Consider the following 72,089-nt stretch of genomic DNA (forward strand, 5'->3'; position numbering starts at 1 on the left):
TAAACAGAAGCGTAGACAGGGGAAGAAAAAGTAAAACCAGTATATCCAAATATTAAACTGCTAGGGTAAGAGGTAGTAACTCAATATACAAGCAACCACATGCTACAAACACAGATCTAATATAGACTACTGCAATTAAGGACTAATTGATCTTCTCTGCCTTCTTAAAGGTACAGGACACCTAACTGCAGCACAAACAGAAATCACTCTTTTAGCCAAGTGCCTGTTATGAAACCTATGTATAGACTGGCTGCTCTGCTGCCCCCCCCAGCACTTGGGACCTGATGCCACTGCACCTGTTGCACCAGTGGTAGTTCTGCCCCTGCATGAGGTGAAGTTACATTTGATTTTCTATCACCAGCATTGCAGGGACATGGATCATCTATAATAAAAAGTTATAATAGTCTACACACTAATAGGTTGGCTTCCGTTCCCAAAAATAACACTAGACTCCTCAGCAGGTGTGGTGAAGGTTAAAAAATGGATATGTGGGAGGCGCTCTAGGAGTTAATATGCAATTCTCAAATATTTGAAAGGTATGATAAATATATGATATAAAATATGATAAGGAATATATTAGGTAGATTATTCAAAATTTATACTGTAATTTATTCCACAAAACACATTTAAAAAACAGATTTAAAAAACAGACACCGGTGTCTTCTATGAATATATATCAAATGCCACAATACAATATATATATATGTTGAAAGTAAAGAATCATGTATTCTTAAGAGCTCAAGAAATCTTAACACATAGTTTCAAAAAACATCCGTCTAAAATGTATCTAAAATGTTCCTAAATCATTCCTTGCAAGGATGAGTATTTAACCCCTGTAATAAATGTTATTCATTTGACGGATCCGTAACTTTGTGAATTGGATATGTTCATTGGGGATTGCAGATTCGTATAATTGAAGGCAATGGCCTCTAGTTATCAAGCTCCGTAAGGAGCTTGATGGCCCCTGTTTCTGGCGAGTCTTCAGACTCGCCAGAAACAGCAGTTATGAAGCAGCGGTCACAAAAACTCCATAACGAGTACGATCGGGTTGATTGACACCCCCTGCTGGCGGCCTATTGGCCGCGAGTCTGAAGGGGGCGGCGTTGCATCAGCAGGTCTTGGTGCAATGCTGAATACGGTGAGCGAGGTCTGGCGGACCTGATCCGCAGTGTCGGATCAGGTCCGCCAGACCTTAATAACTAGAGGCCACAGTATGAACCCAATCTCTGCTGGTAGATTCGTTATATTTAGAAGCCAACAAAATTTTCCACAGGATAAGGACCTAGAGGGCAAGACATTAAAAGGTTTTTATCCATGCATTAATTGCAAGGCTTGTAGACATAGCACAAAAAAACAACAAGTTATATCAACTAACACAAATAGAACCTATGATATTAATAGCATCATTCGATGCTCAGATAGTAATGTAATTTATCTAATAGAATGTAAATGTAATTTATAATACCTAGGACAAACAAGTAGATTTTTGAGAATGAGAATTAGAGAACATCTACTGAGTATAGAACATGGTGTTGATAATACCGTCCTATATAAACATTTCAAGGAACATCATTATAAAGATACAACAGCATTAAAATATTGGGGAATAAAGATATATAATAACTCCAGAGGAGGTAATATGGAAAAAAGACTCCTAAAAACTGAAGCAGAACTAATTTATACATTTAAAACACTTTATCCTAAAGGTCTAAATTCAGAACTTGACCTTAACCACATTCTATAAACAATATAAAATAATTATTCCTTAAAACTAAAACTAAATGTGTGAGTTTAAATTGAAGTCTAAACTTAGATTAAAAAAATCCACACTGAAAAGAGATAAATTCATATCATGAAAGATTACATCACGAAAAATAAGGAACACTATCATATAGATATGCAAGTATCCCTTTCTAAAATAATTCCCAAGTGACAGACAGCACACACCTGATGCTCGTGGTAGAGGGCCACTGCACACACCTCTCTGTAATATGTAGACAACTGATTTCCACAGCACCAAAAAATGATAGGAAAATTGTTAAATAAACTTAGCCTTTATTGTTCCATTTCAGCACTTGGCACACAGCAGCAAAAAAAGCGACGTTTCGGGCTGTTAACCCTTACTCATGCTTATTCAGAACACCTGTTAGCTGCTCCTTAAATACCATATGACATTAACCCTTAATACACCAAATAACATTGTGTTAACTAAACAACTACAAAATATCGCCACCTAGTGGTCAAAACTCATTATTCCTATAAAAATTGTTAAATACATAGTTAAAAACAATCTGCTGTTAGTAGTTACAATTTCCAGATATATATCTTACACATTCATCATATGATAATATTATTATCTTTGCTACAGTTTACTTATTTACAGAGAATACAATATTGTGTTGTATTACAAACTGAGAAAAAATATCTTTTATTTCTTTTATTTCAAATTTTTAAATTCAAATTTTTACTCACAAGAATACTGTCATATCTATTTCTCTATTGATCCCTTTGGGAACTAAAGCATCTAACTTGTGTATCCAGAAGGATTCTTTCCTCTTTAGCTGAGTTTCCCTATTCCCACCCCTTCTATGGGGTTCAACACTATCAATGACTTGCCACCTCAGTTGTGAGATATTGTGACCAGCTTCAATAAAGTGACAGGCTACCGGGGCTTTCATGTCCCCACATCTTATATTTGATCTGTGCTGACTGAGGCGATCACGTATTTTTCTAACAGTCTCGCCCAAGTAGATTTTGGAGCATGGACACTTAATAAGATAAATTACATGCGTAGACTCACATGTATAAAATTTGTTGATGTTAAACTTCTTACCTGTTTGGGGGTGTACAAACTCTCTACCCTTTATGACCGAATGGCAACTGGCACAGTTTAAACAGGGATAGGTGCCACATGATTTAGATGATATGTATGTCTGTTTTTTCACCTTGGCCCCAATGTCATTCTTTACCACTAGATCTTTAATATTGGGCACTCTCCTATATGCCATTAGTGGATAGTTTTGAAATTCAGTAATATCTGTATTACAATTTTTTATAATATGCCAATGTTTTTTAAGGTATTGGGCAATTTCAGCACTATAAGGATTGTATTGTGTTACACACACTATTCTATCCTGTTTATTCCTAATTTTGTTCCTATTTTCACTGACACTATTGGCTTTTTGTTTCTCTCTTTCCACTAAGCTAGAAGGATAACCCCTTTGTACAAATCTCTCAGTCATCTCTCTAAGTCTTATCTCTTTCACATGGCTGTCACTTACTATTTTATGAACTCTGAGCATCTGGCTTTTAGGTAGGGAATTTTTCAAAGACTCATGATGGAAGCTATCATATTTAAGTAGGGAATTTCTATCTATACTCTTCCTGTACATGTCAATTTTTAAATTACCAGTCATGACATCCTTGTGCACTTCAGTATCCAAGAATACAATATTTGTCTCGCTAAAATTAAGTGTAAATTTCAGTCCCTGCACTGCACTATTCAACTGATCTACAAAAGCCAAAAGGGAACCAATGTCACCCCACCACACGCCAAACACGTCATCTATGAAGCGCCACCAGGCTGCCCCATACTTTAAGAATAAAGCATTTTCATAGACAAATTTGTCTTCAAAACAACTCATGAACATGTTGGCGTATGATGGGGCAACATTGGACCCCATGGCTGTCCCCTTCAACTGCAAGTACCATGTTTCACCAAATAAAAAATAATTGCAATATAATACCACTCTAAGCAGATCTTCAATAAATTTCAATTGTATGTAGCTATATTTATTGGTTTTAGTCATAGTGGTCATAACAGCTCCAATTCCACTTTCATGCTTGATGGATGTGTATAAGCTACAAACATCAAGTGAAAAAAGTATATACTTTGTGTCATTTAGCGGCAAATCTTTAAGCTTCAAAATGAAGTCACTAGTATCTTTAATGTAAGAAGTTGCTTTCATAACTTCAGGCTGTAAGATTTTATCAAGATATACCGCTATATGACTAAATACAGATTGTATACCAGCAACTATTGGACGACCAGGTGGTCTATGGGGGTCTTTATGTACCTTTGGTACTGTGTATATAATTGGGTTTTTTGGCCACTCAATGTATAGATATTTAGCCAATTTTTTATCTATAACACCCTTAGTAAGAGCCTTGTCAATTATACCCTTAATTTCTTTTTGTATATTAATGAGTGGGTTACAAGGGAGAACCAAATATGTATCTTTATCTTTCAATTGATTAGTGAGTTCACTAATGTAGTAGTCCTTGTCTAGGACAACTATGGCTCCTCCCTTATCTGCCCCCCTCACCACTATATCTTTTTTGCATAAAGTAGAAATAGCTCCACTCTGAGCTTTGGTAACATTATGTTTAAACTTCCATGATTTCTTTTTGATCTTACATTCTAAGTGTTTCAAATCATTTTTCACCAATTGCATGTATGTTTCAATGCTATTATTATAACCTGGTGGAGTAAAACTGCTTTTATGATATAGTCCAGTTGCTTTAAGAGTCAGTGTATCTTTGTCCAGATTCTCAATAGCATTAACTGCTTTAGACTTGTTATTAAAAAAGCACTTAAGTCTCAATGTCCTAAAGAATCTGTACAAATCCTTTTCCAACTCAAAAAAGTCCACATCTTTAGCTGGGCAAAATGACAAACCCTTATTTAGTAACTGGTACTCACTGTCCGTTAAACTGGAGGTGGAGATGTTAATTATTGATGATTCCTCATTCACTTCTTCTGTTTCTTTGCCCTCCTTGGACGACTGAATTGCCCCTTGCCTCCGTTTATGTTTCCGGCCTCCTCTGTGCCCTGTTTGGTGTTTGTTTCGTCGCTGGATGCTAAAAAACTTGATCCGGTAGAGCTGTCTGTTCCACTCGAGCTCCTCTGATCATGTCTGGCTTGGCTCTGTGATGTGTAGTTGCGGCCGGTTCTCATTTTCTGTGAGGTATCCCTCCGCCACCAGGATCGATTCTCACCCCTCCAACGATAGACGTTTCCTTGGGCATAATCCTGTTCATCACGCTGAAACTTCTGTCGTTTGCCATCTTGTAAGTCCTTCTTCAAAGCAGTAATTTTGTCATCTATATCTTTAATTTTTTTGCTGTATTCTTCTGTAGATAGAACTTGTCTGAGCTCCTCCTGTTTCGCTTCCACTATGACCTGTTGTCTGTCAATTTCTTTCTGTAGTGTCTCTACTGTTAGTACAATTACAAAAATTTGAAATAAAAGATATTTTTTCTCAGTTTGTAATACAACACAATATTGTATTCTCTGTAAATAAGTAAACTGTAGCAAAGATAATAATATTATCATATGATGAATGTGTAAGATATATATCTGGAAATTGTAACTACTAACAGCAGATTGTTTTTAACTATGTATTTAACAATTTTTATAGGAATAATGAGTTTTGACCACTAGGTGGCGATATTTTGTAGTTGTTTAGTTAACACAATGTTATTTGGTGTATTAAGGGTTAATGTCATATGGTATTTAAGGAGCAGCTAACAGGTGTTCTGAATAAGCATGAGTAAGGGTTAACAGCCGGAAACGTCGCTTTTTTTGCTGCTGTGTGCCAAGTGCTGAAATGGAACAATAAAGGCTAAGTTTATTTAACAATTTTCCTATCATTTTTTGGTTCTGTGGAAATCAGTTGTCTACATATTACAGAGAGGTGTGTGCAGTGGCCCTCTACCACGAGCATCAGGTGTGTGCTGTCTGTCACTTGGGAACTGTTTGACATATTTTACTGCAAGACAGACCTGCAAACACCACTAGGAACTAAACACTTAACAAAATGGAAACAAGCACTAAAACGGATGGCATTTCAATGTTTACTTATACAGAGATGGATGCTGCTCATATCACTACCCTTGTGAGAGGATCTAGGGATTTCCTCAAGGATGCACCAGTGGAAGTTACCAGTCAAGAATATGAAAAATTGAAAAAGAGAAATATGATTTGGGAACTGCACAGCATAACTCTTGCAGAATACTATAGAGTTAAAAGAATCCCCAGAGGGTTACGCATGAGTACCCGACCTACACTACTAAAGGATAACATCGAATATTGTCAAAAATTTGAAGCTATACTGAACAAATGCTCCTATGACCTAATTGTACTAACAGTAGAGACACTACAGAAAGAAATTGACAGACAACAGGTCATAGTGGAAGCGAAACAGGAGGAGCTCAGACAAGTTCTATCTACAGAAGAATACAGCAAAAAAATTAAAGATATAGATGACAAAATTACTGCTTTGAAGAAGGACTTACAAGATGGCAAACGACAGAAGTTTCAGCGTGATGAACAGGATTATGCCCAAGGAAACGTCTATCGTTGGAGGGGTGAGAATCGATCCTGGCGGCGGAGGGATACCTCACAGAAAATGAGAACCGGCCGCAACTACACATCACAGAGCCAAGCCAGACATGATCAGAGGAGCTCGAGTGGAACAGACAGCTCTACCGGATCAAGTTTTTTAGCATCCAGCGACGAAACAAACACCAAACAGGGCACAGAGGAGGCCGGAAACATAAACGGAGGCAAGGGGCAATTCAGTCGTCCAAGGAGGGCAAAGAAACAGAAGAAGTGAATGAGGAATCATCAATAATTAACATCTCCACCTCCAGTTTAACGGACAGTGAGTACCAGTTACTAAATAAGGGTTTGTCATTTTGCCCAGCTAAAGATGTGGACTTTTTTGAGTTGGAAAAGGATTTGTACAGATTCTTTAGGACATTGAGACTTAAGTGCTTTTTTAATAACAAGTCTAAAGCAGTTAATGCTATTGAGAATCTGGACAAAGATACACTGACTCTTAAAGCAACTGGACTATATCATAAAAGCAGTTTTACTCCACCAGGTTATAATAATAGCATTGAAACATACATGCAATTGGTGAAAAATGATTTGAAACACTTAGAATGTAAGATCAAAAAGAAATCATGGAAGTTTAAACATAATGTTACCAAAGCTCAGAGTGGAGCTATTTCTACTTTATGCAAAAAAGATATAGTGGTGAGGGGGGCAGATAAGGGAGGAGCCATAGTTGTCCTAGACAAGGACTACTACATTAGTGAACTCACTAATCAATTGAAAGATAAAGATACATATTTGGTTCTCCCTTGTAACCCACTCATTAATATACAAAAAGAAATTAAGGGTATAATTGACAAGGCTCTTACTAAGGGTGTTATAGATAAAAAATTGGCTAAATATCTATACATTGAGTGGCCAAAAAACCCAATTATATACACAGTACCAAAGGTACATAAAGACCCCCATAGACCACCTGGTCGTCCAATAGTTGCTGGTATACAATCTGTATTTAGTCATATAGCGGTATATCTTGATAAAATCTTACAGCCTGAAGTTATGAAAGCAACTTCTTACATTAAAGATACTAGTGACTTCATTTTGAAGCTTAAAGATTTGCCGCTAAATGACACAAAGTATATACTTTTTTCACTTGATGTTTGTAGCTTATACACATCCATCAAGCATGAAAGTGGAATTGGAGCTGTTATGACCACTATGACTAAAACCAATAAATATAGCTACATACAATTGAAATTTATTGAAGATCTGCTTAGAGTGGTATTATATTGCAATTATTTTTTATTTGGTGAAACATGGTACTTGCAGTTGAAGGGGACAGCCATGGGGTCCAATGTTGCCCCATCATACGCCAACATGTTCATGAGTTGCTTTGAAGACAAATTTGTCTATGAAAATGCTTTATTCTTAAAGTATGGGGCAGCCTGGTGGCGCTTCATAGATGACGTGTTTGGCGTGTGGTGGGGTGACATTGGTTCCCTTTTGGCTTTTGTAGATCAGTTGAATAGTGCAGTGCAGGGACTGAAATTTACACTTAATTTTAGCGAGACAAATATTGTATTCTTGGATACTGAAGTGCACAAGGATGTCATGACTGGTAATTTAAAAATTGACATGTACAGGAAGAGTATAGATAGAAATTCCCTACTTAAATATGATAGCTTCCATCATGAGTCTTTGAAAAATGCCCTACCTAAAAGCCAGATGCTCAGAGTTCATAAAATAGTAAGTGACAGCCATGTGAAAGAGATAAGACTTAGAGAGATGACTGAGAGATTTGTACAAAGGGGTTATCCTTCTAGCTTAGTGGAAAGAGAGAAACAAAAAGCCAATAGTGTCAGTGAAAATAGGAACAAAATTAGGAATAAACAGGATAGAATAGTGTGTGTAACACAGTACAATCCTTATAGTGCTGAAATTGCCCAATACCTTAAAAAACATTGGCATATTATAAAAAATTGTAATACAGATATTACTGAATTTCAAAACTATCCACTAATGGCATATAGGAGAGTGCCCAATATTAAAGATCTAGTGGTAAAGAATGACATTGGGGCCAAGGTGAAAAAACAGACATACATATCATCTAAATCATGTGGCACCTATCCCTGTTTAAACTGTGCCAGTTGCCATTCGGTCATAAAGGGTAGAGAGTTTGTACACCCCCAAACAGGTAAGAAGTTTAACATCAACAAATTTTATACATGTGAGTCCACACATGTAATTTATCTTATTAAGTGTCCATGCTCCAAAATCTACTTGGACGAGACTGTTAGAAAAATACGTCTCAGTCAGCACAGATCAAATATAAGATGTGGGGACATGAAAGCCCCGGTAGCCTGTCACTTTATTGAAGCTGGTCATAATATCTCACAATTGAGGTGGCAAGTCATTGATAGTGTTGAACCCCATAGAAGGGGTGGGAATAGGGAAACTCAGCTAAAGAGGAAAGAATCCTTCTGGATACACAAGTTAGATGCTTTAGTTCCCAAAGGGATCAATAGAGAAATAGATATGACAGTATTCTTGTGAGTAAAAATTTGAATTTAAAAATTTGAAATAAAAGATATTTTTTCTCAGTTTGTAATACAACACAATATTGTATTCTCTGTAAATAAGTAAACTGTAGCAAAGATAATAATAATATTATCATATGATGAATGTGTAAGATATATATTTGGAAATTGTAACTACTAACAGCAGATTGTTTTTAACTATGTATTTAACAATTTTTATAGGAATAATGAGTTTTGACCACTAGGTGGCGATATTTTGTAGTTGTTTAGTTAACACAATGTTATTTGGTGTATTAAGGGTTAATGTCATATGGTATTTAAGGAGCAGCTAACAGGTGTTCTGAATAAGCATGAGTAAGGGTTAACAGCCCGAAACGTCGCTTTTTTTGCTGCTGTGTGCCAAGTGCTGAAATGGAACAATAAAGGCTAAGTTTATTTAACAATTTTCCTATCATTTTTTGGTGCTGTGGAAATCAGTTGCCTTTCTAAAATAAAGATCACTAAATTTAACTGTAATAAAAAATTCACTAATTAAAATATGTTATTAAGTACTTAATGAAAGAAAAGAAATGGAAAAAAACACAGGGTGTTAGAGTCACATTTCCCAAACATACTTAGAAAATATTTATCTACCGTATAATGTTAATAAATAAGAATTGATAGTAATATTATTAATTGTTTGGGATTAGTATAATTCACCAGTTAACAAATACCATAATGATGTAGTAAGAAATAAAAAAACTCAAAACATAACCACATACTTTTTCTATGTATTTATTCTTCTGTCACTTTAAATAAATTTTGAAAAAGCACGATCAATTAGAATAGGTTAATAAATAGAAAAAGTGAGGGTGTAATACACTCCAGTGTGTAATAACACCCTTAGGGGGCGCCTCCTATAGCATATAACATAAAATATCATATAATCAAACAACACAAATGTAGGCCTAAAATAGTACCATAGAAGAAAAACATAAAATTGTACCAAAATCAGTCCAAAATAGATGATGGTAATAAAGTCCCAATATGTAATATGTCCAAACACAGTAGGCAGCTCTCAGTCTTAGGATGGTCTTCCTGGTAGATGGATATCTGAAAAAAGAGAGAACACAGAGGCGCCAAACATGGCCTAGTACAGCCAGAAACCAAAATCTGCAATCCACACAAATAACAATTGGATACTCACAAAGGGGACGCACCCATTGGTGCTATTGGGACAGACTGGAGCCTCTCAGTGGTCCAGCTCACTGATGCACATCAGGAGTCAATCGGAGTCCTTGGTGATAATTGTTGTCAGATTCCTAAGTGGACACAAAATGTGCATAGCATAGCCCAGTAACGTTTAAACAGGTAAATGGTGAAATGAGCAATCTTACTTACAAGATCATAAGCACCTGCAGGTGCATTCACAGTATACTGGAACCAAACAGTCGTCCAGTAGACTGATATCTCCAGGTGAAAACAGGATAACTCTCAGGTGCCAGCATGTAAATTAACAGCATTCAAATGGTGAAAGAACCTCCATTTAAAAAAGCAAGTGTATGACTTAAAAATCTTTATTTAAAATGCAATTGCATTTTAAATAAAGATTTTTAAGTCATACACTTACTTTTTTAAATGGAGGTTCTAGCCCTAAAAAGGGCTTTTTGGGGTGCTGTCCATACAGCAGAGATCAGATGAGTCCTTCAGGACTGTAGTGGACACTGAATACACTAGCCTAGCTATCGATTTCCCTATTAAATCAGCAGCAGCTACACTGTCCCTCCTCTCACTAAGAATGCAGGCTCCGAATGAATCTAAAATGGATGCTGTCCAGGAGGTGGGAGGGTCTGGGAGGGAGTGTCTGCTGCTGATTGGCTGGAATGTGTCTTGTGACTGTGAGCTACAGGGTCAAAGTTTACTCAATGATGACGAATAGGGGGCGGATCGAACATCGCATATGTTCGCCGTCCGCTGCGAACGCGAACATGCTATGTTTGCTGCAAACTATTCGCGGCAGAACTGTTCGCGACATCACTATAGATCACCTGACTTACCTGGATTATTCACCTAATGAGACTTACCAGGATTGAATGTGTGTACACACTATCAACCTCTACTAAGGAACTAACTGTCGAAAAACGACCCTAATGTCTAAAGATCTATAACGGTAAACATATCTCTGCAATAATATTCTATTAACCTAAAAGAACAAGAAGGAGACAAGGAGCGGAACAGAATCCTAGGCATATCACGCCTGAGGGGTTATCCATTGGAGAGCTCACCATAAAGACTACCACCATCAGAAATCACCTAACAGTAAAACACTGCAGGGTCAAAGGCGGAGACCCAAACAGGGAGCAGAACGGAATCCTAGGCTTTTACGCCGGAGGGGTTAGCCATTGGAGAGCTCACTGCAAAGATTGCCATCAAAGAAAATACTGCAGGTACGATTGTAATTATAAAGAACTGTTACTACCACTCTAACAATATACGCTAGTTACTTCTATCGGATGAAAGACCTCTTCAGTGCCCCTTGGATGATGACTTCGGCCGCTGCGGATGTTCTCTTCTGTTCCATCGGTGGTCGGCTGGCTGAAGATGACTCAAGGTAGGGAGATCTTCAGGGGGTTAGTGTTAGGTGTTTTTAAGGGGGGTTTTGGTGGGTTAGAGTAGGGGTATGTGGGTGGTGGGTTTTAATGTTGGGGGGGGGGGTTGTATTTCTTTGTACATGCAAAAGAGCTGATGACTTTGAGGCATGCCCCGCAAAAGGGCTGGTAAGGTAATAGAGCTGTTAACTTTTGTAATTTAGAATAGGGTAGGGCATTTTTTTTTCTTTTGGGGGGCTTTGTTATTTTATTAGGGGTCTTAGATTAGGTGTAATTAGATTAAAAATCTTGTAATATTTTTTTATTTTTTGTAACTTAGTTTTTTTTATTTTTTGTACTTTAGTTAGTTTATTTAATTGTATTTAATTGTAGGTATTTGTAGTTAATTAATTTAATTTATTTAATGATAGTGTAGTGTTAGGTTTAATTGTAACTTAGGTTAGGATTTATTTTACAGGTAAATTTGTATTTATTTTAGCTAGGTAGTTATTAAATAGTTAATAACTATTTAATAACTATTCTACCTAGTTAAAATAAATACAAAGTTACCTGTAAAATAAATATAAATCCTAAAATAGCTACAATGTAATTATTAATTACATTGTAGCTATCTTAGGGTTTATTTTACAGGTAAGTATTTATTTTTAAATAGGAATAATTTATTTAATGATAGTGTAGTGTTAGGTGTAATTGTAACTTAGGTTAGTTTTTATTTTACAGGTAAATTTGACTTTATTTTATCTAGTTAGCTATTAAATAGTTAATAACTATTTAATAGCTTTTGTACCTAGTTAAAATAAATAGAGTAGGAGCGAGCTGCACTTAGTGTTATGGTGCGGTTGGGCCGGGCTGTGACTATACAGCTGGCCCGATGCGCTGTTTGAAAAAAAACAGACCCGCTCAGAAGATCACAGAGAGCAGGTCTGTAAAACAGCAGGTTTTTTTTTAAATTCAAAGGGGAAATTTTGTTTTAAAACGTTTGCGCTAATATAATGTTATATAATTCTGCACTATGTGCAGAATTATATAACATTATTTTTAAGGTTTACTGTCCCTTTAATTAATATTTAAGTTAGGGGGGGGTGTTAGGGTTAGGGTTAGACTTAGGTTTAAGGGTTAATAATTTTATTATAGTGGCAGCGATGTAGGGGGGCAGGATAGGGGTTAATACATTTATTATAGGTGGCGGCGGTGTAGGGGGGCAGGATAGGGGTTAATAGGTATTATGTAGGTGGCGGCGGGGTCCTGGAGCGGCGGTTTAGGGGTGAACATATTTATTATAGTTGCGGCGGGGTCCGGGAGCGGCAGTTTAGGGGTTAACATATTTATTATAGTTGCGGTGGGCTCCGGGAGCGGCGGTTTAGGGATCAATACGTTTATTAGAGTGGCGGTGGGCTCCGGGAGCGGCGGTTTAGGGGGTAATACATTTATTTAGTTGCGGTGGTGTAGGGGGGGCAGATTAGGGGTGTTTAGACTTGGGGTAAATGTTAGGGTGTTAGGTTCAGACATCTCCCATAGGAATCAATGGGATGTCGGGCAGCAGCGAACATGATCTTTCGCTATGGTCAGACTCCCATTGATTCCTATGGGATCCGCCACCTCCAGGGCGGCAGATTGAAAACCAGGTACTCTGGCCCGGAATAGTGGCGAGCGTACCTGGTAGTAGTTTGATAACTACCAAAAGTAGTCATATTGTGCCGAACTTGCGTTCGGAACATCTGGAGTGACGTAAGAATCGATCTGTGTCGGACTGAGTCCGGCGGATCGAAGCTTACGTCACTATATTCTACTTTTGCTGGGCAGTAGTGCTTGATAACTACAGCGAATCAGCCTCGCCACAAATACGCTGCGGAATTCCAGCGTATTTGAGGTTGACGGCTTGATAACTAGAGGCCAATGTGTCTGTCAACTAACTTTTATTTCAAGAAAGATGCCAACAATCTCATATATCAGATTAAACATCTATTTACACTTTTAAAACTAAAACCGCACAGAATTAATTGTTGCAACAGAACAGTATAACTTTGAGAAAAAAACAAAATATCTATTTGGAAAAATATATATGTGGAAAATTTTGTTGACTTCTAAATATAACGAATCTACCAGCAGAGATCGGGTTCATACATTGCCTTCAATTATACGAATCTGCAATCCCCAATGAACATATCCAATTCACAAAGTTACGGATCTGTCAAATGAATAACATTTATTACAGAGGTTAAATACTCATCCTTGCAAGGAATGATTTAGGAACATTTTAGATACATTTTAGACAGATGTTTTTTGAAACTATGTGTTAAGATTTCTCCAGCTCTTAAGAATACATGATTCTTTACTTTCAACATATATATATATTGTATGGTGGCATTTGATATATATTCATAGAAGACACCGGTGTCTGTTTTTTAAATCTGTTTTCTTAATGTGTATTGTGGAATAAATTATACATTTTGAATAATCTACCTAATATATTCCTTATCATATTTTATATCATATATTTATCATACCTTTCACATATTTGAGAATTGCATATTAACTCCTAGAGCGCCTCCCACATGGCTCATCTACACCTGTCTCTCTTGTTTTCTCTTTGGCTCTCATTCTCAGGACATTGGTGGAGCTGCTCAGGACTTACCTCCTAATCCCAAGGCTCTCCGAGTAAAACCTGTATGGGTGGTTAATCTACCAAGACTATCCCTTATGTAGGTGGCATATACAGAGGCAACTCAAAGAAGAAAAAAAAAAAGAATTTTTAAAGGGACAGTCTACTCAAAACTAAACTTTCATGATTCAGATAGGGCATGCAATTTTAAACAACTTTCCAATTTACTTTTATCATCAAATTTGCTTTGTTCCCTTGGTGGTATTTTTGAAAAGTTAAACCTAGCTAGTCTCAAACTGATTTCTAAACAGTTGAAAACCGCCTCCTAGCTCAGAGCATTTTGAAAGTTTTTCACAGTTAGACTGTGCTAGTTCACATGTGTCATATAGATAAAATTGTGCTCACTCCCGTGAAGTTATTTGGGAGTCTTCACTGATTGACTACACTGCATGTCTGTCAAAGGCACTTAGATAAGGAGGCTGTCTGCAAAGGCTTAGATACAAGGTAATCACAGAGGTAAAAAGTGTATTAATATAACTGTGTTGGTTATGAAAAAATGGGGAATGGGTAATAAAAGAATTATCTATCTTTTCAAATAAGAACAATTTTGGTGTAGACTGTCCCTTTAAGTAGAATGATAAAATGTATTAATCATTTACATGTTTGAAAGAAAATGGATGTCAGATAAAATAGTTTTCCTACATCAATCGATCACTAAATAACTAAAGAATTGCCAAGAAAAATGTATTTAGTAAAAAACACAATCATTATGCCCCATTGGAAGAGGGATGTAGTAGGATAGCAGAATTCTCATTCTCCTGTAAACTGTTGATGTTCAGTACTTGCAGGAAGTCAGATTTTTAGTTGCAGCTTTTTAAAAGTTACAGCAAACAAGTAAAACTGCAAGAAATATTCTGACACTGACACAAATGACAACAGGCACATTCCAGGCATGATTTGCAATGGTGCTGATTCAGAAATATATTTGTGCCAAAATATTACAGTCAACACAAAATATTCTTAAGGCCTGGGGTTGTTTCCCCATGTTAATGAGACCGTAATGAGATGCAGAAGAAGTCTGCAGAGACACATGTCTGTACCATTCCCTTCAGAAAACCCCTGTGGGGAAGTAGTTGTTGTAAATGACACCAATAAAAAGGTCCACATCAGTTTTTGACACTTCAAAAGTAAATACAATGTACTATGCACTGACCATCTAGAAGCAAATAGGTTCTAGATTTATACTGATGCCTTAAACACAATTGCATAATTATCAAATGACCAAATAATAGTTAAGATATTCTATGAACTATAAGAAAAGTACTTTCTGACGTCTGCTATTATAATAATATTGTATTTAAAGTCTCAGTGCTGCATCTAAACTAATCACACCTGGTTTCTTCCCTAAGCACTCTGTATCATAACATACATTCCAATAAGTATTTTTAAAAAGTTATAGGTCATGCTTCCCTGACTTTAATCCTGCATTCATATTTATAATATTTAAACCAAACAATAACTTTATTTTTCTAAGATTTAAAAGAGTTTATTTCAGTCCTGTACAAACTGCTCTTTAATATGAGCATGAAGCAAAAAACAGCACAATCTAAAATAAATTACGGAGCGCAAAACATTGCTTACGTGAGCGCGATATTTGCACTCTACTACAGTTGTTTGCTGGTATTAAAAGTTAGCCGTAATGCGAACGCTTTGCACTCACGAGAGCGCGCTTCCATAGGCTCCAATGGAAGCCTCGTTCTCATTCCATGAGACATGGCATGAGAACCTAGCGCAGCAAAGGGCAGCAAAGTTTAAAAATATATGTATTTGCTTATATACATATATATTTATGTGTTAATATGTGTATATAGGCACATTAACACATACGTATAAAAGTATATGAGCATATACATATATATTTATGCGTTAATATGTGTATATAGACACATTAACACATACATATAAAGTATATAAGCATATACATATATATTTATTCATTAATATGTGTATATAGACACATTAACACATACATATAAAGTATATAAGCATATACATATATATTTATGCGTTAATATGTGTATATAGACACATTAACACATAAATATAAAGTATATAAGCAAAGTATATAAGCATATACATATATATTTATGTATTAATATGTGTATATAGACACATTAACACATACATATAAAGTATATAAGTATATACATATATATTTATGTGTTAATATGTGTATATAGACACATTAACACATACATATAAAGTATATAAGTATATACATATATATTTATGTGTTAATATGTGTATATAGACACATTAACACATACATATAAAGTATATAAGTATATACATATATATTTATGTGTTAATATGTGTATATAGACACATTAACACATAAATATAAAAGTATATAAGCATATACATATATATTTATGTGTTAATATGTGTATATAGACACATTAACACATAAATATAAAGTATATAAGCATATACATATATATTTATGTGTTAATATGTGTATATAGACACATTAACACATACATATAAAGTATATAAGCATATACATATATATTTATGTGTTAATATGTGTATATAGACACATTAACACATACATATAAAGTATATAAGCATATACATATATTTATGTGTTAATATGTGTATATAGACACATTAACACATACATATAAAGTATATAAGCATATACATATATATTTGTGTTAATATGTGTATATAGACACATTAACACATAAATATAAAGTATATAAGCATATACATATATATTTACAGGAATAAAACAGTCCCCATGGACCGCTATGTAAAGGCACTTTTTCTCTAACACACAACTCCCACCAACTTTAACCCCTAGAAACGGCTTTGTGCAGTTATTTTTATTAAGGATATGTACACTTACGTTTGTGGTCATTGGGGCACATTTTTAAAATTAACCAGAAATCTGTTTAATCTAGCCCATAATGTTTACAAGTTACTTTTGTTATCAGGTTTACTTTGTTATCTCGGTAAACTTTGTTAAAAAGCATACCTAGGTAGGCTCAGGAGAAGCAATGCGCTAATAGGAGCTAGTTGCTGATTGGTGGCTACACACATATGTTTTTTTCATTGGATCACAAGATCTTTTCATCTAGCTTCCAGTAGTACATTACTGCTCTGGAGTTAGCTTTATCTATGCATTTACACCTTTTGCAGAGTGGTAAAGGCATAGTTATGTACAATAAACAGTGCAATCATAAAATGATCTAACACAATATAGCATTTTCTTTTTAACACTTGTATGTCCTTTTACAAAAGGAAATAGTGGTAGAAGCTTTGTGTGAGCAGGCTGCTATGGGTCTCACACATGCCAGGAACAATTGTAATGTTAGAACTTTAAGCTTTTAGACATTTTTGTTAGATTTGTTTAATAGTAAATTAGAAGAAATTAAAATCTAAGATCAAATTGTCATGCAAACTTTTTATTTTATTTTACAATATTTCCTACTAGGTAGTTAGTCATGTGTCTCAAATTTTGAAAATGTGCATAGTTAAATTAAATGAATTAATAATAACCAATTACTTATGTAATTTATAGCTAAATTATGATTATAATCTAAATGTATTTTGTGATGTTACCTTTAAAATTAGTGTGAGTATAATGTAATGTGGCCTACAAGCAATTCCCCTGTTAGTGACTAGAACATAGAAAAGTTTGTGAGTTCCTACTTAATACAAAGCTAACACTAAGGGCAGCTATTTTTGAAATGCAAGTACAACAAATCCAGAAATCCAAAATCTAAACTGATTCTGAAATCAAAACTTTTCAATTAATATTTTTTTTTACAAATAAAATTATTAAAAATTACTTTTTTTCCCAGTCTGTAATTGGCAATCTTCTCTGCCTGTGTATTTGGTTTGTTTTTTTGTGTTATAAAATGCAAATGATAGTCTATATTTATCTAAAACATCAAATATTACCGTCCTGATTACAGTACTGTATTATCTGTCTATGTTGGTACTATGTATACAAAAGTATAAAACTACCTTTAGGTTGCATGTTTAAGCTGTATTTATGACATGTAAATATTGTGTAAATGACATAAAATGTTGTGTACACTTGGTTCCATCCGAACCCCAAACTGTCCCATTTTACACAGATGCAAAATATTCCAAAATCTAAACTATTCTGAAATCCAAACTTTTTCCGGTCCCAAGCAGTTTGAATAAAGGGTTTTCTACCTGTAATATAAAAATGTCCAAACAAACAAAAAATAAATTATAGATTTCCCATACCTCTAAATACTAATTGAATTGTTATAATATAGTAAAAGAGTATACCTACAGCTGAAATCAATCTCTAAGTATATTTTAGCGCTTTTCCTACATACATTTCATTTCTCTTTCATGATTCAGATACAACATATAATTTTAAATAACTTTCCAATTTACTTCTACTATCCATTCTGCTTTATTCTCTTGGTATCCTTTATTGAAGGAGCAGCAATGCATGACTGGGAGCTCGCTGAACACATATGTAAGCCAATGACAAGGGGCATATATGTGCAGCCACCAATCAGCAGCTAGTTCTTAGCCTAGGTATTCCAAGAGCACAAATCAAATTAACCTTTAAGCGACGTTATGGCGTTGCATTCCATCCAAACGGCACTGGGCTTTAGCGCCGTTAGGACGGAATACAACGTCATAGTCGTTTGTCTGTCCTTAAGCCAACGGCGCTTCCTGGATGTGATCGCGGTCTGCAGGGCGTGCCTAGCGTCATATTGACGCCCCCTGACCTGATTCCATAATTGACATCTCGCAAACACATGCACGATCGCAGGATTTCAATTTCCAATGTAGACATTATGACCATGTCATGAAAGGGTTAATTGAATTAGATTCATTGAAGCTTATGAGGCTTCATCTATCTTCTGCAGTGATTCAATTGATTATAATGGACCTTATCTTGTATGTCACATCTGTGATTGGTGGTGGTTACAAATCTCTTTGAAGTAAGTAATTTGAATTGTAATATTGCAGGAAGTTTTGTAAGCAAGATAGTTTCACAAACATTTTTTTTTTAATCTAGGTCATTGTCAAACTAATAAAAAATGAAAAAAAAAATGCATCTTTTTATCAATGAGATCACTTATTATAATTAACAAACTCCTCTCTTTCAAATAAGCTTGATCTAAATGCTGTGAAGAAAATTACAATAGATGCCGAACTGACAGCAGCTAAGAAGTAGTAACAGCCCTACTCGTATCAATTGCGTTGTTCAAATGTGTGGTGAAATGTATCTTTAAGATACACATGGTCATGATATCAATGGTGAACCACTGTCTCACAAGGCACCATGAGTCAGAACCCAATAAAAATTGCATACTCTAAATACAAAACACCCCTCATATGAGGGAAGGGACTGCTAGGAGGCTTTTAGGGTGCACCCTTACCTAAGCGTCAAAATAGGGTAAGTGATGCCTCATTTGAAGGAGTAGATGAGCCATATTTTAGGAAAGGCATGGGTCTCATGTCCAGGTGGGTCTCACATTACATCAGTGATCAACCATATGCATGTGGATTACCATGGGGTAAGGGTAGTCTCTCTTGTAAACCCCTCCATAATACAGGAATGTGAGACTCAAATATAAATTGCCTGGATTATATTTCTGCAGAGACAATTGGAATTCATTTTGTATCATCTTTAGTTGTTGGGTAACACCGTGCAATTGATTATATTAATTTCAATATGATGTCTTTTGTTTCCAACAACCCTTCATCTACATCATTTTACAGCCAGAAATTATTTGACTGTTTTCCTAGTTTGCTTCTAATTGGTTACTGTTACTATCTATATTGCTAAGATAATACTATCTATATTGCTAAGATAATACTATCTATATTGCTAAGATAATACTATCTATATTGCTAAGATAATACAATATATATAGCTAAGATAATACTATCTATATTGCTAAGATAATACTATCTATATTGCTAAGATAATACTATCTATATTGCTAAGATAATACTATCTATATTGCTAAGATAATACTATCTATATTGCTAAGATAATACAATATATATAGCTAAGATAATACTATCTATATTGCTAAGATAATACTATCTATATTGCTAAGATAATACTATCTATATTGCTAAGATAATACTATCTATATTGCTAAGATAATACTATCTATATTGCTAAGATAATACTATCTATATTGCTAAGATAATACTATCTATATTGCTAAGATAATACTATCTATATTGCTAAGATAATACTATCTATATTGCTAAGATAATACAATATATATAGCTAAGATAATACTATCTATATTGCTAAGATAATACTATCTATATTGCTAAGATAATACTATCTATATTGCTAAGATAATACTATCTATATTGCTAAGATAATACTATCTATATTGCTAAGATAATACTATCTATATTGCTAAGATAATACAATATATATAGCTAAGATAATACTATCTATATTGCTAAGATAATACTATCTATATTGCTAAGATAATACTATCTATATTGCTAAGATAATACTATCTATATTGCTAAGATAATACTATCTATATTGCTAAGATAATACAATATATATAGCTAAGATAATACTATCTATATTGCTAAGATAATACTATCTATATTGCTAAGATAATACTATCTATATTGCTAAGATAATACTATCTATATTGCTAAGATAATACAATATATATAGCTAAGATAATACTATCTATATTGCTAAGATAATACAATATATATAGCTAAGATAATACTATCTATCTTGCTTCTTTTGTGAATTCATTTGTGCTGTAATAATAGATGCATCACCCCACATACATTAACAGCTGTTTTTCATCTTTTTTTTTTTTAACTCTTAAAGGGACATCATACCCAAATGTTGAAGCGCATGAAAGTGATGCAGCATAGTTGTAAAAAGAAAATATCACCTGAACATCTCTATGTAAAAAAGGAAGATATTTGACCTTAAATTTCCTAAGTATTCACAGCCCATTGTAAAGAGACTTTAATCAGGATGCTTGTCCCAGGACTTGCTAGGGAATGTGCATCTGGCATGTGCAGGCACAGTCATAACATTTTTCTATCAGTTTATGTAAATTCTTTGCAATCTCATTAGATTTTAGTGTCCTCAGCACTCTTGTTTTTTTTAACTTGCAGCTGGATAGCAGCAAAAGTATACCTGTTTACACAGCACTTACTCTGGTGAGCTGAAGAAATTTTGAGGTAAAATATCTTCCTTTTTTTTACAAAGAGATGCTCAGGTGATATTTTCTTGTCAGCTTTTTACGGATTTGCTGCATCAGTCTCAAGTAATTTAGCCTATGGGTATTATGTCCCTTTAACTGTAACTAATTTCCATTTAAAGAAACTGCCCAGTTGTTTAAAAGTGTTAAGTTCAGAATTGGGGGGGGGGGGGGGGCATTAATGCTCTTGATTATCTGTGGAAGCTTGCAGACCTTTTAATTATAGCAGTTAATACATTATTAGTGTTTTAGAAATCTTAACAGAGCAATTGTTTATTTGTGTGATCTATAGGACTAGCTGATGTTCTGTTACATTACTTACACAAAAGTGCCAAGTAATTTTTAGCAAATTTGTTATGAAGTATATAACTGGATAAATAGTCTTTGCTGAGAATGGTGTGGGCGTGTACATGGAGACAACTATATAGAACAGCAATGAATGTGATCTTTCAGTCATTTCCTTGCCTTGATACTCACTGTATTACACAGCCGCACATTACCAGAGCTCCTTCGTTTCTCTGTTGATCGTTTTCTACAGTTTAACTTCGCAATTCAAGAGTCATTGATGTCATGTCCTGAGGGCATGCTTTGGCTAGTGTAACTGACTAAATGAAGTATGGCACCCTTATTAACTTGTCAGCGTAAGATGCAGCTGCACCATTTGCTCACCCATTTGCTTAACTTAAATAAAAGGTTAGTGGCTAGGCTTCTGTGGCATTGTGCTCTCTTGCTAATTATCAGCGTATTTGTTTTAGAGACAATTAGCCACCTGGTTCATTCTCCCACTGAAGTCAGGTCATCATCATGAGTTACATCTGCTTCTTTAGGCCCAAGACTTAAAAAAAAGCTGATGCTGGCTATGATTATAAAAATCACACAGAGTGTGTTGGAAGTTGAGCAGAACAATGCATTTTCCACAAGCAATCATTTATTAGTTTTTTGTAACCTAAATATAGCAAATAAAATAGTAGCTTTCAGAAGTGCAGCACTAATTACATAACATATTTATACTAAACTTTAGGTCTTGTACATATGATCAAAAAGAGGGAAATAATAAGCAATGCAGCAGTAAACCATACACATGCATGCATATGCGCATGCACACACAGGCTTGCACTCATGAACCCACACAAACATGCATATATGTACTTATGCATACCCACACACACACACATGTGCACACTAACACATACAGAATATATCAAGAAGAACAATATTTAAACAAACAGTTTTTGGTATTATATCAGTGGAGTCATCAGTGGAAAACATATTATTAGTTTATTGGATGTTGAATAACACATTTTATATTTACCAGTCATCCCTATTTGTAAACTTAGAACATATCATGTCATTTAATATGAGGTTTGGGTGCACACACAAATGTCTTCAACCATACACAAACATAGATGGATGTACACATGCACATGCTTTAAACTGCAGAAGAGCCTCCTGTAAGTACTGCGGTCCAGAGTAAACAAGAATACTTACTCCCACTCAAACACTTTCAGAAATGCAATGCATTGATGAGTTATCAGTGTGTTTGCCTTTTACATAGGCTTAACATGCACCTCATGCTGACAAAAGTATTTATAAGTTTGCATTGCACTCCTCCCACCATTTTGAAATTCTGAAATGATTGGGAGTCTAGGCCTTGCTCCGTTTGGGTCAGAGTTAAAGTCAGGAAGCAAAGGGGTAGAGTCAACAGTGTGATGTATCTGGTCTGTTAGAAGTGTGTGGTGTACTTGGGCATGTCTGGGCTATTCAAGCACATGGTTTGGGAGGTCAAAAGGCAATTTTAGATTTCCCCAGGGATGTAACTACCATTGGTGCAGCAGGTGCAATGCCACCAAGTGCCAAGGGGCCAGTCTATAAATAGGCATGTGCCCATGTGGTCATTATTTGTGTATACATACTCATCTTCATTATATAGTGCAGCATTTTCACTATTAATTAATTAATCATACACTCAAAATCATTATACAGAGAAGCATGTATATTATTAGTATTCCTTAATATTGAGTTACCTTGAGGGTAAATTGTGTGAAATCAGGACATATATAAAATAGGGAAAGAGCTGTGAAAAATGCAGGACTGTTGTAAGCTCTGTAAGCTCTGTCAATGAGAAATAATTTAATAACCCAACCCCATCCCTGACACCCACACCTGTTAAAAAAAAAAGTCTTCTTTAACAACTACTGCCGTAATGGGGCAATGTTACAGATAGCTATGCTCTAACATGTCATCACTCAGGGCTACATTTCCAAACAATTACATTTTTGTGTGTAAAAACTTTGTATTCCCCTTTGGCATTTTTTTTGGCTTCATGTTCCATTACAAGAGCTGCTGTTTAAATGAGTTAAGTTGTATGAACTTTGTATAAAATGAAACTTGAAAATCTGTTTTCCCTGCACTCAGATTGAGTAAACATGACTTTTCTCAGGACAATTTGCTGACATTTTTCATAGAGATTTCTGCAGACCTTTACAGAAGCTAAATATATGCAACCAAAATGAAATAAAATATGCTAGCTAATTGATTCAATTTTGATGATGATCAGTGTAAGTGGAATTATCAGTATCTGACATTTATTCACTGTGCAAATATTTTTTTCTTATTTAGTTTTGAAGATAATATAGTAAATAACTCACATATACATTGGTACTTATACTGGACATGCTGAATCAGGACGTCTTGGTATTAACAACATCCCAGCTTTCTGACATATGGCAAACAGTTTCCTCCCAACAGATCTTGTAAAGGAAGGTGTATATACACCAACCAATAAAGTTGAAGGAAAAATTATTCTATCATTATAAACACACACACTCTGTTTCAACACATTTCTCAACCTTGAAGTGTGTTACTGGCTGTTTCATTAGGCAGCATATTCATAACAGAGTGTACTGTGATGTCCCCTAAATGTTATTTTGGGTAGAACGTATATTCGGCTTTATTAAAAATGAAAACTTTTGTTCAGCTCTTGTAATGGATTGAAAATTACAGTATGAAAAAGAATTCAAGTCTTAGTTCTATTACCAAAACATTGCCTCTAATATAGCTAAACAGTAACCAATACACTATCAAGCTTTCAGATATGTCAACCTGAAATCCAAGGGTAAAGTGACTAAGGCCTCTAGTTATGAAGCCGTCTACTTACCTGCATTCGCCGGCCCAATACGCTCGCCTAAGCTCGCCTCATATCGCCGCCGGACCTGAATACGCTCGCCAAAGTTATCAATAAATCAGTCAAAAAGCTGCGCACCAAGTACGGGGTGATGAGCAGCAGACTGTGATAGTTATCACTCATCAATCTCGCTGCTCTTCGGCTTTTTTACAGCTTTATTTATACCCCAGTCACTAAGCACTCACACTATACTATACTGTTCTACCCCCTATACCGGCGCCCCCGGAGCCCCCCGCAACTAAATAAAGTTATTAACCCCTAAACCGCCACTCCTAGACCCCGCTGCGACTATAATAAATATATTAACCCCTAAACTGCCGCTCCCGGACCCCGCCGCCACCTACATTATAGCTATTAACCCCTAATCTGATGCCCCCTATACCGCCGCCACCTACATAAACTTATTAACCCTATCCTGCCGATGCCGGACCCCGCCGCAACTAAATAAATATGTTAACCCCTAAACCGCCACTCCCGGACCCCGCCGCCACCTACATAATACCTATTAACAACTATCCTGTCCCCCCTATGCCGCCGCCACCTATAATAAATTTATTAACCCCTATCCTGCCCCCCCCTACACTGCCACCACTATAATAAAATTATTAACCCCTAAACCTAAGTCTAACACTAACACCCCCCTAACTTAAATATTAATTAAATAAATCTAAATAATATTACTCTTATTAACTAAATTAATCCTATTTAAAACTAAATACTTACCTATAAATAAACCCTAAGATAGCTACAATATAACTAATAGTTACATTGTAGCTAGCTTAGGATTTATATTTATTTTACAGGCAACTTTGTATTTATGTTAACTAGGTACAATAGCTTAAAGAAATACAAATTTACCTGTAAAATAAATCCTAACCTAAGTTACAATTAAACCTAACACTACACTATCATTAAATTAATTAAATAAATTAGCTACAAATACCTACAATTAAATACAATTAAATAAACTAAACTAAATTACAAAAACAAACAAACACTAAATTACAGAAAATAAAAAAATATTACAAGAATTTTAAACTAATTACACCTAATCTAAGCCCCCTAATAAAAAAAAAAAAAAACAAATTAATAAAAGTCCCTACCCTATTCTACATTACAAAGTAATCAGCTCTTTTACCAGCCCTTAAAAGGGCTTTTTGCGGGGCGTTGCCCCAAAGTAATCAGCTCTTTTACCTGTAAAAAAAATACAACCCCCCAACATTAAAACCCACCACCCACATACCCCTACTCTAACCCACCCAAACCCCCTTAAATAAACCTAACACTAACCCCCTGATGATCTTCCTACCTTGAGTCGTCTTCACCCAGCCGGGCCGAAGTCTTCAGCCGATGGGGCAGAAGAGGACATCCAGACCGGCAGAAGTCTTCATCCTATCCGGGCAGATGTATTTAATTGTAGGTATTTGTAGCTAATTTATTTAATTAATTTAATGATAGTGTAGTGTTAGGTGTAATTGTAACTTAGGTTAGGATTAATTTTACAGGTAAATTTGTATTTCTTTAAGCTAGGTAGTTAATAAATAGTTAATAACTATTTAATAACTATTGTACCTAGTTAAAATAAATACAAAGTTGCCTGTAAAATAAAAATAAATCCTAAAATAGCTACAATGTAACTATTAGTTATATTGTAGCTATCTTAGGGTTTATTTTATAGGTAAGTATTTAGTTTTAAATAGGATTAATTTAGTTAATAAGAGTAATATTATTTAGATTTATTTAATTCATATTTAAGTTAAGGGGTGTTCGGGTTAGTGTTAGACTTAGGTTTAGGGGTTAATAATTTTATTATAGTGGCGGCGGTGTGGGGGGGGCAGGATAGGGGTTAATAAATTTATTATAGGTGGCAGCGGTATAGGGGGGCAGGATAGGGGTTAATAAATTTATTATAGGTGGCGGCGGTATAGGGGGGCAGGATAGGGGTTAATAAATTTATTATAGGTGGTGGCGGTATAGAGGGGCAGGATAGGGGTTAATAGGTATTATGTAGGTGGCGGCGGGGTCTGGGAGCGGCGGTTTAGGGGTTAACATATTTATTATAGTTGCGGCGGGGTCCGGGATCGGCGGTTTAGGAGTTAAACAATTTATTTAGTTGCGGCGGGGTCCGGGATCGACAGGATAGGGGTTAATAACTTTATGTAGGTTAAGGCGGAATAGGGGGCGGCAGATTAGGGGTTAATATGTATTTAGTTGCGGCAGGGTAGGGGGGGCAGATTAGGGGTGTTTAGACTCGGGGTACATGTTAGGGTGTTAGGTGCAGACATTTCCCATAGGAATCAATGGGATATCGGGCAGCAGCGAACATGAGCTTTCGCTATGGTCAGACTCCCATTGATTCCTATGGGATCCGCCGCCTCCAGGGCAGCGGATTGAAATCCTGGTACGTTGGCCCGGAATAGTGGCGAGCGTACCTGGTAGTAGTTTAATAACTACCAAAAGTAGTCAGATTGTGCCGAAATTGCGTTCGGAACATCTGTAGTGACGTAAGCATCGATCTGTGTCGGACTGAGTCCGGCGGATCGAAGCTTACGTCACTAGATTCTACTTTTGCCGGGCAGTAGGGCTTGATAACTAAGGCGAATCAGCCTCGCCACAAATACGCTGCGGAATTCCAGCGTATTTGCAGTTGACGGCTTGATAACTAGAGGCCAGTGTGTCTGATTCTGTAAAGGTGTCGGGGCTGTTGAAATTATAAGAATATAACGGCTAGATTTAGAGTTTTGTTGGTAAGGACCCGCGTATCTAACGCTGGCTTTTTTCTGGCCGCACCTTTAAAATAACTCTGGTATTGAGAGTCCACAGAATGGCTGCGTTAGGCTCCAAAAAAGGAGCGTAGAGCATATTTAATGCAACTTCAACTCTCGATACCAGAGTTGCTTACGGACGCGGCCAGCCTCAAAAACGTGCTCATGCACGATTCCCCCATAGGAAACAATGGGGCTGTTTGAGCTGAAAAAAAACCTAACACCTGCAAAAAAGCCGCGTTCAGCTCCTAACGCAGCCCCATTGTTTGCACCTAACACCCTAACATGTACCCCGAGTCTAAACACCCCTAACCTTACACTTATTAACCCCTATTCTGCCGCCCCCGCTATCGCTGACCCCTGTATATTATTTTTAACCCCTAATCTGCCGCTCCGTAAACCGCCGCTACTTACATTATCCCTATGTACCCCTAATCTGCTGCCCCTAACACCGCCGACCCCTATATTATATTTATTAAACCCTAATCTGCCCCCCACAACGTCGCCTCCACCTGCCTACACTTATTAACCCCTAATCTGCCGAGCGGACCGCACCGCTATTATTATAAAGTTATTAACCCCTAATCCGCCTCACTAACCCTATAATAAATAGTATTAACCCCTAATCTGCCCTCCCTAACATCGCCGACACCTAACTTCAATTATTAACCCCTAATCTGCCGACTGGAGCTCACCGCTATTCTAATAAATGTATTAACCCCTAAAGCTAAGTCTAACCCTAACACTAACACCCCCCTAAGTTAAATATAATTTAAATCTAACAAAATAAATTAACTCTTCTTAAATAAATTATTTCTATTTCAAGCTAAATACTTACCTGTAAAATAAATCCTAATATAGCTACAATATAAATTATAATTATATTATAGCTATTTTAGGATTAATATTTATTTTACAGGTAACTTTGTATTTATTTTAACCAGGTACAATAGCTATTAAATAGTTAAGAACTATTTAATAGCTAAAATAGTTAAAATAATTACAAATTTACCTGTAAAATAAATCCTAACCTAAGTTACAATTAAACCTAACACTACACTATCAATAAATAAATTAAATAAAATACCTATAATTATCTACAATTAAACCTAACACTACACTATCAATAAATAAATTAAATACAATTCCTACAAATAAATACAATTAAATAAACTAACTAAAGTACAAAAAATAAAAAAGAACTAAGTTACAAAAAATTATTTTTTTTACAAACATTAGAAAAATATTACAACAATTTTAAACTAATTACACCTACTCTAAGCCCCCTAATAAAATAACAAAGCCCCCCAAAATAAAAAAATGCCCTACCCTATTCTAAATTACTAAAGTTCAAAGCTCTTTTACCTTACCAGCCCTGAACAGGGACCTTTGCAGGGCATGCCCCAAGAAGTTCAGCTCTTTTGCCTGTAAAAAAAAACATACAATACCCCCCCAACATTACAACCCACCACCCACATACCCCTAATCTAACCCAAACCCCCCTTAAATAAACCTAACACTAAGCCCCTGAAGATCTTCCTACCTTATCTTCACCATACCATGTTCACCGATCGATCCAGAAGAGCTCCTCCGATGTCCTGATCCAAGCCCAAGCGGGGGGCTGAAGAGGTCCATGATCCGGCTGAAGTCATCATCCAAGCGGGAGCTGAAGAGGTCCATGATCCGGATGAAGTCTTCTATCAACAGCATCTTCAATCTTCTTTCTTCGGGAGCCATCATCTTCGATCCGACGCGGAACATCCTCTTCTCCTGACGCCTACTAGCCAAATGACGGTTCCTTTAAATGACGTCATCCAAGATGATTCCATCAGCCAATCAGAATTTTTCTACCTTAATTCCGATTGGCTGATAGAATCCTATCAGCCAATCGGAATTCGAGGGACGCCATCTTGGATGACATCATTTAAAGGAACCGTCATTCAGCTAGTAGGCGTCGGGAGAAGAGGATGTTCCGCGTCGGATGGAAGATGATGGCTCCCGAAGAAAGAAGATTGAAGATGCCGTTGATAGAAGACTTCATCCGGATCATGGACCTCTTCAGCTCCCGCTTGGATGAAGACTTCAGCCGGATCATGGACCTCTTCAGCTCCCGCTTGGATGATGACTTCAGCCGGATCATGGACCTCTTCAGCCCCCCGCTTGGGCTTGGATCAGGACATCGGAGGAGCTCTTCTGGATCGATCGGTGAACCTGGTATGGTGAAGATAAGGTAGGAAGATCTTCAGGGGCTTAGTGTTAGGTTTATTTAAGGGGGGTTTGGGTTAGATTAGGGGTATGTGGGTGGTGGGTTGTAATGTTGGGGGGGGTATTGTATGTTTTTTTTTACAGGCAAAAGAGCTGAACTTCTTGGGGCATTGGCTGATCCAATGCGAGCTCAATCCTATTGGCTGATTGGATCAGCCAAAAGGATTGAAGTTCGATCCTATTGGCTGATTACATTAGCCAATATGATTTTTTCAACCTTAATTCCGATTGGCTGATAGAATTCTATCAGCCAATTGGAATCTAAGGGATGCCATCTTGGATGACGTCACTTAAAGGTACCGTCATTCCAGAAGAAGACGTCGGAAGAAGAGGATGCTCCACGCCGGATGTCTTGAAGATGGAGCCGCTCCGCGCCAGATGGATGAAGATAGAAGATGCCGTCTGGATGAAGACTTCTGCCCGTCTGGAGGACCACTTCTGCCCGCCTGGAGGACCACTTCTGCTGGCTTCGTTGAGGACATTTTGCCACTTGCATGAAAACTTCTCCCGGTAAGTGAATCTTCGGGGGGTTAGCAATGCCCATCCAAATGCCCTTTTCAGGGAGCTTAGGTTTTTTTAGTTAGGCTTTTTTTGGGGGGGTTGGTTGTGTGGGTGGTGGGTTTTACTGTTGAGGGGGGTTTGTTTGTATTTTTTTACAGGCAAAATAGATGATTTCTTTGGGGCAATGCCCCGCAAAAGGCCCTTTTAAGGGCTATTGGTAGTTTAGTTTAGTTTAGGCTAGGTTTTATTTATTTTGGGTCGGCTTTTTTTTTGATAGGGCTATTAGATTAGGTGCAATTAGTTTAAAGACCTTGTAATTTGTTTTTTATTTTCTGTAATTTAGTGTTTTTTTTTGTAATTTAGCTAATTTTATTTAATTTATTTAATTGTATTTAATGTAGGGAATTTATTTAATTGTAGTGTAATGTTAGGTGTTATTGTAACTTAGGTTAATTTTTATTTTAAGGTCAATTTGTATTTATTTTAGCTAGGTAGTTATTAAATAGTTAATAACTATTTAGTAACTATTCTACCTAGTTAAAATAAATACAAACTTGCCAGTAAAATAAAAATAAACCCTAAGCTAGCTACAATGTAACTATTATATATATATATATATATATATATATATATATATATATATATATATATATATATATATATACTATATTGTAGCTAGCTTAGGGTTTATTTTATAGGTAGTAGGTTTTATTTAGATTTATTTAAATTATATTTAAATTAGGGGATGTTAGGGTTGGGGTTAGACTTAGATTTATGGGTTAATAAATGTAATATAGTGGCGGCGATGTTGGGGGCGGCAGATTAGGGGTTGATAATATTTAACTAGTGTTTGCGAGGCGGGAGTGCGGCAGTTTAGGGGTTAATATGTTTATTCTAGTGGCGGCGATGTCCGGAGCGGCAGATTAGGGGTTAAAATTTTTATTATAGTGTTTGCAATGCGGGAGGGCCTCAGTTTAGGGGTTAATATGTAGTTTATGGTTGTTAGTGTACTTTTTAGCACTTTAGTTATGAGTTTTATTCTACAGCTTTGTAGCGTAAAACTCATAACTACTGACTTTAGAATGCTTTAGAATCTTGGCGGTAGAGGGTGTACCACTCACTCTTTGGCCTCCCAGACAGACTTGTAATACCGGCGCTATGGAAGTCCCATAGAAAAAAGCCTTTACGAAATTTAAGTAAGTTGCTTTGCGTTAAGGCCAAAAAAGTGTGCGGTACACCTATACCTGCAAGACTCGTAATAGCAGCGGGCGTAAAAAAGCAGCGTTAGAACCTGTTAGCGCTGCTTTTTTACCTTAGTAATCTAGCCGAACGTTTGTATGTAAGTTACACAAGAAAAAATCGTATTAAATATTGTGCTGCTTGTGTAAAAAACACATCAAATTCACACTTATAAGTAGAATTTAAAAGCGTAATTGTTGTTTCTTTCGTAAATGAGAACAGCAATATTTGGGGGTTTTTAAACGTAAAATTAAAGTTTAAACATACTCCAATGTTCTCTTTGTATACTTTGCCCTCCTTTGCAAACTTTTACTTTACAGAGAGCTCTCATTATTTCTATGTGAGAAATATAATTTCTCTCAGGGACAGCCCCCTTTTTCTAGAATTTCATGAGGGCTGCCCCTGCAAGTGGTTAGACTGGCAAATTCTTTAGAATCAGCACTTAAATCTTTCCCCAAAAAGGTAAGTAAGGTGCATAATTCATTACTGGTCTGATATCCTGTTTTAACCTTCAATTTATCCATCACACCTGACAAGTGAAATACTCTAAGAAATCCAAATGATAAATAAATTACAATGCATGAATACTATGGTAAATACAGACATGCAAAAAAAAAATAAAAAAATCTGTATTATGTGTCTTAGATCTTTAGGACAATATTCATCAGCTTGTACAATAACTTTTAATAAATCCAACATATCATTGTTGCATGTGTGTAACTGGCAATCAAGGGGATACTTGTGTGCTTAATTTGTGCTACAGGCAATAAAAGGTTAAATAATTGCTGTGGGTGTGTGTCTGTGCAGTCGGACGATAAATTAGTGTTGTCTGGGTGTTTGCGACAATCACTGTTGTGTAAAATGTTAATTGCACTCTACAATTTAGCATTATATTATCAAAAATTCCATTAAGGTGAACAGTTCCAATAATGAAAAGCAAATTCCTATAATATAAAAGGCCAAGTGTGTTTGTCCGAAGCTGTCATGCGCAGTAGAGACTGCACGGGACAAACACACCTGGCCTTCAACAAACTGACCTGGGCTGGCTGCTGGCACCTAATCCATGAAGGGGCGGAGCCAATCAGTCGTGAAGGGGAGGACCTGGGTGTGAATGGGTGGAGTCTGATCATGGCGGGGTGGGGTCGGAGCTCCCGTGGCTATCTGAGTGTCTGCATGAGAGAGAGCAGCACAAGAGGGGAGATATAGAGCAAAAGAGGGGAGAGAGAGCAAAAGAGAGGGGTGAGAGAGAACAAAAGAGAGGGGTGAGAGAGAGCAAAAGAGAGGGGAAGAGAGAGCAAAAGAGGGGGAGAGAGAGAGAAAAAGAGAGGGGGGGAGACAGAGAGAAAGAGCAAAAGAGAGGTGTCATGAGATGCAGGACATATGCAGGACACAGCAATGATGGTACAACTCTATTTTATTACAGAGCATAGCAATACACATCCAGACAGGTTGATTGTACTAAACTAACTGCGACACAGACACCGGACCTAAGCCCCGCCCACATGCTAGTGACATCACATCCTGCTATCATCACATCTTCCCCTTTTTCAAAGACAAAGCATACATTCGCATATATTAAATAACAAAGTACACCAACAGGGTATACAACAACATTTTGTTTTAGAACATTATAAAAACAGATAGATTAGAAAACATGAACAAATAAATTACATCCTGACTTGGACATCGGGGTAGACTACCCTAGTCCACAGTGACCATGGGATTATTCTGCCCATACTTCCGGTCACTGTTCTAGCTAAAGTCAGTCCCTGTATCGGGCCGGAAGCCTCACCACTCTTCCGCTTGATGTAACTTTGCATGAACTGTCCTCTGATACAGAAGATGGTGAACAAGAGTCTGCTGGAGGCAAAGATATATCCCCGCTATGATCTTGCTGAGGGGAAGGCACCTCTCTTAGAACAGGGGATCCCACCGGCGGTGGTACTGAGGTATCCGGTTCCAGACTCTCAGGTACAGGCTGAAGATGTCTTCGGTTACGGCGTGTAACCGTCCCTCCCTCTGTAAGGACTGTGTAAGACCTTGGTTCTGGAGAGCGGCCCACTACCGTAGCAGGCGTCTTCCATTTCTTCTCATCATCCAGTTTAATTCTGACACTTTGGCCCGCTTTCAGTTCCTGTAAAGGCCTGACAGAATGTCTCCTGTCGTAGAAGAAACGATAACCCTTTTTGGCCTCTTCATCCCTCCTAAGGACTTCGTCCCGAGGAACAGGGCCAGGCGGCTTGAAGACACCCACTGAGGGTAAAGTGGTGCGAATCTGGCGTCCTAGCATCAGCTGTGCCGGGCTAAACCCGGTGGCTTGAATGGGCGTCGCCCTGTATGACAAGAGGGCTAGGTACGGTTCAGATTGCTTTAGAATGAATTTTGTTGTTTGAACTGCCCTTTCAGCCATTCCGTTGGCCTGCGGATAATGTGGACTTGACGTGGAATGTACAAAATCATATTCCCTGCTGAAAGCACTGAACTCTGTAGAAGCGAACTGCATGCCATTATCACTCACCAGCTCCATTGGAATGCCCCAGCGGGCGAACAAGCTCTTCAGGCGAATGATAACGGCCTGACTTGTGATATCATTCAGGGGTGCTATTTCCAAATACCTGGAATAGTAGTCGATAACAACAAGAAACTTTTTCCCGTGCAGTTCGCACAAATCAGCAGCTATTTTCTGCCACGGCCCCGCAGGCAGCGGAGTAGACATTAAGGGCTCCCTTCTCTGAGTAGGCCGGCGTTCCCGGCAAAAGGCACATTTAGACACGTGATTTGCAATGTCGGAGCTGATCCCAGGCCACCACACAGCTGTAGCTGCTCTTTCTCTGCACTTTGTAATGCCTAAGTGGCCATCGTGAATCCTGTTTAACATCTCCTTCCTCATGCTGACAGGAATTACAATACGGTCTTGGAACAGCACCAACCCCTCCAGCTCCGTGAGCTGCGACCTCTCTGGCTGGTAAGCATTTAAAGACATCCAGGCTGCCCGGCTCTTGGGCCAGCCATCTCTTATGTACCTTATAACTTCTTGCAGATCTGTGTCCAAATATGTCTCTTTCTTTATCTCTTCCAGTTTCCTTGAAGAAATGGACTTAGAGGCCAGAACTGAATCAACATACACTTTTACATCCGACTCTGTGGAGGATTCTTCAGCAGCAGCCAGCGGGAGCCTGGACAGTGTATCTGCCACAACCAGCTGCTTCCCCGGCACATGCACTGCCTGAACATTGAACCTGAGTAGTCTCATTAAAAGTCTCTGGCATCTCAAGGGTGTTTTGTCGATGTCATAAGAATTGATAAGAGGGACTAGCGGTTTGTGGTCAGTTTCCAGACTAAATTTCTCCAAACCCACTAGATAACGCTGAAAGCGCTCACAGGCCCAAACTGCAGCCAGGCACTCTTTCTCAATTTGAGCGTATTTTGACTCCGCAGCCGTCAGTGTGCGGGAACAGTAGGCGATGGGCTGTAGTTTGTTGTCATTCAGCTGCAGGAGTGCAGCCCCCAACCCATAACTGCTTGCATCAGCACTAACCACAGTCTTTTTTGAAGGGTCGTAGAACCCCAGCACTGGGGCAGACCCCAGCAGGGACTTAGCATGCAGGAACGCTTTTTCTTGTGAGGGTCCCCAGACCCAGGCAACATCTTTCTTAAGCAACTCTGTGATAGGGTGCAAAACTGTAGATAAATCTGGAAGAAACTTGCCCACGTAATTTACAAGGCCCAATATCTGTCTCAGCTCATGTACATCAGAAGGGCTTTTCATCTGTTCGATAGCCCGAATTTTCTCGGGGTCCGGCTTGATGCCATCCCCGTTGATGATATGCCCAAAGTAGCATAATTCAGTTTTCCTAAAATGACATTTTTCTTTATTCAGCTTCAGCCCAGACTCTTTGATAGCCTGCAGCACACAACTCAAACGCTGATCATGCTCCTCCACTGTAGACCCATACACTAGAATGTCGTCCATGACGACTGCTGTGCCCACGTGGCCACTCAGGAGAGAACTCATTTCCCTCTGAAAGATCTCAGGAGCGGAGGATATCCCAAAGGGAAGTCTGCAGAAACAGAACCGACCTACCGGAGTGATAAAGGTAGTCAGTTTGCGGCACTTTGGATCCAGGGGGATCTGCCAAAAGCCGCTAGAAGCGTCTAATGTGGAAAAGAACTTCGCCCCAGCCAACTTCGGGGCTATATCTTCCAGTGTCGGCAGCACAAATCTCTCCCTCTTCACCGCCTCATTCAACCTTTTCAGGTCCACACAGATGCGCACCTTTCCGTTTTTCTTTGCAACTGGAACAATGGGGGCACACCAATCAGTTGCTTCAACAACCTCTTCAATAACCCCCATAGACTTCATGCGCATGAGCTCTTCCTCCACTTGAGGCATGAGCGGGAACGGAATTCTACGAGGAGTAGAAATACTGTACGGGACTGCGTCACTTTTAAGTGCTATACGGACAGGTTTGCAGCTCAGTAGGCCCAACTCGCCAAACATATCTTCAGAGATCTCATTCACTCTGGCCACGAGGCCCAAGTCACAGGCTGCTTTTCTGCTCAATAAACTGTTAACACACTGACCTCGGATCACATGCACCCACATGGTGAACTTCCTTTGTTTGTACTCACAGCTGGCAAGAAATTTCCCCACACAATCAATGCGGCCACCAGGACTATGAACATTTGTAGTAACCTTCGCCAGCTGGGGCTGTCGAGGCAGTTTCATAAATTCAGCAAAAGACATTACAGTGATATCAGCTCCTGTGTCAATCTTAAAATCAACATTGGCTCCCATTACAGTAAAGGTAACTTTCCAATCTTCCTCTGAGCTTGTCCGTTCCACAACAGACCCCACAAAAGACACTTCCTGACCCTCCTGGTCACTGTCCACCTGCATCTCCTTAATGTATTCAGTTTTACACACCACTTCAAAATGGCCTATTCTGTTACATTTTCTGCATCTTTTATCTCTGGCCGGGCATATAGCGCTCTGATCATGAGCCCGGTAGCACCGTGTGCATCGGCCATGTTGCGCCCATCCACTTCTAGGCCTTTCCAGTACTTTAGATCTACCGCTCACACTGTGCCTTTCACTAGTAATTTTCCTAGACTGTTGCACTTCATCCACAATACTCTCAGACCTCAGATCAGCACTTTGCTTTTTCACCAGTTCACTCTGGCGGGCCATCCTAATAGCCCCGTCTAACGTTAAATCAGGCTCTAACTGCAGCTTCAGGGAGACTTCAGCATCTGCAATTCCAATAACTATTCTGTCTCTGATTTGCTCTTCTTTAGCAACACCAAACTCACAGAATTCAGCTAATTCATACAGGCTGCGCACAAATGACTCCACAGATTCTCCCACACGCTGATTACGTTTGTGAAAACAAGCTCTCTCATGAATCACATTTCTTTTGGGCACAAAGTGGGCACTGAGTTTATCCATAACTATATCAAAGTTAACTTCGTCCCCTTCTTGGAAAGTAAAAGCATTGAACACTGGCTCTACATCTTTCCCCATAGAATATAAAAGAGAATTAACTTGTACTTCACCACTCTCCTTGTTCAGTTTGGATGCAATCCTGAAGCGCTGAAACCGCTGACGCCATGTGGGCCAAGCTGCAGGCTGAGAAAAGTCAAAAGGCTCAGGTGGGGTAAACTTTGACATCGTCATCATCAGAAACAGAAGCGTAGTCCAGAACTTCTGACACCATGTCATGAGATGCAGGACATATGCAGGACACAGCAATGATGGTACAACTCTATTTTATTACAGAGCATAGCAATACACATCCAGACAGGTTGATTGTACTAAACTAACTGCGACACAGACACCGGACCTAAGCCCCGCCCACATGCTAGTGACATCACATCCTGCTATCATCACAAGAGGGGAGAAAGAGCAAAAGAGAGGGGGTGAGAGAGAGATCAAAAGAGAGGGGGAAAAGAGATCAAAAGAGAGGGGGTGAGAGAGAGATCAAAAGAGAGGGGGAAAAGAGATCAAAAGAGAGGGGGAAAGAGATCAAAAGAGAGGGGGAGAGAGACAGCAAAAAAGAGGGGGAGAAAGAGAGAGCAAAAGAGAGAGGGAGAGAAAGCAAAAGATAGGGGGGGAGAGAGAGAGAGCAAAAGAGAGGTGGGAGAGAGAGCAAAAAAGAGAGGGGGAGGAGAAAGAGCAAAAGAGAGGGGGGAGAGAGAGCAAAAGAGAGGGGGGAGAGAGAGCAAAAGAGAGGGGCAAAAGAGAGAGAGTAAGCAAAAGAGAGGGTGAGAGAGAGAGAGCAAAAGAGAAGGTGAGAGAGAGCAGGCAAAAGAGAAGGTGAGAGAGAGAGTGCCAAAAAGAGGGGGAGAGAGAGAGCAAAAGAGAGGAGAGAGAGCGCAAAAGAGAGGGTGAGAGAGAGCAAAATAGAGGGGGAGAAAGAGCAAAAGAGAGGAGGAGAGAGAGCAAAGAGAGGGGGAGAAAAGGCAAAAGAGAGGGGGGAGAGAGAGCAAAGAAAATGGGAGAGAGAGAGCAATAGAGAGGGGGAGAGCGCAAAACAGAAGGGGGGAGAGAGACAGTAAAAGAGAGGGGGAGAGAGAGAGCAAAAGAGAGTGTGAGAGAGAGAGCAAAAGAGAGTGTGAGAGAGAGAGCAAAAGAGAGGTGGGAGAGAGAGTGCAAAAGAGAGCGGGAGAGAGCGCAAAATAGACGGGGAAGAGAGAGAGCAAGAGAGGGTTGAGAGAGAGCAAAATAGAGGAGGTGGGAGAGAGAGTGCAAAAGAGAGGGGGAGAGAGCGCAAAATAGATGGGGAAGAGAGAGAGCAAGATAGGGGGAGAGAGAGAGAACAAAAGAGAGGGGGAGAGAGAGAGGGGGAGAGAGAGAGCAAAAGAGAGGGGGGAGAGAGAGAGGGGGAGAGAGAGAGCAAAAGAGACGGGGAGAGAGAGCAAAAGAGAGGAGAGAGAGAAAGAGCAAAAGAGAGGGTGGAAAGAGATAGCAAAAGAGAGGGTGGAGAGAGAGAGCAAAAGAGAGAGGGAGAGAGAGAGCAAAATAGAGGGGGAAGAGAGAGAGCGCAAAAAAGAGGGGAGAGAGCGCAAAAGTGAGGGGGGGAGAGAGAGAGAGCAAAAGAGAGTGTGAGAGAGAGCAAAAGAGAGGTGGGAGAGAGAGAGAGAGCAAAAGAGAGGAGGGAGAGAGAGCAAGAGAGGGGAGAGAGAGCAAAATAGAGGGGGAGAGAGAGCAAAAGAGAGGGGGAGAGAGAGAGAGCAAAAGAGAAGGGGAGAGAGAGAGCAAAAGAGAGGGGGAGAGAGCAAAAGAGAGGGGGAAGAAAGAGAGCACAAAAAGAGGGGAGAGAGCGCAAAAGAGAGTGGGGGAGAGAGAGAGTAAAAGAGAATGGAGAGAGAGAGCAAAAGAGAGGGGGGAAGAGAGAGAGAGCAAAATAGAGGGGTGAGAGAGAGTAAAAGAGAAGGGTGAGAGAGAGCAAAAAAGAGAGGTAAGAGAGAGCAAAATACAGGGTAGGGAGAGAGCAAAAGAGAGGAGGAGAGAGAGCAAAAGAGGGGGAGAGAAAGAACAAAAGAATGGGAGAGAGAGTGCAAAAGAGGGGGGGAGAGAGAGCAAAAGAGAGGGGGAGACAGAGAGAGCAAAAGAGAGAGAGCAAAAGAGAGGGGGAGACAGAGAGAGCAAAAGAGAGAGAGCAAAAGAGAGGGGGGAGAGAGAGCGCAAAAAAGAGGGGCGAGAGCACAAAAGAGAGGGTGAGAGAGAGAGCAAAAGAGAGGGGGAAGAGAGAGAGAGCAAAATACAGGGGAGGGAGAGAGCAAAAGAGAGGGGGAGAGAGAGCAAAAGAGGGGGAGAGAGAGAGCAAAAGAAGGGGAGAGTGAGTGCAAAGGAGAGGGGAGAGAGAGCAAAAGAGGGGTGATACAAAGAGAGAGAGCAAAAGAGAGGGGGGAGAGAGAGTGCAAAAAAGAGGGGAGAGAGCGCAAAAGAGAGTTGGGAGAGAGAGAGAGAGCAAAAGAGAGGGGGAAGAGAGAGAGAGCAAAATAGAGGGGTGAGAGAGAGTAAAAGAGAAGGGTGAGAGAGAGCAAAATACAGGGGAGGGAGAGAGAGGAAAATAGAGGGGGAGAGAGAGCAAAAGAGGGGAAGAGAGAGAGAGCAAAGGAGAGGGGAGAGAGAGCAAAAGAGAGGGGATGAGAGAGAGATAAAAAGAGAGGGGCGAGAGAGATCAAAAGAGAGGGGGGAGAGAGCGAGCAAAAAAGAGTGGGAGAGAGAGAGAGCAAAACAGAGAGGGAGAGAGAGCAAAAGAGAGGGGGGAGAGAGAGTGAAAAAGAGAGGGGGGAGAGAGAGCATAAGAGAGGGGAGAGAGTGCAAAAGAGAGGGAGAGAGAGAGAGAGAGAGCAAAAGAGAGGGGGAGAGAGACCAAAAGTGAAGGGGGAGAGAGAGCAAAAGAGAGGGGGGAGAAAGAGCAAGCAAAAGAGAGGGTTAGAGATAGAGCGGGCAAAAGAGAAGGTGAGAGAGAGAGTGCAAAATAGAGGGGGGAGAGAGAGCAAAAGAGATGAGAGAGAGTGCAAAAGAGAGGGGGAGAGAGAGCTAAAGAGAGGGGGGAGAAAGAGCAAAAGAGAGGGGGAGTGAGAGCAAAAGAGAGGGGGAGAAAGAGCAAAAGAGAGGGGAGAGAACTCAAAAGAGAGGGGGAGAGAGAGAGCAAAAGAGAGGGAAGAGAGAGAGAGCAAAAGGGAGGGGGAAGAGAGAGAGAAAAATGGGGGGGGGGGGAGAGAGCAAGGGGTGGGACCGCTGTACTGCAAAAAATGGCCCGTGTACACAGGCTTTAGGACTAGTCATATTATAAACTGTAGAAAGTTAATCCACAGGCCGGAAGTGTAAATTATGGAAGAAATGGTGGCACCTGATGACTATGGGTCAGATTACAAGTGGAGTGATATTTTTAACACTCATCAGCACTTAAAGGGACATATTACTCATATGCTAAATCACTTGAAACTGATGCAGTATAACTGCAAAAAGCTGACAGGAAAATGACAGAAAAAAAGATATTTTACCTCACAATCGCCTCAGTTCAGCAGAGTAAGTTCTGTGTAAAAAGTTATACTCAGCTGCTGCTCAACTGCAGGTAAAAAAAAATAAAAAAAAATAAAGAAATGAACAGCAGCCAATCAGCATCAGCAGTGCTGAGGTCATGAACTCTTTTACTGTGATCTCATGAGATTTCACTTAACTCTCATGAGATTACATAGTAAACTTCCTTTTACCGAATAGGGAAATAAGATGAGTGTGCACGAATGCTCGCTCCTTCCGCTGTCCAGGGACAGACATACTAATTGTTGCTTAGAAATCCTTTTCAATGGGATGTAGCTACTGGGAATGGAAACTTTTGATGTAAAATATCTCTTTTACATAAAGATGTTCAGGTGATATTTTCTAGTCAGCTTTTTACAGCTATGCTGCATCACTTTCAAGTGTTTAAACATTTAGGTATTATGGCCCTTTAACTGTGCTTATAGTAAAAATCACTTTTGGTTAGCTCTATTACAAGTTGAATGTAAAAAGTTAGCATGTGAGCTAAAGACTAAGGCACGCTAAATTCAGGATTTTGCGCTAACGCTCACTCCTCAAAGACTTGTATGGGGCATGTTAAAGAAAGCCTTTTGATTTAATTGCTAACCCAAAGCTGCGCTAGATCAACTGAACTGAGCTAAAGTTGAAGGTGCATTAGGAATACTTTAAATTCCTTTATTCTTCACTTAGAAGATAATGTTCACCCTCTTTATAAATGTATTTATATGTATATATATATATATATATATATATATATATATATATATATATATATATATATATATATATATATATATATATATATATATATTCAGAAAAAAGAAGAAATCCAGGCATCCCAGGTAATTAAAATTCAAAAGGCTTTATTCTTCAGTAGTAAAAGCATAAGTGTAGACGACAGAGCTTCCAAAGATTCAAAATAACACACGGTCTAACATGTTTCAGCCATTGTGGCCGTAATCATAGATATACTCCAATATAGAAGGGGAGTTTTTCCTCTGCCCTTTGAAAAATCGATTGGTTTAACCTTTTAGCTACCAGCAAAAAAGAAAAAAGCTTCAAATGCAATATGTATACAAAAGGTGATGATAATAGCAGTTTTACATTTGTTTAATAAAATATTTGATTTGATGAAATTTACACAGGATCCAAAATAGGCATATTTGAGTAGAAAAGTTGCTTACTATTGGATGTACTTGTTATCAAATATACCTATGCAGATCATTAATAATGCCCTTTCTTTGTTGTCAGATACATTCTCATCTACCAGACAACCATCCACTAATAGAATAGAAGGAAAAGATACATATATATATATATATATATAGACAAAAGTAGAAGCATAGAGACAAGACCTGGTGTTGATCCCTGTAGTCCCACGCCACAAAAGCCAGCACACGAGATTTAAGCAACACACCTTCCTTTAATACAAAGCATAACGTTTCAGCTCCCACTGGAGCCTTGTTCACATGCAATAATTCATCACGATAGATCAGGCATATTACAACATACACAAGAAAAACCCTTATATACCCCCACCCACCAATCGGAAAGCCACATAAAAAACCGCCAAATACAAAGCTAATTGATACAGCTGTGTGTCAAGCGTGTCAAACCTGGACCGCAAGCCAAAATGCGTGTCCATGGTAACCTGCTCGTGGGTATAATGCTACTGCGCATGCGCGCTTGACGGAATAGTGCGCGCGTACGCAGTGACGACATGGCGTCAGAACTGGTTGTCATGGTAACCCCAAGCAACATATGCTAGAACAGCGGAACAACACGCTACTAAAGAGAAATAATGTATACACGTCAACGCATTCATGTATGGGCACCAGGGCAACACAGCGCATTACACACCTCATTAAACTAAAGATCTAATATTGATCGATGCCATAAACATATGTTAATAGACATATGCCTAGTAAATGACAAGAACAGGTCAGAATAACTATAGGATACACAAAAAAAAATGTGAATTACATCTGATTGGACAGTGAAATTAACTTATTTATATCAATTTTAAAACATGTTGTTTTACTAATTGCTAGCCACTTATATGGTTATGAGTATCAGATCTGTTACTTAAATGGGCTATATCATGCCACTAGTATATTCCAATTAGGAATTAAAAGTAATTTAGATCATTCATATATTTATCAAAAGCACATAGTGACTAACAAGAGAAAAACTAAAATATATATACAAAATTTTGCAGCGTGTATCTAGGGTATGGTAGGAACATCAATAATGAGATGAGAAGAGACCCACAGTCATTTATAGAAGCAACTATAGTCAATGGACATATTTAAGCCACGGGGTGCTATAGTGTCAAGTCGGTAGATCCACCGTGATTCCATTTTTAGTAGAGCCTTGGCTCGATCTCCCCCACGTCTATTTTTCGGTACGTGGTCAATTAGAATGGTCCTCAATGAAGAGATAGAATGTCCAGCTTGTGCACAGTGGCGTGCCACCGGTTGGTCAGAGGTGCCTTTTTCCAAAGCCAATCGAATGGCTGTCTTATGGTTGGCCAACCTCTCTCTAAATGATGTGATTGTTTTGCCCACATAATACAGTGAACATGGGCAAATGATCACATAGATAACATAATCCGAAGTGCAAGTGAGCCGATGACGTATCTGGAAGGTTTGATTTGTGTGTGGGTGATGAAACTTATTTCCAATGATCATTCCATTACAAGTGATGCAATTTCCACATCTATAACATCCCTTCTTCTTAGGGGGTAACCAAGTTTGACTTTGGTAACTAGTAATGGGATCAGTCTTCATCAGTATATCACGAAGATTGCGCGCCCTCTTATACACCAATCTTGGCGGCGGTGTTACTCCAAATGGTAATGTGGTGTCAGTTGACACAATCGGCCAGTGTTGCTTAATTATGTCTTGTACTCTTCGTGAAGCTGGGGTGTACGTAGTAATGAAATTCATCCGTTGTTCGACCGGCTTGAGTGGTTTTGTTAGCAATGATTGTTGGCTGAGTGCTAATGCATTATCACCTTGTTCTTTAATCAGCGATTCAGGATAGCCTCTGTCGATAAATTTTTGTGCCATTGCTTCTAGTTGAGCCTTCTTGTGGGTCTCCTCGGTGTTATTGCGTACAACACGCAGGAGTTGAGATGAGCTTACCCCCTTTTTTTGAAAGGATGGATGAAAACTATTATAGTGTAAAATTGAGTTTTTGTCAGTAGGTTTGTTATATAGTGTTGTGAAGAGTCTAATGCCAGATGGTGTATCCTTCGTATAGATCTCAAGGTCCAAAAAAGGTCCAAAAAATGGATACCTTTGTCATTACAGTCCATCTTGAACCGTACAGTAGAATCAAGACTATTAAGATTATTAAACCAAGAGGTTAAAGACTGTTACAGAAGCATTAGTTATTTTGTTGTGAAGAGCTTATTTCCCAGCAGCAATGCCTGAACCAGCAAGCCAGCGCCTAAGAAGGGCTCCAAGAAAACTGTAACAAGTTTCATTTCATAAAGAGTTAACTCTTTTTTTTCAGCTTTTAGAAACTATTGTCTAATCACCTCTGGAGCCAGACTGCTAATTGATAAGATGAACTTGTAAACTTGTTATCTTAAGTACTGTAATCCTATTGTGGCCTGTCAAAGGACAGTGCTCTCTATCTAAATGTGTGATGGGGGATTTTGTGCTTCCCCCCCTCTCCCCCTGGGAGTGCCCTGTGTGCATGTAACCTTAATAAAAAAGCAGGCTGGGCATCCCAGTCCTGAGTTCTTGGTTGTCCCTCAATCGCAGCGTTGACTCGTTTTTGTGGGCAGAAGGGTATCCTAGCTGTACCGCAGCTAAGGGAGATTATTCTATATTTGCGAGACTCATATAGAATACTATGGAAAGCAGCTTCTCCCCTCTTTAGCAATAGGGATCCAGGCTACTAAGCGGTCCATCTCTCAGCGAGACTAAGGGTAACCGTAACATTTGGCGGCAGCGGCGGGATTTTCCTGGATTTCCTAGGAGAGGTACAGAACGGAAAAATTGAAGCGTACAACCCTAAAGGATTTACTTGAAAGCAGAGGGGGGTACGCCAGCAACCGGCCGAGGAGAGAGCTGATCGCAGAATTGACCGAACTGGATCAGAGCTTCACAATGGCGGAAACACCGACCACGATTAGTGACGAAAAAACCAGGATTGTTCGGGAAAGGCTCTCATTATACGGGCCGAACCCCTCCATGGAATTGGTACAGCAGTTGATGGCGGAGGCGGACGAGGATATACGAGAGACTCGAGCCCACGAACTCAACCTAGCGAACGCACACCGCAATGCTGAAGCCCCGCAGGTAATCATCCCTGTCGAAAATGCTGGGAGGCCCAAGATACCCTATGCGGCATTTCGACCCTTCCTAGAGAGCGAGACAGGGATTGATGAATATTTGGCGGACTTCGAAAGGCAATGTGCCCTGCACCAGATTCCCAACAGAGAGTGGCCCACGATATTGTCTGGGAAACTATCCGGGCGAGCCCTGGAAGCCTTTCGTACTCTGGGTGCTGAGGAAGTGACACAGTATGAGCTAGTTAAGGAGACACTGTTGCGACGGTACGCTGTAACTCCGGACACGTATCGCCGACAGTTTCGGGGCACGGAAAAGAAGCCTAACGATACCCATATGGAATGGGCGCACCGAATGCGGAGAGCGGCAAATCACTGGCTGAGCGGAAGTAAAGCGGTGACTGCGGAGGAAATTTTACAATTGTTTCTCTTAGAACATTTTTATAATGGCATGGAACAGCAAGGGAAGGAATGGCTGCGAGACAGGCGGCCTTCTACCTTAGAAGAAGCAGCCAAATTGGCCGATGAACATTATGACTCCCGTCTTCACGAACCCATGAACTACCGAGCTCCAGCACGGGTCGAACCCAGAGAGGTTTACCGTGCACCCCCTCGTGCTGAATTCCGAGCCCTGGTGCCCACAGGGCCCGTCCGACACTCAGGACCACCCAATAACAGCTCTGAGCGTCCCAGACCGACTTGCCACCGATGCAAGCAACCAGGGCATTTCATGGCTAGCTGCCCCCTTAATACGCACCAGACACCCAGGAATTACAATTACCCCTCTGGGTCCTATCGTCCGGCCCGGGCCCTCTGTGTTAACCAAGAGGCCCCTATGGAGGGATATGTGGGGCCGCTTCACGAGGCAGACCCTGTATATGCTGCCTCAGATAACCGCCAGCACCATCGGCAGAGGGTATGGCTCGAGGGGCGATCTACCGAGGGATTGCGAGACACAGGGGCTACTATCACGCTGGTACAGAGTCATTTGGTGCCAGAGCACAAGCGATCCGGACAGACTGTGGCCGTTAGAGTGGCGGGGGGGGATGTGTACAAAATTCCAACAGCTAAAGTGCATCTTGATTGGGGAGCGGGAAAGGGGGCTGTGAACGTGGGCCTAATGGATAATTTACCTGCCGAAGTACTACTGGGCAACGATTTGGGCCCCATGACTTCTGCCTATGCTCCAGTATGCAACAACGAGGCGGACCCAGTGACTACACGGGCCCAAGCCCGGACGGAGCGAGAGCTCTCACCAGTGCGGGAGACACAGGTAAGACCTACCCCGACCTTGCCTGACAGGTTAGGCCCCATACCCTGGGACACCCCAGATGCCTTCGAGGCAGAGTCTAAGACTGACCCGACCTTACAAAAGTACCGGGAACGAGCAGAGACCGGAGGGGGCGGGGCAGATAACGAAACATTCTTATGGGAAAAAGGGAAACTATACCGCTGGACAGAGAAAAGGGGACAGCGTAGGCGACAGCTGGTAGTGCCCCACAAATACCGTCAAGAAATCCTCAAAATAGGCCACGACATCCCCTTAGCAGGCCACCTAGCCGTTACCCGTACCCTACACCGCATTACTCACACGTTCTTTTGGCCAGGGGTGCACGCTGACGTTAGAACTTACTGTAACACCTGCGATGTGTGTCAACGAGTAGGAAGGCGAGGCGATCACCCTAAAGCCCAGCTAGTAAATATGCCCATTGTAGAGGAACCCTTCAGCCGGGTTGCTATTGACCTAGTGGGACCACTGGCTACCCCTAGTCCCTCCGGTAAGCGATACATTCTTACCGTAGTGGACTACGCTACCAGGTACCCAGAGGCTGTCGCCCTATCCAACATACAAGCGGATACGGTAGCGAATGCACTAGTACAGGTGTTCTCCCGGGTAGGATTTCCAAAAGAAATCCTATCCGACCGAGGCACCCAATTTACGGCTGAATTGACCCAACAACTCTGGCAGGTTTGCAAAATTAAGTCCCTCCTAAGCTCCCCATACCACCCCCAGACGAACGGGCTGTGTGAGAGGTTCAATGGGACCCTCAAGCAAATGCTCAAGACGTTCACTCAGGAATACCGAGACTGGGAACGCTTCCTGCCGCACCTCCTATTTGCTTATCGGGAGGTGCCCCAGGAAACGACAGGGTTCTCTCCCTTCGAGTTGCTCTACGGAAGAAAGGTACGGGGACCCCTAAACCTGATCCGGGAGCACTGGGAGGGAGAGATGGAGGCTGACGGTGTCCCAATTGTGCCATACGTGCTGGAACTCAGGGACCGAATGGAGCAATCTCCAGTTGGCCCAGAGAAGACAGAAAGTATGGTACGATCGGGGGGCCCGAAAGAGAATCTTCACCATAGGACAAAAGGTGTTAGTACTTAAGCCGGTGAAGACAGACAAATTGCAGGCGTCCTGGCAGGGTCCCTACCAGATCGTAGAGAAAAGGGGAGACACCACTTATGTGATAGCTAGCTGCCACGACAACAATCTTAGAAAGACATTCCATGTAAACATGCTCAAGGAATATTTTGAGCGACCAGAGAACGTGACGGCCGTATGTTGTTCCCCTCAGGAAGACCCCGACAGTTTACCCATTCCAGACCTATTAGAAAAGAGCCTCCCCACAGGTATAGTGGCGCAGGTTCAGATAGGGGACCGACTTAGCCCCACTGAAAGGGAGCAGCTCAACCAACTCCTCCAGTCCAAACACCTCACCTTCTCCCCGAAGCCAGGGTACACTACTTTAACCACCCACCAGGTAGATACTCCGGGACAAGCTCCCTTGCGCCAGGCTCCGTACCGAATCCCCGAAGCAGTTAGGACAGGAATGAAGAAGGAGATCGATGAGATGCTCCAGCTCAGGGTAATTGAGCCCTCCGATAGTCCCTGGGCCTCCCCAGTTGTCTTGGTGCCCAAGAAAGATGGGACCACCCGGTTCTGCGTAGACTATCGGAGGCTCAATGAAAATACCGTGACGGACGCTTACCCTATGCCCAGGGTAGACGAGCTACTCGATCGTATAGCCAGGGGAAATTACCTGACCACTATTGACCTCTGCAAAGGTTACTGGCAGATTCCCCTGGCCCCGGAGGCTATCCCCAAGTCGGCATTCGTCACCCCATTCGGCTTATATCAGTTTAGGGTAATGCCGTTTGGGATGAAGAATGCCCCAGCTACATTCCAGCGCTTGGTGGATAGGCTCCTGGATGGCTTCCAGAGTTTTGCTTGCGCCTACCTGGATGACATAGCGATCCACAGTGAGTCCTGGGAGGACCACTTAGCTCATGTGGGAATGGTTCTGGATCAGATCCGGGCTGCTGGCCTGACTCTGAAGCCAGAAAAATGCCACTTTGGGATGGCCGAGGTACAGTACCTGGGTCACCGGGTGGGGTGTGGAAAGCAGCGACCAGAGCCGGCCAAAATAGAAGCTGTCGCCAATTGGCCCACCCCCATCACTAAGACTCAGGTCCTAGCCTTCCTGGGCACGGCAGGGTACTATAGACGGTTCGTACCAGACTACAGCACACTTGCCAAACCCCTGACTGACTTGACCAAGAAGAACTTACCTCGACAGGTCCTGTGGTCTCCCCACTGTGAAACGGCTTTCCAGGCTCTCAAAAATGCTCTAATTAACGCTCCTGTCTTGGCGGCCCCAGCCCTTAACAAACGTTTTATCGTCCATACCGATGCTTCCATGTTCGGGCTGGGAGCCGTCCTCAGCCAAGTAGGCGAAGATGGAGGGGAGCATCCAGTTGCCTACATCAGCCGGAAGCTCCTGCCCCGCGAAGTCAGCTATGCAGCGGTCGAAAAGGAGTGTTTGGCTTTGGTGTGGGCATTAAAGAAATTGACTCCCTATTTATATGGTCAGGAGTTCACTCTGGTCACCGACCATAACCCGTTGGTGTGGCTGAACCGGGTCTCTGGAGATAACGGCAGGCTATTACGTTGGAGCTTATCGTTGCAAACCTTCAATTTCACCATTACTTACAGACCTGGGAAACAGAATGGCAACGCCGACGGGTTGTCCAGACAAACCGACCTCAGCCCCGCATAACCAGCGGTCTGGACAGCCTTAGTCTGCCCCGAAAAGGGGTCAGACCGTGTCTGCCAGAGTGTTCCACAGAAAGGGAGCAATGTTACAGAAGCATTAGTTATTTTGTTGTGAAGAGCTTATTTCCCAGCAGCAATGCCTGAACCAGCAAGCCAGCGCCTAAGAAGGGCTCCAAGAAAACTGTAACAAGTTTCATTTCATAAAGAGTTAACTCTTTTTTTTCAGCTTTTAGAAACTATTGTCTAATCACCTCTGGAGCCAGACTGCTAATTGATAAGATGAACTTGTAAACTTGTTATCTTAAGTACTGTAATCCTATTGTGGCCTGTCAAAGGACAGTGCTCTCTATCTAAATGTGTGATGGGGGATTTTGTGCTTCCCCCCCTCTCCCCCTGGGAGTGCCCTGTGTGCATGTAACCTTAATAAAAAAGCAGGCTGGGCATCCCAGTCCTGAGTTCTTGGTTGTCCCTCAATCGCAGCGTTGACTCGTTTTTGTGGGCAGAAGGGTATCCTAGCTGTACCGCAGCTAAGGGAGATTATTCTATATTTGCGAGACTCATATAGAATACTATGGAAAGCAGCTTCTCCCCTCTTTAGCAATAGGGATCCAGGCTACTAAGCGGTCCATCTCTCAGCGAGACTAAGGGTAACCGTAACAAAGACTCTTTACCCACAGCCACAGATCCAGACACTATAGGAGGGGGGGGGAGGAAACACCAAAAAAGTTGTAAATCGAAAAAAGAAACAATAGTGTACAATTTGAGTTCACGGAATTTGTCTGATGCTGAGCTTTCACTTCTTAACAAGGGTTTATCATTTATCCCTACTCCAAAAACTGATTTACTTGATATCCGTGTTGATCTGCACCATTTTCAACGGCAACTAAAACTCAAAGAGTTTTTTAAAAATAGTGTTGAGTATGAACCTAAACCATTTAAAGTTAGGAGCTCTTTTGAACCTCCTATTACTCACCCAACGATTAAAACATTCACACGTATGGTCAACACGGACATCAGTGCGAGTCAATCTCATTTGAACAATACATATGATAATCTCACCACAATGGAAAGAAGTGCTTTAAAAACTCTAACTGACGATAGCACCATTGTGATTAGACAAGCCGACAAGGGCGGTGCCATTGTGGTATTAGATTATCATATGTATAGATGTGAAGCACTCAGACAATTAGAAGATGGTATAACCTACCGAAAGTTGACATTTAATCCTACCACCAAATTTAAAGAACAGGTTGACAAACTCTTGTGTATGTCTTTGGATGCAGGGTTTATTGATGAGAACACCTTTGGTTATCTAACGGTTGCGAACCCTATTAGTCCTATTTTGTATTTATTGCCCAAAATACACAAGAGTATGGTTAACCCACCAGGTCGTCCAATAGTATCGGCGAGGGGCTCGCTTCTCCAGCCTCTCGCTGAATACATTGATCACTTCCTGCAACCTGTTGTCCAATCGACTGATTCCTACCTGAGGGACTCTTCTGAACTTATACATCTTCTATCCCAGATGAATGATATACAGGTGGGTGACATTTTAGTCACATTGGATGTTGTGAATTTATACACCATTATCCCTCATTCACATGGGATGGAGATGGTCAGGAGAATCCTATCAGGTAATTCTTACTACTGTGGCCCACCAGTGGAGTTCTTGTTGGAGCTTTTGGAGCTCTGCTTAGCAAAAAACTACTTCCGATTTGAGAACACCTTTTATTTGCAAGTACTTGGAACAGCCATGGGGTCTAACATGGCCCCTTCCTATGCAAATATATATATGTCGATGTATGAACGGGAGCATATCTTTTTTGCTGAGCGGGGCTCCATCAGGTTCTTCAAGCGCTACATTGATGATGTTTTCATGATATGGAGGGGTGACAAAGAGTCTTTAACCTCTTGGTTTAATAATCTTAATAGTCTTGATTCTACTGTATGGTTCAAGATGGACTGTAATGACAAAGGTATCCATTTTTTGGACCTTGAGATCTATACGAAGGATACACCATCTGGCATTAGACTCTTCACAACACTATATAACAAACCTACTGACAAAAACTCAATTTTACACTATAATAGTTTTCATCCATCCTTTCAAAAAAAGGGGGTAAGCTCATCTCAACTCCTGCGTGTTGTACGCAATAACACCGAGGAGACCCACAAGAAGGCTCAACTAGAAGCAATGGCACAAAAATTTATCGACAGAGGCTATCCTGAATCGCTGATTAAAGAACAAGGTGATAAAGCATTAGCACTCAGCCAACAATCATTGCTAACAAAACCACTCAAGCCGGTCGAACAACGGATGAATTTCATTACTACGTACACCCCAGCTTCACGAAGAGTACAAGACATAATTAAGCAACACTGGCCGATTGTGTCAACTGACACCACATTACCATTTGGAGTAACACCGCCGCCAAGATTGGTGTATAAGAGGGCGCGCAATCTTCGTGATATACTGATGAAGACTGATCCCATTACTAGTTACCAAAGTCAAACTTGGTTACCCCCTAAGAAGAAGGGATGTTATAGATGTGGAAATTGCATCACTTGTAATGGAATGATCATTGGAAATAAGTTTCATCACCCACACACAAATCAAACCTTCCAGATACGTCATCGGCTCACTTGCACTTCGGATTATGTTATCTATGTGATCATTTGCCCATGTTCACTGTATTATGTGGGCAAAACAATCACATCATTTAGAGAGAGGTTGGCCAACCATAAGACAGCCATTCGATTGGCTTTGGAAAAAGGCACCTCTGACCAACCGGTGGCACGCCACTGTGCACAAGCTGGACATTCTATCTCTTCATTGAGGACCATTCTAATTGACCACGTACCGAAAAATAGACGTGGGGGAGATCGAGCCAAGGCTCTACTAAAAATGGAATCACGGTGGATCTACCGACTTGACACTATAGCACCCCGTGGCTTAAATATGTCCATTGACTATAGTTGCTTCTATAAATGACTGTGGGTCTCTTCTCATCTCATTATTGATGTTCCTACCATACCCTAGATACACGCTGCAAAATTTTGTATATATATTTTAGTTTTTCTCTTGTTAGTCACTATGTGCTTTTGATAAATATATGAATGATCTAAATTACTTTTAATTCCTAATTGGAATATACTAGTGGCATGATATAGCCCATTTAAGTAACAGATCTGATACTCATAACCATATAAGTGGCTAGCAATTAGTAAAACAACATGTTTTAAAATTGATATAAATAAGTTAATTTCACTGTCCAATCGGATGTAATTCACATTTTTTTTTGTGTATCCTATAGTTATTCTGACCTGTTCTTGTCATTTACTAGGCATATGTCTATTAACATATGTTTATGGCATCGATCAATATTAGATCTTTAGTTTAATGAGGAGTGTAATGCGCTGTGTTGCCCTGGTGCCCATACATGAATGCGTTGACGTGTATACATTATTTCTCTTTAGTAGCGTGTTGTTCCGCTGTTCTAGCATATGTTGCTTGGGGTTACCATGACAACCAGTTCTGACGCCATGTCGTCACTGCGTACGCGCGCACTATTCCGTCAAGCGCGCATGCGCAGTAGCATTATACCCACGAGCAGGTTACCATGGACACGCATTTTGGCTTGCGGTCCAGGTTTGACACGCTTGACACACAGCTGTATCAATTAGCTTTGTATTTGGCGGTTTTTTATGTGGCTTTCCGATTGGTGGGTGGGGGTATATAAGGGTTTTTCTTGTGTATGTTGTAATATGCCTGATCTATCGTGATGAATTATTGCATGTGAACAAGGCTCCAGTGGGAGCTGAAACGTTATGCTTTGTATTAAAGGAAGGTGTGTTGCTTAAATCTCGTGTGCTGGCTTTTGTGGCGTGGGACTACAGGGATCAACACCAGGTCTTGTCTCTATGCTTCTACTTTTGTCTACATTTATCTTGGCCGTGCATTCGAGTGGTTGTTACATTGGTGAGTGCTGATCTTTCTTGTAAATATATATATATATATACATATATATACCACTAAAATGTTTCATTTCTCCATTCATATTTAGAGACAACTTTTGATATTTATTCCATTCATATATGTCCCTAATTCTATAGTTGAAATAACAAGTGTATATTGTTTAATCCCTATTTTAGTTTTCATTTCAAATTGTTAAAGAAAAAAAGAGAACAATTATATTCCCTCTATGGCATATGTAGATATTTTATCTCCAATTCCTATTGAAATAGTCTATTCCCAATAGTTAATCACATCAAATTGTGAATTGAACCCTCCTGGAACCAAGGGTCTCAATTTATGGATCCAGTAGATCTCTTGTCTTTCCATAATTTTTTATTTGTTACCTCCTCTAAGTGGTACGCATATTGATTCAATAGCATTCCATTTAAATGTTTCCACTTGTTTGTTGTGTACCTGAATAAAGCGTCTAGATAAAGCTGAGCAGTGTATATCATTAGATATATAACCTAGATGTTCCTTAATCCGGGTACGTATGTCCCTGGTGGTTAAGCCTACATACTGTTTTTTATGTTCAGAACATTCCACTAGATAAACAACGTATGTAGAAGAGCATTTAACACAACCACGAGTGGGGAAGGTTTCATTTGTTACGTATGACATGAATCTTTCTCCCTGGAAGGTATGTGCAGGACTTACAGCGTGGTACCCCCCATTTATATGTGCCCCCAGCATCCAACCAAGAACTACGTACATCCATACTGGGCAGCATGCTTGGTGAAAGCATGTTACCTATAGTTAAGTTTTTGGAGAATACAAAATCACAACCCTGCTTGACGACATGTTTTAGATTGTCATCCCCATACAGGATAGGCAGGTATTTCTTGATGATATTACATACTCCAAAATACTGGTTGGAAAATTTTGTGACAAATCTTAGACCCCTTCGTTCAGGGCTGTGTTTTCCCTTAGAGAAAAGTTGTTTCCTATCCAGGGTCGCCACCTTTCTGTAAACTGCATCTACCATCGCTGCATTATATCTTCTCTCTCTAAACTGCTGTTTCAAATCAGCAGATTCCTTAACAAAGTCAGTTTCTAGGGTACAATTTCGCCTTACTCGGAGGAACTGTCCTTTTGCAATACCTTTGTACACATGTTGCGGATGACCACTATGTGCATGCAAAAGGCAATGACCTGCAATTATTTTGCGATGTAAAGATGTAGTAACCCTCTTTGTGGTAGAATCAGAGGTTAAGAGTAGGTCCAGAAACACGATCTCAGACTTGTGCCAGCTATGGGTAAATTCTATACCTTTATCATTGGAATTCAAATAATCCATGAACGATTTAATAGTTAATTCATCCCCATGCCAGACAAATAAGAGATCGTCAATGAACCAACTATAGAGGCGAATGCTATTTTTAAAGGGATTTCCATCCGCAAAGACATGGAACAGCTCCCACCAACCCATGAATAGGTTGGCACAGGAGGGGGCAAACTTTGCCCCCATAGCTGTTCCACATCTCTGCAGATAGAAATCACCTTCAAACATAAAGTAGTTATGACTCAGTAGAAAACCAACCACTTTAATGAGATACGATTTAAAATCCTCACTCAAGTTGGTATAATTGTTAAGGAAAAAAGCAATAGCCTCAAGCCCCATATTGTGTGGGATTGCTGAATATAGGGACACAACATCTATTGTAAGCCAGCTAAACCCATTCTGCCATTCCATATCCTCTACCAACCTCAACACATAAGTTGTGTCCCTGATGTAGCTTGGAAGCTTATTTACAAGTGGCTGAAGATACATATCCAGCCATTCTGATATGGGTTCAAGCAATGAGCCAATTCCTGCAACAATCGGGCGGCCTTTTATATTTTCCAAACCCTTGTGCACCTTTGGAAGGTGGTGGAAAATAGGCAAAATTGGATCACTTATATTTAAGCCCATGGCAGTCTTTTTATTTAAGATGCCCATTTCCACACCATCATCCAAAAGTGACACTAACTCCTTCTGAAATCTAACTGTAGGATTACTACTAAGTCTGGTGTACACTTGAGGGTCATCTAACTGGCGACGAGCTTCAGATATATAAGAGCTCCTATCCATAACTACAATACTTCCTCCTTTATCAGAATTTCTTATCACCAGTGATTTGTTTGATTGTAAGGATTTGATAGCTTGCCTCTCTTTGTTGGAGATATTTGATTTAATATTTGTGTTCTCTTGTGAGAGAGCACTTAAATCCTCAAGTACTCTCTTATGAAAAAGTTCCAACTGTTTTCCCCTTGGCTGAATAGGATAAAAATTTGACTTAGTTTTAAAAGTCACTCCTTTAGTATAGTCATAGGGAGTATTCAAAGAATCAGCACTATCTAGTGATCTTAAGGTTAACAAACTGCAGGTATCTTCAACGTTGAGTAAGTCAATATCCTCCAGACCATTCCCACGTCCACTATTACTTTTAGAATCAGAAGATTCTGAGTAAAATTTCTTAAGTGTGAGTGACCTCACAAACTTATTTACGTTGAGGATGGTCTAGAAGAGATAAAAATTCCTAGTTGGACAAAAGTTTAAACCCAGTCTCAAAACCCTATATTCAATTTCATTAAGTGTATAAGACGAAATGTTTATTACATCCATTTCATTTATTTTGGGACTGTTGTATTTCTCAGTAGATATTTGCCTCTCCTAGGGGTATATTCAATCCTCCGCCTTCCCCTTGGTTTGTGTCCCTGTGAAAATCCTGTTCCTTAGCTTTTTGTGTGTGCTAACTATCTACCAGCTGTTTGTTAGATAGTATAGGCCTAGTGGGATTTTTTTGTATATCTTTTTGTATTATTATGAATATTTTTGCAAAGTATATCTCTACCTTTCTCTCTCTCTCTCTCTCTCTCTCTCTCTCTCTCTCTCTCTCTCTCTCTCTCTCTCTCTCTCTCTCTCTCTCTCTCTCTCTCTCTCTCTCTCTCTATATATATATATATACATATATATATATATATATAAATAGTGAGGAACAGGAATTTTAAGTATTCCTATTAAAAAGCATAAACACCTTTTGAAAGAGATTACAAATCATATTGCATGTTTCAAGCTATTGGATTGTAAAGGGCTGTGTGTATATGTGTATATATAAATGTATATGCACATGTATATGCACACACACACACATATATATATATATATATATAAATATAAATGTGTGTATATATATATATATATATATATATATATATATATATATACTTTCTAGCACTTGTATGAGTGTAATACTTTATTTTAATAGGTCTTAGATGTGTTTTTTACACCCTTACACTTTACTTCTGGTCTTTAATTCTTCTAGCATTACTTGGACTTTTGCTTGAGCGCAACCCATAACTTTTAACTTCTGATATCAATGATATTTAGTGCGCTCAAAATATTCTTTAAAAGTAATGGTTGCACTAATCAAATTGCATGCTAATAATTTTGCGGTCCGGCGCTACTTCTTATCGCATCCTGCGCTAACATTAGCATGTTACTTGTAATCTGGCCCTCAGTAAGTATTTTACTAGGGAGAGGTAGGTTTATTATGAAGTACAGAAGGATGAAGCCCAAAGCATGGATGGCACTATATGAGATACTATAATATTTACGAATGAGCAGATGAAGCAATACATCCAGAAGAAACCCTGAAATTATGATGCATACATTTTACTCACAATGAGCAAAAAACATTTTTTAACTATTTCCAAATATTCCAAGGGGGCTATGCATGATTTGTAAAATATCTGATGCAAGATCCTTTTCTTTTAAAAGCCTGTTCTGACCATTTTTGCACATCACACTTGGCTTTTATGGTGGTGGTTGTGGTGGTTATGGTGGTGTTATTAATCTCATTCATACTCAGTTCACTTTTTAACAAAAATGACTGATTTTATTAAAATGTTAAAACAGAGATCATGAAACATGTTTAGGAATAATATATGATCAGATTCATCCGTACATGATTGCAGTTAAGTGTTCGGATGTTATAAAAATGTTAATCAAACATTTACCCTAAAATGATAGGAAAAGGTTAATTGCACAAATCCCATGAATTGAGCTTGCTAGGAATATCAAAGAAACAGCAATCAAACACACAAGTCAGTCATCAGTAATAATGAATAAATGTTTACATGACATTTTCCTTTCCCCTTAGATACTTATTTTTTGTTCCATGTTGGTCTGCAAAAAGACTGTAACAAATATACATATATATATTTTTATAGATTAACTTGGGGGAAATTATACAATTCAGACATACTGTACTTCTAATAAATTGAAATAATAGCATTAAAGGGACATTAAACACTTTGAGATGGTAATATAAAATTATAAATTGTATATATAAAACAGCTCTGCAATATACTTTCATTATTTATTTTGTCCTCTTTGCCTGTAATTCCATTCTGAAATTGTGAGCTTTTCAGTTCCTGTTAGAAATGGAAGTGCAGAACATTGTTAAATCCAGCACAACCATTGGCTGCACACTCTAGTGACCTATTTATAACTGTCTCTAATTGGCCACAGCAGAGAAGGTAACACAAGTTACAACATGGCAGCTCCCAGTGTTTTATAGACACTAAAACTTTACACTTATTTTGTCACTTTTTAAACAACTAATGAAACTTTAAAAAAATACATCTACATGTTACTCATGGACTAATCTTTTCTTTGAATGTATCATTCTATCTAGCATGTATTTAGTGTTTAATGTCCCTTTAAAGGGACACTGAACCCAATTTTTGTTTCTTTTGTGGTTCAGCTAGAACATGCAATTTTAAGCAACTTTAAAATTTACTCCTATTATCAAATTTTCTTCATTCTCTTGGTATCTTTATTTGAAAAGCAAGAATGTAAGTTTAGATGCTGGCCCATTTTTGGTGAACAACCTGGGTTGTTCTTGCTGATTGGTGAATAAATTCACCCGCCAATAAACAAGTGCTGTCCAGGGTTTAAAGAAGATAAAAGTAAGTCAAGCTGTCAGTAGAAGTTTTTACATTGTAAAAACTTTATAGCCATTGTTACTTGTACATCTATTACAAAACACACGTTTCACTCTTACATTTAAATTTGCTTTATTTCAATATTTAAAGATTATATATGAAAAAAGCAAGTGTCATGATTGAAAATAATGGTACAGTTTTAAAAAGCTGCCTAATTTACTTTTGTTACCAAATTCACTTCTTCTTCTTCATATCCTATGTGAAAACTTTGGTCCTTGCTCTGAGGGCATTATCTAGAGAGACATGGGCATTATATATCAAAAATGTCTGTAACTATGTTATACATACAGTGATAAAGACACTTTTGATTGAGCCTACCTCAGTATGTTATCATTGAAAGTACCAAGAGATACCAGCAATTTATTCTGAGAGAAAAAGTTAACGTTTATAACAGAGGTATATTATAACTTTTTTTTTAATGCTCTAAATCATGAAAATTTAAAGGGACAGTACAGTCAAAAATTAAATTTTCATGATTCAGACAGGGCATGGAATTTTAAACTGCTTTCCAATTTACTTCTATTATCTAATTTGCTTTGTTTCCTCTGTGTCCTTTGCTTAAAATAATATCAAATTAGGTTCAGGAGCAGCAGTGAACTGCTGGGAGCTAGAAACGGAATGGTGGCTCTGCAAATATGCCTCTTGCCATTGGCTCATCCAGTGTGTTTAGCTAGCTCCCAGCAGTGCATTACTGTTACGTTAACAAAGAATACCAAGAGAATGAAGCAAATCTGATAATAGAAGTAAATTGGAATGTTGCTAAAAACTGATTCCTCTATCTGACTCATGAAAGAAAAATGTGGGTTTTCATGTCCCTTTAATTTTGACTAAACATTAAAATAGAATTGTTTTTGTGTGTTTGCATCTACTAATATAAGCATCTGAAATAAATAAATTGACAAATTCCTTTTGGCAATGTAAAACTGGTTATTTTGTAATAAATGTTTTGAGAGAAAATTATATTTCCTTTTCATAACTCGGGGTCATCTTCGTCACTTCACTAATTTCCCTAACTTGTATGCTTTCGCAGCTTGGATAAATACACTTTGAAACCAATGCAGCTCCATTGAGTTTGTAACATTCCCACTGGAATCAATCCACGCATAGTCAAGCCAATACATGAATAGATTTTCTTTCAAGGCAGAAAATAAACGCTAGAACCAATAGCTTTCAAAGAAGCCAATATTTTTTCTCTCCGAAATAGCACATTTCAATTCATACTTATATACATTATACCCTACATTATTTCTTTTTCATAATTAAACTCATTGAACTAAGCCATTCAGTGTATACAGAAAATAGAGAGTTTTCATAGAAACCATTGAAATCTAGTTTAAACATATGAATTTTCTTCGCCTCAATGCGTGTCAACAGAATTAAACACATCTCTAAAAATGGACGTGTTACAAAAAAAGTAAATACTAGGCATTGCCCCAAAATTTCAGCTTAGCAGTTGACAGTTTTAGTGTTTAAAATGTATTTACAAAAGAAAAATAAAAGGATTGTTTATTGATTTAAAAAAGCACTTCCTGACTGAAAACAAAAAAGGATATTTCATTATAGCAGATTTTGAAAAATAAGGGTTGGTCATACACAAAATATGTTTTGCTCGCTACTGTATATACTTTTTATTTTATACTATTGTAAAAGGGGGTAAAACATGTGTTATGTATATACAGTATTTCACAAAAGTGAGTACACCCCTCACATTTATATTAATATTTTATAATGGGGGGTAGTTATCATCGTGTCAACTTTCCTGCCTTCGCCGGCCCAATACGCCCGCCTAAGCTCGCCTACCTTCGCAACTACGGACCTGAAAAAATACGCCTAAGTTATCAATAAATCTGTCAAAAAGCCGCGCACCAAGTACGGGGCGATGAGCAGCGGACTGTGATAGTTATCACTCATCCGATCTCGCTGCTCTTCGGCTTTTTGACAGCTTTATTGCTAGCCTGTCACTAAGCACTCACAGTAAACTACACTGTTCTACCACCTATACCGGCGCCCCCGGAGCCCCACGCAACTAAATAAAGTTACTAACCCCTAAGCCGCCGCTCCTAGACCCCGCCGTAACTATTATAAATGTATTAACCCCTAAACCGCCACTCCTAGACCCCGCCGCAACACATATAAATGTATTAACCCCTAAACCGCCGCAACCTACATTATACCTAGTAACCCCTATCCTGCCCCCCCTATACCGTCGCCCTCTATAATAAAGTTATTAACCCCTATCCTGCTGATCCCGCACCTCGCCGCAACTAAATAAATAGTTTAACCCCTAAACCGCCGCTCCCGGACCCTGCCGCAACCTATATTAAATTTATTAACCCCTAATCTGCCCCCCCTTCACCGTCGCCACCTATAATACATTTATTAACCCCTATACTGCCCCCCACTACACCGCTGCCACTGTAATAAATTTATTAACCCCTAAACCTAAGTCTAACACTAACCCTAACACCCCCCTAACTTAAATATTAATTAAATAAATCTAAATAATATTTCTATTATTAACTAAATGAATCCTATTTAAAACTAAATACTTACCTATAAAATAAACCCTAATATACCTACAATATAAATAATAATTATATTGTAGCTATCTTAGGATTTATTTTTATTTTATAGGTAACTTTCAATTTATTTTAACTAGGTACAATAGCTATTAAATAGTTATTAACTATTTAATAGCTTACCTAGCTAAAATAAAGAGAAATTTACCTGTAAAATAAAAACTAACCTAAGTTACAATTACACCTAACACTACACTATACTTTAATAAATTTTTCCTATTTAAAACTAAATACTTACCTGTAAAATAAACCCTAAGATAGCTACAATGTAATTAATAATTACATTGTAGCTATTTTAGGATTTATATTTATTTTACAGGTAACTTTGTATTTATTTTAGCTAGTTAGAATAGTTATTAAATAGTTATTAACTATTTAATAACTACCTAGCTAAAAGAAATACAAAATTACCTGTAAAATAAATCCTAACCTAAGTTACAATTAAACCTAACACTACACTATCATTAAATTAATTAAATAAATTAACTACAAATAACTACAATTAAATACAATTACATAAACTAACTAAAGTACAAAAAATAAAAAAGCTAAGTTACAAAAAATAAAAAACATAAGTTACAAACATTTAAAAGATATTACAGCAATTTTAAGCTAATTACACCTAATCTAAGCCCCCTAATAAAATAACAAAGCCCCCCAAAATAAAAAAATTCCCTACCCTATTCTACATTAAAAAAGTTCAAAGCTCTTTTACCTTACCAGCCCTTAAAAGGGCCTTTTGTGGGGCATGCCCCAAAGAAAACTGCTCTTTTGCCTGTAAAAGAAAAATACAACCCCCACCCAACATTAAAACCCACCACCCACATACCCCTAATCTAACCCAAACCCCCCTTAAAATAACCTAACACTAATCCCCTGAAGATCATCCTACCTTGAGTCATCTTCACTCAGCCGAGCCACCGATGGAACTGAAGAGGAGATCCGGAGCGCCAGAAGTGATCCTCCAAGCGGCGCTGAAGAAGTCTTCCATCCGGGCGATGTCATCTTCCAAGCGGCGCTGAAGATCATCTTCCATCCGGGCGATGTCATCTTCCAAGCGGGGTCTTCAATCTTCTTGCTTCAGGATCCATCTTCATCCCGCCGACGCGGAACATCCTTCTTCCCCAACGGACTAACGACGAATGAAGGCTCCTTTAAGGGATGTCATCCAAGATGGCGTCCCTTCAATTCCGATTGGCTGATAGGATTCTATCAGCCAATCGGAATTAAGGTAGAAAAATCTGATTGGCTGATTGAATCAGCCAATCAGATTGAGATCGCATTCTATTGGCTGAAGATGGATCCTGAATATAGTCAGTCGGAGAAGAAGGATGTTCCGCGTCGGAGGGATGAAGATGGATCCTGAATAAAGAAGATTGAAGACCCCGCTTGGAAGATGACATCGCCCGGATGGAAGATGATCTTCAGCGCCGCTTGGAAGATGACATCGCCTGGATGGAAGACTTCTTCAGCGCCGCTTGGAGGATCACTTCATCGGATGGAAGACTTCTTCAGCGCCCCTTGGAGGATCACTTCTGGCGCTCCGGATCTCCTCTTCAGTTCCATCGGTGGCTCGGCTGAGTGAAGACGACTCAAGGTAGGATGATCTTCAGGGGATTAGTGTTAGGTTATTTTAAGGGGGGTTTGGGTTAGATTAGGGGTATGTGGGTGGTGGGTTTTAATGATTAACAATTACACCTAACACTACACTATACTTTAATACATTTTTCCTATTTAAAACTAAATACTTACCTGTAAAATAAGATAGCTACAATGTAATTAATAATTACATTGTAGCTATCTTAGGGTTTATTTTACAGGTAAGTATTTAGTTTTAAATAGGAAAAATTTATTAAAGTATAGTGTAGTGTTAGGTGTAATTGTAACTTAGGTTAGTTTTTATTTTACAGGTAAATTTCTCTTTATTTTAGCTAGGTAAGCTATTAAATAGTTAATAACTATTTAATAGCTATTGTACCTAGTTAAAATAAATTGAAATTTGCCTGTAAAATAAAAATACATACTAAGATAGCTACAATATAATTATTATTTATATTGTAGCTATATTAGGGTTTATTTTAAAGGTAAGTATTTAGTTTTAAATAGGATTAATTTAGTTAATAATAGAAATATTATTTATATTTATTTAATTAATATTTAAGTTAGGGGGGTGTTAGGGTTAGTGTTACACTTAGGTTTAGGGCATTGCATTAAGTTAAACAGCTCTTTTACCTGTAAAAAAAAATACAAAGACCCCCCCAACAGTAAAACCCACCACCCAACCAATCCCCCAAAATAAAAAAACCTAACTCTAACATAAACCTAAGCTACCCATTGCCCTGAAAAGGACATTTGGATGGGCATTGCCCTTAAAAGGACATTTAGCTCTTTTACATGCCCAAACCCTAAACTAAAGAAAAAAACACCCAAAAAACCCTTAAAAACCTATCACTAACAACCGAAGCTCCACTTACAGTTTTTTAAGTACCGCTTGAACGATCTTCATCCAGGCGGCGAGAAGTCTTCATCCAGGCGGCCTCCGTGGCGAGAAGTCTTATTTCAGGCGGCCTCTTCAATCTTCATCCAGGCGGCATCTACTATCTTGATCCCGGCGGCACGGGGTGGGTCCATCCTGAAGACATCCGGCATGGAGCATCCTCTTCATACGGTCTCCACCATACACTGAATCTTCAATGCAAGGTATGCAATTCAAGATGGCATCCCTTGCATTCCTATTGACTGAAAAATTTGAATCAGCCAATAGGAATTAGAGCTGCTAAAATCCTATTGGTTTTTCAAATCAGCCAATAGGATTTACGCAGCTCTCATTCTATTGGCTGATTCTGATGTCTTCAGGATGGACCCACACCCAAGATAGAAGATGCTGCCTGGATGACGATTGAAGAGGCCGCCTGGGTGAAGACTTTTTGCAGCTTGGATGAGAACTTAGCTGCTGGGATGAAGATTGAAGGGACCGCCTGGATGAAGATAGTTCAAGCGTGACTTCAAAAACTGTAAGTGGATCTTCGGGGGTTATCGATAGGTTTTTTTTAAGGTTTTCTTGGGTAGGTTTTTATTTTAGATTAGTGTTTGTAATGTTAGTGGGGGTTTGTAATTTTTTTCAGAAAAAGAGCTGATATCTTTAGGGCAATGCCCTACAAAAGGCCAGTTAAGGGCCATTGGTAGTTTATTCTAGATTCTTTTTTTATTTTGGGGTGTTTTTTTTAAAATGAGTATTAGAATAGGAATAATTTTGATTATTTTTAAAATTTGTTTGTAATTTTGTGTAATGTATTTTTTCGTTTTGGGTGGGTTTTTATTTTTAGATTATGGCTTTGCAGCAAAAGAGCTAAATGCCCTTTTAAGGGCAATGACCATACAAATGCCATTTTCAGGGCAATTTTACTTTCATTTTATTTTGTGGGTTTGGGGGGTTGTAATACTGTTAGGGGATGTTTGTTTTTTTGTAGCAAAAGAGATTTAACTTTAGGGCAATCCCCTACAAAAGGCTCTTTTAAGGGCCCTTGGTAGTTTGGGGGGTGGGGGTTTGTAACTGTTAGGGGGTGTTTTGTTTTATTTTGTAGCAAAAGAGCTGTTTAACTTTTTTTTATTTTTAAAGGGTATTAGAATAGAAATACTTTTTATTGTTTTGGATAATGTTTGTTATTTTTTGTAATGGTAGGTTTTTTTATTTTTTGTAATTTTAGTGTTTGGTATTTTTTGTAATGGTAGGTTTTAGTGTAAGGCAGGTTAGGTTTTATTTCACAGGTAAGTTTGTATTTATTTTAACTAGGTAGTTAGTAAATATCTACTAACTATTTACTAACTAGTCTACCTAGTAAAAATAAATACAAACTTACCTGTGAAATAAAAATAAAACCTAAGCTAGCTACACTATAGCTAGCTTAGGTTTTATTTTACAGGTAAGTATTTAGTTTTAAATAGGTATTATTTAGTTAATAATTGTAACTTTAATTTAGCTCCATTTAAATTATGTTAAAGTTAGGGGGTGTTAGGGTTAGGGTTACTTTAGCTTTAGGGTTAGGTTTAGGCGTTAATATAGTTTAATTTAGCTTGTTGCAACATGGGGGGCTGGCGTTTTAGGGGTTAATAGGTTTATTTAGTGGAAGTGATGTGGGAGGCTAGAGGTTTAGGGGTTAATAACTTTATTTAGTTGCGGCAATGTCGGGGAGCGGTGGAATAGGGGTTAATAACTTTAGGTGGCAGCGATATCGGGAGCAGCAGATTAGGGGTTAATAACATTTTGTAGGTGTCGGCGATGTCGGGGGCAGCAGATTAGTGGTGTTTAGACGTGGGGTTTATGTTAGGGTGAAAAAATAAAAAAACTCTAAAATTGCAGAAACAAATAAACAAAATTATTAAAAATAATCCCTATGAAAATAAAAAAGACCCCCAAAATAAAAACACCCCTTAATCTAAACTAAACTACCAATAGCCCTTAAAAGGGCCTTTTGTAGGGCATTGCCCTAAGTTAAACAGTTCTTTTACATTTAAATAAGTCCCCCCTAACAGGAAAACCTCCCACCCACCAAACCCAACAAAATAAAAAAACCTAACACTAAAAAAAAAACTAAACTACCCATTGCCCCTAAAGGGGCATTTGTATGGGAATTGCTCTTAAAAGGGCATTCAGATCTTTTACTGCCCTTAAAAGGGCAATTAGCTCTTTTACAGCCCATTAAATCCATAATCTTCAAAAAAATCCCTAAAACTAAGCTCCCAAATAGGTACTCACTGTTCCTGAAGTCCGGCGGAGAAGGTCTTCTGCCAGGCGGATATATAATCTTCACCTGGAGCGAAGGCGGCGCGGAGGCACAGAGGTGCGGAGCTGGCTTCCCCGATGCATGGATTGTCAGCGGCGGTCCTCAGTGGCGGTCCTCAGCGGCAGTCTTCAGCTGCGGTGGTCCAAAGTGGTGTGGAGGCTCCTCTTCATGCGATCGTCCGTCGCACACTCAAGATTAAATGCAAGGTACCCCATAATTATTGGGGTACCTTGCATTCCTATTGGCTGAAATTTTGAAATCAGCCAATAGGATGAGAGCTACTGAAATCTTATTGGCTGATTTGAACAGCCAATAGGATTTCAGCATCTCTAATCCTATTGACTCATTTCAAAATTTCAGCCAATAGGAATGCAAGGTACCCCAAATTGAATGCGGTACATTGCATTAAATCTTCAGTGTACGACGGACATGGATGAAGAGGAGCTTCCACCGAGGACCACCGCCGCCAACAAGGACCACCACCGTTGAGGACCGCTGCTGAGGATCACACCTCTGCTCCGCCTTCGTTCCAGATGAAGATAAAAGATGATGGGGCCATCTAGAAGACCTTCTCCACCGGACTTCAGGAATGGTGAGTACCTATTTAGGGCTTAGTGTTAGGATTTTTTTTTTTGGGGTGGCTTTTTTTTTAAGATTAGGATTTTTGGGCTGGAAAATAGCTGATTGCCCTGTTAAGGGCAGTAAAATAGCTGAATGCACTTTTAAGGGCAATGCCCATACAAATGCTCCTTTAGGGGCAATGGGTAGTTTAGGTTTTTTTTAGTGTAAGGTTTTTTATTTTGGGGGTTTGCTGGGTGGGGAGTTTTACTGTTAGGGGGTAATTGGTCATTTGTTTAGGTAAAATAGCTTTTTAACTTAGGGCAATGCCCTACAAAAGCCCTTTTAAGGGCTATTGGTAGTTTAGTATTAGATTAGGGGTGTTTTTATTTTTGTGGGGATTTTTTATTGGGGTATTAGTTTAGGTTTACATTTTTTATTTTGGATAACTTTGTTTATTTTTTTCTGCAATTTTACAATTTTTATTTTGTGTAACTTTAGCTTTGGGGTTTGTAGTTTTTTTTTTTTTTAAATAGACTGTCCTCTGGGCAGGCTTATCGCCTAGTATTAATATAACCATGTTGGTTATGCAAAACTGGGAATGGGTAATAAATATCTACCTTTTTTTTTAGTAGTCTGTCCCTTTAAGCAGTGCTATTGTCTTCTCTTTACATAGCCTTTCTACTGAGAAAAGTTTGTTACTTATTTTTTCAGTAAAGGTGTGAATACAACAGGCAAAAATAGCTATTTTAAATAACAAATAAAGATAAAAGTGTTTGCAAACAATTAAATACACTCCAAAGGGAAAATGGGACATTGGGACTAGATTAAAATAAAGGAACTTTTAGAGTATAATATCCCTTTAATGTCTATTGTAAGAAACAGAAATCTGTCTTTATTATCCTAAAAATTAAGAGTGTGCTTTCTAAATTAGCAGATTAACAAAGGGTTTGGGATTAAAGGGTTTATTTATTAAATTTGTTTTAATGGTTATGGAAGTATAGGGTTGAATTTAGACTGTAACATCTTAAGGGTTAAGGACCTGAGGAGGTGGAGTGAATGTGTTCTGGAGGTTAGGGATTGCAACATAGTTGCTGAGTTAAAGGGACAGTCAAGTCTAAAAAAAACTTTCATGATTTAAATAGGGCATGTCATTTTAAACAACTTCCAAATTTACTTTTATCACCAATTTTTCTTTGTTCTCTTGGTATTCTTAGTTGAAAGCTAAACCTAGGAGGTTCATATGCTAATTTCTTAGACCTTGAAGACTGCCTCTAATCTGAATGCATTTTGACCACTAGAGGGCATTAGTTCATGTCTTTCATATAGATAACATTGAGCTCATGCACGTGAAGTGACCTAGGAGTGATCACTGATTGGCTAAAATGCAAGTCCGTCAAAATAACTGAAATAAGGGGACAGTCAGCAGAAGCTTAGATACAAGGTAATCACAGAGGTAAAACATGTATTAGTATAACAGTATTGATTATGCAAAACTGGGGAATGGGTAAAAAAGGGATTATCTTTCTTTTTAAACAGCAAAAATTCTGGTGTTGACTGTCTCTTTAAGGGAGGGGTTTTAACTCACAGTTAAAAGAGGTCTCCAGAAATGTCAGGCCCTCTTTCTGCTGCTGGATGTAATTGAGCTTCTCCCTCCCACCCACCGTCTTTGCGGCAATTAGCTAGATGGTTTATGTAGTCATATCTATAAATTCTGGCTCCGGACAGGATTAGTCGACCATGGGTTTTGGATAAGTCCAGGGCCAGTAACTTTAGTCAGCTCCCCCTGGTTGCAGCATGTTGTTTGACTAGTTGGGCAAGGGTCCCTATGGTTGGAGCAGTGTTTCACCCTTATGTAGATGGGGACGATCTTGGCCCAGGCTGCAGACAGAAAGCAGGGAGGAGTGATCATCATTGTGGGGGAGGGGGGGAGCAATGTGCACAGGAGCGTGTCTGAGGAAGCTCTTCCTGGTTTGCGGAGGGCCAAACAGCTCGAGTAATACCTTCTGTCTGATACTGCGTTTGTAGCCGCACTCCGCTTTGTGTCAGTTTGCCTGGGCCTGCTACCCGCTTTATATGGGTTAGGTAAGACTTAATTGCCACCCCTATATATATATAGATATATATTTACATAAAATCATGTAAATAATTTTGAAATGTTAATTTTTTTGTATTTGAAAGGCCTTGATGTTTTTTCTAGTTACTTTAAGAGGAGTGCCTAAACGGTTTTACCTCCATTTGTTGTCATGTCTTTATTTATAGTTTTTAAGTTAGGTTAAGTTTAAGTTACTCTCACTACAATAGATAACTAAATCCCTTATGTATTTTAAAAATTAATGTTAATTGTTTACATATCCTACTATGCTTTGGCTTGTTTTTTCTTTAATGTAAAAAACATGACATTAATATTTTTCCCTTCCTTTCTGTTATTTGGTTAGATCATGTTTTCTTTAAACATTGTATTTTACCATTTATGAATTAAATAAATATTTGTTTTAAATTATGCCCTTTAACGAAGCAATATTATATAGGCAAAAAAAGAAATGGTAACAACATTTTGGAGAGAGTTATTTAAAGGGACACTAAATTCAAAATTAAACTTTCATGATTCAGATAGAGCATACAATTTGCCCCTTCACTAGTAAGAATTTCAGAAGTGTGGTGCACAGTTGCAATTAGCGGAATTCTAATTGCTAAAAACTAATTGCAAAGCCATGCATGTCTGCTATTTCTTAACTAAGGAAATCCCAGAGAATCTTTTACAACCATTTGTCTTATGACTGCAGTAGTTGAGTGTAAATTATTTTAGTGAGAGACCCAAAGTTTGTGAAGAACTTAACATTTTTTTTTAATGTGATCGCATTTGGTGGCAAAACAGTGGCATGAAATGTACCAAAATCAGCCTAGATCAATACCTTGGGTTGTCTACTAAATATATATATAGGTTTGATAAGTAAATTAAAAGCAAGGCTCTATTTCTGTTTAAATGGAATAATAGCAAAAATGCTAAAAATTATTTGGTAAGTTTTTCTCTGGAATCCTCTTAGCTAAGATTTTTCTTTCATGATTCAGAGCATGCACTTTTAAATAACTTTTCAATTTATTTCTATTATCTAATATGCTTTGTTTTCTTGAAATCCTTTGTTAAAAAGTATACTTAGGTAGGCTCAGAAGCTGTGCTCTAGCTGCTGATTGGTTGCTGCACATATATGCCTCTTGTCATTGGCTTACCGATGTGTTCAGCTAGCTCGCAGTAGTGCATTGCTGCTTCATCAGTGAAGGATACCAATGAATGAAGCAAAATTGATAATAGAATTAAAATGGAAAGCTGTTCAAACAGGAATGCTCTATTGGAATCATGCATTTTTTGGGGGGATTTTATGTCCCTTTGATTATGCAGTTGCGCTGTAAAATAATGGTCCTTTAAGACCTCACCTGCATAATCAAGTGCTCTCATATGGTTTTGCACTCAGTGATGTTGTCCTCCTGTGAGCCTGTTTATAGTTATGCTCAACTGTCCCCCTGTTATAAATAATAGTACCCAAGCACAAAACCCACATTCAATGTAACATAGAAGAGCACTAAACAGATTTAACCTCTTCTTCTCTACTCCTATTTCTTTAACTCATCGTTATAGTAATGAAAAAAGTGCAGAGGATGGTGACCAAATTGATAAGGGGAATGAAAGTTTTACGTGAAACGGTTGAACTTGATCTAGTCTTTTTCAATCTATATTTATATACCTTTAGATATGTACCGTATTAAAAAAATGGGGGCATTTCAAAATACATTGCAATCACTTTTTTTTTTTTTAAATTTATGAATTCTTGTTACAATATAAAGTAAATACTGAGCATTGCCCCAAAATGTCAGCTTAGTAGTTAACAATTGAATTCTAGCCAGATCTATGGTGGTGTGCATCTTTTAGCCAATACATCTTTGGGCGTTATCCTTATTGGTCAGTATCTTTAATACAGAACTATAATTTGTGTACAAACTTAAATTTCGTGCTAGTTTATTTATCTCTTCCTATTATATAATATATCATTCAAAGTTTTGGACCCAGAGGCTGTGGTTGTATGTATATATATATGTATGTAAAAAAGAGACTAGGTGGGGCCTTTGAAACTATCTATTTGGCACATTTAGGACCAGATTACGATTGGCAAACTATAATTTGCGCTAAGCCATATCGGGTTTTCACGTTTGCACGCAAGTTAAATTGTGCTTGTATTACAAGTTGAAAGTAAATGTGAACGCGTGAGCGGAATTTTGATTTATGCTAGAAAGATTACTGTGACTTCAGAGCTCTGGTTAACTGTCTCACGAAACTACAAAGTATCACAAAACACATCAAAAATACATTAAACAGTACAATTACACTCATAATTACACCAGCTAATAAAAATTATTTAAAAAGAATTGCTCTGTTTGTGTACAGCAGACTCTATGGACTGGAATGGGAGCCATTGAGAGCAAATAAAAAAGAAAGTTAAAAGGAAATTAAATTGATATATTGCTAGCCCCAGCACTTGTAAGAAGAAAAAGATTCCAGATCTAACTGGGATTTTTGTTTTGACAACTTTACTGGATATTTTTGCCAGGTTAATCCTTCATTGTAGAGTCTTATTTTAAAAGGTAATAATATCTATTTAAACCAGGGATTCATTATACAAAAACCTTAATAAAAACGTCTGTGCAATGTGTTAAGACAATCAAAACAATCTTTTTTGCAGAAAGAAAATGTATCACTGGCAGAACATTCCATGTTGTCTGCCGCCTCTCAACTGGAATTGTTATTTAGCTTATGTCAAAACACTTCTGTGAAGGGATGCAAATCGCGCATAACGTTTGACTTCTTTTGTTGTGTTGAACTGGAGCCAGACAAAGCAATTCACATACAAACTCACTTCTGAAATTCATCACCTTCTCAATATGAATTACATTTCTTTGATTTGAAGAAAATTCCATCTGACTGACATTGACTTTTTTTCACTGCAGGAAGGTTTTATTTGTAGTTGTATAAACACATCCTAAATCATTTTTTTGCTTCACTGTTATAGAACTTCTGTGTTGGTAATGAAAGACTTTTCCTTCAGGAATTTGGAAAATGAATGTGCACTTCTTTACATTTAACATAAGCGTTTGCTTTTGGAATCACACCATTATATTATATTTTATCTTTTAAACAATCATAAGACCCAAGGAACAATACACTTTAAAGGGCCACTAAACCCAAAATCTTTATATCATGATTCAGATAGAGAATAGAAATTTAAACAACATTACAATTTACTTCTATTATTTATTTTGCTAAATTTTTTAGATATCCTTAGCTGAAGAAAAAGCAATGCACATGGTGAGCCAATCACACGAGGCTTCTATGTGCAGCAACCAATCAACAGCTCCTGAGCATATCTAGATATGCTTTTTAGCAAAGAATATCAAGATAATGAAACAAATTATATAATATAAGTAAATTAGAAAGATGTTTAAAATTGCATTCTCTTTCTAAATCATGAAAGAAAAAGTGTGGGTGTCATGTCCCTTTAAGCTGCAAATAATAATACTATATGGTTCTGTAACATACTGTAATTATTTTATAATTTACCTTCCCCCTCAAAATGATCTATTTTTAAAATATAACCAATATTTTCCTAGGCCCCAAGGGTAATAGAAAAATGTTTTGTCACTTATCTGCTATGAATCACCTGTTCTTCAGCAAGGATATGCATAACTCCTGGCTTTTTAGATTAATAGTTAATTTAAGGGGGGAAGCAAAGCTAGCCGCGATCAGGAGTGGACACTCCACAGAGGAGCTCTCATAACATCCCATAGAATTAATATATTTAGTACACTAAGAACAGTCAAAAAAACCTTGTGGAGACATATATACACTATCTACCACTGCCTATAACAGAACGGGAGTTCATTTGCTGTCTGCAATCTGGTGAAAATAACTGATCCCACTAAGAGGAGTGCCCGGATGCGGCCTCAGCCATTGTTGAATCAAGCCTGAAGTCATTGAGCTCATCTATCGTAGCAGCTAGTGTGCGCTTATTGAGACTGGCTTTCCATGTTGCTGGAGATAACAAGTGACCGTCAGTTACACAACTAATACGCAGGCGGTGGGGCCTCAATTAGGGCATTAAGCACTGACATATATATCAGCTCTGGTATATTAGTTCCAACATTGATAATCTAATAGTTACTCAGATTAGGACCATATACCGGCACTGCTGAGGGCAGCAAACTTACCTCATAACATTGAAATAGTTACGGAACCTAAACTGCCGGGAACAGATCACGGCTACTAACTGCTACATCAACACCATGTGGTGGCTTAACCCCGCCCTGTTATTATTTATCACTAGCTGAACAGAGTACAAAGGAATTATAAACCTAGCTCAGTACCTTATCACTCTAATGTGTTAGTACACAGTAAGCACCTAGGTAATCTGCAGGCAATTGTTGAACCTCATTT

This window comes from Bombina bombina, chromosome 5 (assembly GCF_027579735.1).
Source record: "Bombina bombina isolate aBomBom1 chromosome 5, aBomBom1.pri, whole genome shotgun sequence".
Lineage (NCBI taxonomy): Eukaryota > Metazoa > Chordata > Amphibia > Anura > Bombinatoridae > Bombina > Bombina bombina.